Source organism: Dermacentor silvarum, chromosome 3 (genome assembly GCF_013339745.2).
Source record: "Dermacentor silvarum isolate Dsil-2018 chromosome 3, BIME_Dsil_1.4, whole genome shotgun sequence".
NCBI lineage: Eukaryota > Metazoa > Arthropoda > Arachnida > Ixodida > Ixodidae > Dermacentor > Dermacentor silvarum.
In genome coordinates this window covers 118,433,264-118,505,352 of record NC_051156.1, presented here as the reverse complement: position 1 = coordinate 118,505,352, position 72,089 = coordinate 118,433,264, and the positions used below count along the sequence as shown (strand labels likewise).

Sequence of the window (72,089 nt, the reverse complement as noted above, 5' to 3'; positions counted from 1 at the left end):
AATGTGACCCAAAGATTCTCCACGAAGTAATGTAACAGAGGATGGGAGCCAGTTGGAAACTAACATAGTAGTAGCACCCGATTCAACCGTAAGTACAGCAAACGGCAGTCGTAGGCCGCGACGGCGGAGAAGTACCTCCGATGGGGCAAACAGAACAGTTCCGTCAGGGGCGGCCGTACAGGACAGAGGCACAATGGTCGACGTTTCAGGGGCAATATCTGTGTCCGCAGCAACGACAAGTTTGTGAGCGTCGGGATGATTATCCACCGAAAGAGAGGTTTGCAATGGCGTAAGGGCCACTTCTGCACGGGAGCAGTCTATGACGGCGCGATGACGTGAAAGGAAGTCCCATCCGAGAATAACGTCGTGGGAGCATGACGGCAGCACGAAAAACTCGATGACATAAAGTTCACCTTGAATAGCGACACGTGCGGTGCAAACAGCTGAAGGCGCAATGCACTGTGAGCTGGCAGTGCGGAGCATTAGTCCCGAGAGCGACGTGGTCACTTTTCTGATCTTGCGGCATAGGTTTTCGCAGATAACCGAAACAGCGGCCCCCGTGTCAATAAGCGCTAATGCGGCGGTTCCTTCAACGTCGACGTCGATAATGTTTTGCGGCGAAATAGATGGAGGCCTTGGGCAGTTCGACGCGCATGCAGCTCTTGCCTCCGGAACTGCAGCGATCAGTTTCCCTCCTCCGTAGGAGGTCGGCGACGCATGGGTGATAGGGAGCGTCGTCGCGGAGATAGGGACCGGCGGTTAGCATAGGCTGGCTGATCGTCAGGGACGTACCTTGGTGGCGACCGGGCAGACGAAGGAACAGACCTGCCCATGACGTCAAATGGCGAAGGTGGACATCGGCGACAGTGGCGGGCGACGTGTCCAGCGACACCACAGGCGAAGCAGATGGGCCTATTGTCTGGCGTTCGCCACGCGTCGGGGCGGCGGAGGAACGGAGCCGACGGTCGCGCGAAGGCGAGCGGCGCAGCATTCGCGGGTCGTCGGCCAGGCATTGGTCGGCATCGCAGGTCGAGCATACGGCGCAGGATGTTGAGGGGGCCGAGCCGCGACGGAAGCGTAGGTAAGTGGCGCAGTGACGGGTGGTTGGTGAGTCACAGGCGGGAGGGCCTCAGCTACCTGGGTCCGAATGACGTGTTGAAGGTCCGGAGCCAAAGACTGTGAAGACTCGTGCGTGAGAGGCAGCAATGAAAGCTGACGCGCTACCTCTTCCCGGATAAAGTCCTTGATAGTAGAGAGCAGCGGCTGGTGATCGGCAGAGGGGGCAGCTAGCTGCAAGCTCGATAGTGTGTCTGGCGTCATGAGGGCTTGGCGGGCGATCGTGCGCTGCCTACGCAACTCGTCAAAGCTTTGACACAAGGAGACGAGTGCCGCGACCGTGGTGGGATTTCTCGCGAGCAGCATCTGAAAAGCGTCGTCCTCGATGCCCTTCAGTATGTGCTTGATTTTCTCGCCCTCTGTCATGGTAGGGTTGACACGGTTGCAGAGATTCAGCACATCCTCGATGTAGCCCGTGTAATTCTCCCCTGGATGTTGCGCACGTTCACGCAAGCGCTGCTCAGCGCGAAGCTTGCGGGCCGTAGGCCGACCAAAGACGTCCGAAATGGAAGTCTTAAAAACGGACCAAGTGGGTATGTCGGTCTCGTGGTTGCGATACCACAGTTGCGCGATGTCCGCGAGATAAAACATGACGTGACTCAACTTCGATGAATCGTCCCATTTGTTATTGGCGCTGACCCGCTCGTATGTCGACAACCAGTCTTCAACGTCGGAGTCACCGGAGCCGTTGAAGATGGGCGGATCCCGCTCACGGTACACGGCGCTGCAGGTGGCAGGCGCTGCCGAAGGGTCAGTCTGAGTCGAGGTGTCGTTGACCATCATGGGTGCAGGAACCGAAGGGAGCGTCCGGGAGCGGAGTTCCAGGTTGGTGCGGGGGACCCACGCAGCCTCCACCAAATGCAACGTGATTTATTCACGTGTAAACGTCAATGAATTCGATAAACGTCAGGCGAACGTCAAGAAGCGGCGAGGCGACCAGCAGTCAAAATCCGGGCAAGCGCAAGCTCGGGGCGCGTGGTTAGCACTAACACTGTGGCTTGCTTGCTGACTGCTTCGTCGTCGTCTTGTCTGTCTTCTTCATTACAATATATATATATATGAACTTGTAGGTTGACGACGTACATACGCAGAAGACGATACTTTATTATACTTTATTTCCTACGTACGGGCGCCGTCAACCTATAAGTTCCTGTGCAACTGCCGGATCCCGGCATAACCTCACTTTGTATATATATATATATATATATATATATATATATATATATATATATATATATATTGACAAGTGTACTTTTATATCGTACTCCAGTGACCGCTTTTCACCTGCTTACCAATGTTAGCCATGGTCGCTCAGCGCAAGACCCGTACACCTGCCTGATTTGGAACTTCCTCGTATGTTACTGTCGATTCTATCTGTTGTGTATGTTTCCGCTGAACCTTGTATAACCAGATGGCCCGCACGACCCGAATTGTGTAGTACTCTTTGGAAGGCACGCAGATACCAACGATTACGTTGGAACTTACGACGACTTATCTATAAAAGCCGGCGTGCTTGACCCGCAGTTCAGACTTGACACAATCGTCGACTGTGTTCGCCGCTATAGTTGGGCTTTGAATTTCATTTGCTTTTAGGACACGAGTTCGTCCAATAAAGAGCTAGTGTCGTCATTCATAGTTCTGCTACTGTGTCCTTGACCATCCCTACAACGGGAGATCTGGTGGAGGTGCAGGGTAGTCCGGTCATAGACGGTTCACCGCGGCACCTACAATCCAGCGAGAGCGACGCCGCAGCAGCAGCGATCTCCGTCCCTGCCCTGCGTTGCCCGTCGTCTCCTTCGGCCGCCTTGCCGTTGGCCACCGCCGGCGACAACTCTGACAAATAGGCCATTGGAGGCGATAGACAATCGCCACGCGACGTGGATGAGCCAGATAAAGCAACACCACCCACACGCGACATGACTCTTGCTGGTGTCTCGCATTCACCACCTCATCATGTCGTTCCACTTGTGCCAGCTTTAGAGCTCGCCAAGCAATATGACTCGGCTGCTGCTGCTCCGGCTGTCCCAGATTTTCGACAACCCGCACCGGTGCCACCATCGGGCCTCGTCTGACGACGCCTGCATGGCCGTATCGAGCACCACTCACGTCCAAGACCGTTGACCGTGGTAAGACCGAGACTCCGGCCGGCTCATACCGGACCCTCTTTTCGTGACACGGATGGTGTCGCGCACAGTGATCTGCAGCTTGCGACATTAACCGCGCGTCGGCCAAAACCAGACCAGCGCGTGACCAAGCTGAATCCACCAGAGCGCACGGATGTGTGCGGGTGTGACGCTTGAGTTTGCGGCTTGTCGTGTCCGCCGCTTGCCGCGCCCAGTCCCCGTTTGTTTCGAATGGCTTGCGTGAACTGCTGCATAGGCGTCTGCCTTAATTCACCTTCTCCGTGTCGGTGTGCTGTGTGCCGTTCGTCCGCAACGCCACTCGCAGCGCCGCCCACCGGAGAGGTTTGCTCGTTCCCTTCGTCTCCAACGGACTCACACTACCTGGAATGACCCCGGGCCTTATTGAAATTTCATTTCTCTCAGTTCCTTTATCACTGTTCCGTCTGGGCGGGGGGCCCTGTAGCGCCCACCGACGCCGCAACGTGGGGTGCATTGGTCGGCGCTGTCAGCCGGTGCCAAGGCACCGGCTGTCAAGGAAGAGAAAAATAAGGAGGCGCAGCGCTTTCTCGAGGCGCAAGTTCGGCACGCGCAGTGCCGTTCTGGAAGCTAGCCACAATGTTCGTCGCAGCCGCCGCTCGGCTCGCCGCCTTTGTCCATCTACCAAAGTAAAGGTAGGGACGACGGCAGGGCTTGTGGGCTGCCGTCACGTCCTCCTACAAACGCTTCTGGCCGCCAACTTTTTGCCACCTGACAACTCAAGGCAGCCAGCTTAGATGCAATTTACATCTACACTAACGCTACTCTCTCTCTTGACCACGCCTGTATGACCAGGGTCTGCACGCAGACCACCGCCTACACAGGGACCTATAGCAGCCACGTTCCATGCGGTACTCCAGTAGATGCTGTACTCCTTGCCATCTGGGGAGCGACTGTAATCCACCATACACCATAAACCGGTACGTGTCTTCAGTGACTCAGTACAGCCTACTCTAAAATACTTCGCCCAGCCTCGGAGGATGCCACAGCGCCTGCTATTGAGCGCTTACTTCATAGGCATCAGAAACTAAGCAGTCCGATAGAAATTATCTGGACGCAGGGGCATACGGGTCTCCCTGGGGGCACTATGGCGGCACACGCTGTTGGTGATTCTGCAGGTGTATCGACAAATTTTTCTCTGCCACCCCCCCCCCCCCACCCTCAAGGTGAGCTCCTAAGCCAAATGGCACCCTCGATAGCCGCCATGCACTACGTGCGTACGTGCCAGCGTACTTCAAGTAAACAACAGCTTCAGCAGGCTAACCCGCCTGTCCTCTTTTCGATCAAGTCTCCCCTTTCGCGTACTCAAGTGGTCTTCGTCAATAAGGTTTTCGCAAATTCAGCCTAGTCACCATACTATATTGGAAATAGCGACAACTGAGCTTTACGACAGTGACGTGGACGCATTGCGGGCAGCGACGCAGACCTTCATCATTTAATATGACAATGTTCTGTTCGATACAGGGATAATGGCCATACACCCTAGGATTTAGAATTCCTTAACTACCGTGAAGCGCTGCACACTGATCCTAATACACAGCCATTGGTTGCCAAATATGGTAGTCTGAGCGGCCTGATCAGGGTGGTTTAAGGGGACTGATAAACCACGTTTCTGGTCGCACACAGCCTCAGCACAAGTGACTATCACTCAAGCGACTAGAAAACCCAAGACATCGTGAAACCTTGCAATTGACTTCTTAGTCTGGCAACGCGCCGTCCCATTATCTAATAAATGACTTTCATTCAATCGTTTAGAGAAGTATAAATGCAAAGGTTTCATGTATCGTCGCCAGTAGTCCTGCAAAACTACAGTTACAATGAGTAACAGTAAAATTGGCTAACTTGGAACGTGGTTTTTCCTTTCTGATTATGTAGTCACCAACGCAGCCGACAGAAGTGGGAATGACAGATATTCCATGGATACAACAGAATGTCCTCGCGCTCTCGTCAAAATACCCGGAAATGGCACTGCGCAAAAAAAGACAGCAAGAGCGGCTGCTCGCAGTCTGCAGGCATTTGCAGCCGTTCGTACGTTCTACGCATTCAGTGTTCAAGGTCGGTGAATACATCTGTTCCCATCGCAAAAGGCAAGGACATACGCGAGGTCTATATTGTGACTGACATAAAACAAACATGAAAAATCTGTTTTTACCCGGGACCTATGTGAACCTATTAGCAATTTCGAAAGCGTCATTGCTTAAATAGCGGCGACATGAAAACCTTGATAAAGCAAACATCCTCGTTACACAACATCGTGACTGCCTTGTAACATCCATATAAAGAAAATTAATTCTCACCACGGAGAAGCGCGGCTGCTGAGTGGTCTGCCGCACCACGGCCGTGCCTGCATTCCATCCTGAAGGCCACTGCAAACCTCACCCCCCCCCCCCCCCATACAAATACTAGGTTTACGTACGCCCTTGTAGGGTCAGCGTGGAGCAGTCACAGCGCTCAGTCTAGACTTACAGCACCATGTCGCGACACGCTTCTACGCTCGTCCCTGCTGCTCCAGTGGTTCTCATTTTCCTCCTGAATCTGTCTCCGCTTTCCGCACTTCTGCGGCCTGATGGAAGGGATTTGGGAGGGAAGTTGGGGAACCTTTTAGGGGATCGCAATGCGCACGTGGTGTGCAATATATGAGCGCAGCTTTCGCGTTAGCCTTGACCATTGTGACGTAGGTCACACATTGCCAGACCCTACGACCACGGTGGCATCGTGAGAAGCGAGTGACACCGACACCGAGTGCTGAGTTTGGTCGGTTCAATTGGCTTTCATATTGCTCCCTTGTTCGGCCTTCTTTTTCTGTATTGCCATGATGTCATGATGCGCACCATGATGCGTACCTCATCAGGCAGGTCAAGACTCTAACCCTCCCCAATGATGCCATCCAACCGCATTGACCAGCATTGCGGCCACCCATCCTGCCAGGTATGTGGAGCCCTCCACACATACTGGATTTGTCCCCGAGCACGCTCATCGCCGTTCTACCCCATCTCCCACAACGCTATTTGGGAAAGTTGGACCAAGCCCCACAGACAACTTCTGGCCTAGCCTATTTTCTCATATTATCCATATTCAAGGGTTCACACCACGCCCCTTCACGATCACTGGTTGTACTTAGAATGGCGATGCGGCGAATATCGCCAAGAATAAATGTTCTCTTCTTCATCTGAACTACGCACGGTGCTTGAACGTAGTGCCGGCGCTGTTGATTTTTGTGGAATAAGGCACCTGGATCCTCCAAAGATTGCAACAACTGTCTGCAGATCCTCATGCAATTTTCTAAAAAGGAAAATAATTATTTGCGTGACTGCTACGAACCAGTAACTCAGCAGCTCCGCGCGACGTCCGTGCAGTCTACCAGTGGGCCCTGACCGAAACGAGGGGTCGCGATAGTTATCTTCCTATCTCGTAGCTCGGCCCCGAGATAAAAGCCGTTCGCTACTTTTACAAGATCCAGGAGTTCTCATGCGGATGAGGCGTTGGCGTGGCACCCGACTGAGTGCAAATGTTAATGTCACGGGTGTGCCATGGTGTGCACGGGCATGTGCCGTGCAGCGTGTGCATCGACGCTTCTGGCAATTCGTGTTGTGACTGGTTTTCATTGGCTTCTGTGAAGCAAACCAAACCCCTGAAATGCTCACTCTCCACGCCATCTTCGCGAACGGCGAGGTTAGCCGGATTTTCAGGCAGTGTTCGTGTGTTATGTACACTTGCCTTAGTAGCACTCTGTCTTGAGCCAGGTGGTCGATACGTAGGTACGTTTGGGTACCTTGAGGCGGGTAGCGGATGCGAAGAGGTGTCCGGGAACAGATGTGCAGCCTGGTCCACTGTCCGCACAATCGGACCTGTAGATGGTGGAGGAGGAGCTCTCAATTCCCCCGAATATGCTAGGACGGGGACCTCAGGTCTTGGTGGTGGGAGTGGTCGCTCCGTCTGTCTGAGTTCACTCCGGAATGTTCGCAAGTGCTGTCATAGGTGGTTGGGGTCCCACTGGTGCCACTGCTTGGAGTTGCCGCAGTTAATCACGCACAACGCTTCGTACGAAGTCTGCGAGGGCCTGCTTCTCGTGTCGGACCCAAGGAAGCATGCAGTAGCCATGATGTTGTGGCATTCGTACTGTGATGACCACTGTTGAAGAGTACGCTCCATCGTGGTTGCATCACTCACATACTCGGACACGCTTGTTGGTGGATTGCGCACGAGTCCGGCGAAAAGCTGTTCCTCGACTCCACACATTAAATGTCACACCTTATTTTCTTCGGACATTGCAGAGTCTGAGCGTCTGAAAGAAAAAAAAAACAACGAAGCACGTCCTGACAAACGACGAGACTCTCTCGTTAAGCCGCTCGTTCCTAGAAGAGATGGCTTGTTCAGGTCTCTCCTTTCTTTCGGCGTTGTGGTAAGCATCGCGGAGCTGTCTGTTAGACTCTTGCCATGTCGCAAAGGAACCGTCATGGTTCTCGTACCGCGTCTTCGCAGAGTCTTCAAAGCGAAGTAAGCTCTCCGCAGCTTGCGAACATCCTCCCACTCGTTCATGCTGGCAACCCGATCGAAGGGGTCCAGGTAGTCTTCAGCATCCTCAAAAGTGTCTCCGTGGAATGGGCTGGGTGTCTGTGGCACATAAAAAACATGCGGGAGAGAAGACTGGGCGTCGTCGGTTTGGCTCGCCTGGTTTGTATTCGTATCGTTATTTCCAGTCTCGATGACAAGGGACCGAATTCGGGTGGTAGTCCTTGCAGGCGGTGGCTGCTTCTTGCTGTGGGAGCTGTGGGTGTCTGTAAGGTGCTAGGAGATACAGTGGAAACTTGGGAGCGAAGTTGCAGTTACCCAATATCTCCACCAGTAAAGTCGTGGACGAAGCAACAGAGACAGCCAGGATTCCACGTCTTTAGCGGAACCAGACCAAGGAAAAACGTTCTCTTCTTCTTCCAACCCCTAAGCGTGTGCGTGCCATAGCGGATGGCTGATATGTGACGGTATGTACCAATATGTCACAAACGTGCACAAAATAAAAGCGCGCGCGGGCCAAAGGACGGAAAGAAACAGGCATCCGATGAAAGGAGAAACCCTAATAAGCCTGTTCAGAAGTGTTGTCTTAGTAACCAACTGGGCCACCATGCTAGCAATTGCGGGTAAATTTTACGCGCCCCAATGATGTCAAATGTTTTAAATGTAGGCGAACAGGTCAAAATGCCAATACATGTGGTAATGGAGGGAAAGAAGCTCCCCAGGCATCATGTGTACATGCCCCGTCAACACACCAAGAAGACATAAACGTCAGCTTGGTAGAACTCCGAAACGGAAAAAGAATTCCGGTCGTTAATGCTGTGATGATACAACGCCCAGAATTTCCCGTTAAACGAATGCCTGTACTTGCCGGAAAAATGGTAAGAACACAAATCACGGTGTTACGAGATACCGGCAGCAGCGCAGAGATCGTGTGAAGGGACTTAGTCAACGACGATGAGCTCACTGGTGAAACCAGTTTAGTTTACCGGGTGGATGGTACGGCTAAGAAGCTTCCTGAAGCCAAGATTGAGGTCGAGACCCCCTATTACAGCGGGAGTGCCAATGCTCTTTGCCTTAACAGCCCACTGTATGACCTAATCATAGGAAACATCGAGTAAGTTCGAGCCCCAGACGATCCGAAATGTTTGGAGGAAGAGCCGAAGGTGGAAGCATCGGCGATCTAAGAAGCTCGCGGTAGATCATCAACAGCTGACAATAACACAGCTTCAGCTGTCCCCCGAGCTCAAGCAAGGCTCAGGCAAGGCCTTTCGAGCGCCTTTCCACGCCCGATCCCGAGAAAAACCCGACCGGGACTCATGACTACGTCAAAGAACAAAAAAAAACAAAAAAAAAACCAGACGAGTCCTTAAATATACGTTGCTCGCAAGTCGCAAAAAAAAAAGAAAAGGAAATTTTACCCTAGTCGAATTTAAGTGTGTTGATGATTATGTGTAGTGCAAAGTGTTTTGACGAGGGAACCGAGTGTTTATTCATGAAGACTTCGCGTGCTACCCCGACATTACAGCCAAAGTGGTAGCGGTGGCCGACTGGAGGGGCGAAGCACTATTATCAGCCACAATACGCACTGACAACTGCATGGAAGCGGAAGAATGTGCCATAGCCCTCGCCATCAGCGCTCAACCCCCAGATAAGATCATATATATTTTTACAGATTCCCAGCAAGCATGTCGAAACTACGCACAAGGACGGATTCCACCGATCGCTCATAAAATTTTACACAAGAAGCAAAATGTTCCACTAGTTCACCAAGTCTGGACACCTGGGCATGCGTCTCTCACTGGCAATGAGCGCGTTCATGCGACAGCCCGAGGCCTAACCCTCCAGGCACCGGTGGAAGACCAGTCCAACCCAAACAAGGTGGAAACGATACCGCTTACATACACGCATATACTACAGCACCACAGACTATCCCGTAGAACATTCCCTCCACCACACGTGAAGCTAAACTGTGCAGATGCAGCCGCTTGGTGCCAGCTCCAAACTAATACGTTCCCCAGCCTTGCTCCCCGCCACACTTTTTACCCTAGCCAGTACCCCGACAAATGTCCTTTCTGTGGTGGTCACCCAAACCTCTACCATTCTACGTGGGAATGCTCCGAACCACCCGGCTTACCTAGAATACTCAACCCCTCCCCATCCCAGTGGGAAGCCGCTCTTTCCAGCACAGCCTTCGACGACCAGCGATACCTGATCGACGGGGACAGCCGGAGAGCAGCAGCAAATGGGGCCCTGGACTGAGCGCTCCACCCCTGGGACTTCTGTACAAAACATCAAATAAAAATTTTTACTTACTACTACTACTACTACTACTACTACTACTACTACTACTACTACTACTACTACTACTACTAATTCATGCATCCTGAACAGAGTGTTTGTTTGTGCTATGTAAACTACCCTGCCGAAGTTTTGTATACTTTTGCATGCTCTCTTTTATATTTCTGCCTTGTTACGCGAGTGACATGTTATTGTGTAGTACAAGTGTACTCGTGTGGCTTGTGTTGGCAGCCGATGTATCACGGGTTAAGTGACGTGTGAGTTGTGGTGGACTGATTTATGGACCTACGGACTCGTGCGTAGTGTACTTTGGTGTGCGCTACTTTCGTGTCTTCTTGGTATATTATTGAATAATATCCTTAAAGTAGGGGGCAGTGTCACAAAAGTGCGCTAAATCAGAGCGCGCGCCACGTGTCACGCAAGCCAGCGAAAGAGCACGTCGGCCCTGTGGCAGCTTCGGCAGAGGGAGAGAGCGCATACGCAACAGACAGCCGACTCGATCAACGGAGTCTAGAGGATTCGACAAGATACGCGAAGGTTAAGAGGAGAGAGGGAGGGCGGGCGCCGATACACCCTCTCAGACCCAGACTCACGGCGAGACGAGAGAGAGAGAGATTAGTGCGACAGTCCCAGTGTGCGCCAACGGATGAGTCACCAACCTTCTGGAATAGTTTTCGGAGCCGTGGTCAAAACCGCGAGAAATATCTAGAAGATCCCCAGCCTCTGATCATGCTATGTGAGCACGACTCAGTCAGAAAATTCGAGAAACGCCGGCGAAGGGATAATAACGCCGCGCAGGGTCTGCGGAAGAAGGGGTTCCCCGGCAAGCTAGTCGTCGGCAGGCTAGTCGTCGACCTAGCGTCTGCATTTCCGAAAGAAGTTCGTTCTTCGACATTTGCCTTGAGCTACACCGAGACCGTGCGGCTCAAGACCAGCACGGGTGAATAGGACTGGGCGCTTTGTCTTCTTTTTCATTCTGTATTGCCCGAATTAATGACAAGCACTCTTAGTGCTTGTCGCTAATTCTTTTCTAGAGTTTTGTTGAGACCCATCTGAATTGCACTTTGATGTGTCTTGCCGAAATGTGTATGTGTGTATGTATGCCTTATTTGAAAAATATATTTTGCTGTGTTTTGACAACTCTGGGCTCTGACTCGGTCTTTGGCCACAACCGGCGTTCGCTGGCACAGCATAAGGCCTCATAAGGTCCGAGCTTTTGTGGGGTTATTTCCGGAAGCTGATAAGTCGGCTTTCGAATTGGGCCCAGCATTGGTGCCTTATTCACGGGGTGTGTGACAATATACTTCAGGTGTTAGGTTGTTTTAAATCATTTGATGCGAACGAAAAAGCCGCACTTGATTCTAGCATACACCATAGCTGACTACCTCAGAGCACTCATTCGACATCTCTGTCGCGTCCTCGCATTAATTTTTTTTAACACTTGCCAACGTATATCCAGTCAAACATGAAGCCGAGAGTTGCTTGCCGCTGGAAGGCTTGGTTCTAAAGGGTTCGCGTTTTAATATGAAGCATTGTACAGAAACGGAGTGGTAAATTCCACGTTGCACTGAGAATGCACACACGCCCGTATAATTTTTCGGTTTCCCCTTATGTGTGAATATATATATATATATATAAATGTTGGCATAAGCCCGCACCTCCAATAGATGTAACGGGCATGAAATAACGGTCCGTTATTTGAATAAATCTAACGGGTACAAAATAATTAAATAGTGGTTGCTCAACCGTGGGTTGCTTTTGGGTTGCTCAAATAGTGATCAACCCAAAAGTACTTTAAAGGAATGAGCCAAATAAAAAATAATTTGGGGGCTAAACCTGTAAGGTGCCGCAGGATTATACAAGTAGATGTTCATGTTATAGGTGATGTAAGTAAAAATCAGGATGAGGCACATGGTGTCAAGCTCCTTGGGTATTATAAATTAAATAGCTATGGCAGTGATCCGCAGTTGTCGTTCTGCTGCTTAATTATTGCATGGTGTAAGAGCGGGTGGGAAGCTCCAAAAAGAGGCATTTTGCAGTTCTGCAGGTCTGCGCCCTTCATTCTCCGTGCAAGTGCTACTTCAAGACCGTCGCCATCACTCGTCGGCCCGCAAAGCTGTGAAGGCCCTCTTGTCATTCTTGAGGGCGACTGGCCTATGTGAACACCTTTGACTTGCTCATGCCTTCCGCGTGCGCGCGCGAGCTCACCGTGTCCTCTCCCCGCCCTCCTCCCTCTATCTTTTCCTTCACTATTTCCCGTTCCCCGAGTAAGTTAGCCAACCAGACGCAGTTCTGGTTAACATCCCTGCCTCCTCTTTTTCTCTCCTCCTCCTCCATTCTCCTCGGCCTGTTTGCCAGGAGGTAGGCAGGGTAGGAGTGGTGTGTGCAGGTGTCTTTCTGGAGAATGCACTGCTTAAGAGGCTGATGCATTGTGGTGGGCTGAAGAATGCATTATGAAAAAGGCCGGTGAACGCAGAAAAACCACCGGCAAGAGCAGCGAGAAAAGAAAGATAGACGGTAGGAAAGGGAAAGGAGCACCATGTGGATATAGCATGCAGTCACAGTCATCTAACGCGGGGGGGGGGGGGGTGAGGGGTGCACCGCAGTTGGCTTTAACAGTGTAGATGGCAGGAATCAAAGATGCAAAAGTAAAGTGAAGCGGTGAAAAGACAGTGGGGCGAGAGGAGTTAGGGAGCGCCCGGGAAAAAAGATACATGGGACGGAGGGAGAGAGAGAAAAAAAAAGTCTTTATTGAAGAGTCCCTGCTGGATTCGAAAGGGGAACAAAGAGAGACTGGGAGTCTATAGTCCCCGTAGAGCTGCCCTTCCGTCAAACGCAGGCCAGGCCTTGAACTGTAGCGGCGTCATCCGGCAGTCGGACAGCCCAGAGCTGGTCTTCTGGGCATTCGCAGGAGAGGTAGATACGGAAAGAATGATGTAATGCACCAGTTGCAAGAGCAGGGCTCGCAATTTTCCCGTAGTTAGAATAGTGGTGTAGGTCTCGGGCAAGATGGACTCGACATTCGTGGCGGCGCGCATCGAAAGACGATTCGCACGGCGCGCTGGCACGATGTTAGATAAGGCATTTCATCTTCCCATGTCACGCCGCACGAGAACAGGTTTGAGGGACGACGATTAAAACGATGCAAGTAATATGGTAAGTGTGCGTGCGCCGTGAAGAGGTGCCCTAGAAGTGGGTGAGGAGGAAACCAACTGGGGATTTCGTGAACGCTCCTTACCCAATTGTATAGGCTGGTGTCTTTGCCCTGTCGTTGCCAATAAGAGTGCCACACGTTTGGCGAGGTTTTTAAGAAACGCATGCGGATCGACTTCCCCGAGACAAGGCACTCGCGAATCATGCCGGTGGTAGCAGCGGACGAGGTAGCCGTCTCTGCAATCTCGTTTGCAACTACTCCCCGATGACCCTTGAGGGCTTGGGAGAAGAGCGCTTTCTTAATGTGCCAGGCGTGCGCGTCCGTAACCGGAAGGTGTGAAAGCGCGGTCAGCATCGAAAAGCAATCAGTATATATGTATGCACAAGCCTTGTCGCACAGGGTCTCTACATACGCGAGTGCCTCGGTGAAGGCGACGACTTCAGCATTATACGCGCTGGTCGCAGTGAACACCCGAAATTTTCGAATAGTGGTCGGGTGTCCGATCTGGTCGAATACGACAAAAGCCGTTCGACAAACGCTTGAAAGCGCCGTTAGTGTACAGATGGTACACAGGAGCGCAAGATATCTGGCCGGCCTGCGGAGGGGTCAGTCGCTCGAACTGAAATCATCATTTTTCGCGAAGATGGTCGAACCAATTGAAAGGGCGTTCAATCGCGCTCGGGTGGAACGTGTCCTGGCAGCAATGCGTCCCCTCGTGAAGCGTGAACAGTGACAACTCCGCTGCCAATCTGTCCAGCTCCACAGTGAGCGGTGGACTGCTGGCCAGAAAGTGCAACACCGAGGTTCTGGTGGTGTGGTAGGCGCCTGTCAATGAAACGAGGAGAGAGCATTGCAGAGATAACACGCGGATGGTAAGGAGCGTCGTGGGGAATGAAGGTCACCATACCGGGGATGCGTATGTAATCGCAGGCAGCAGAGCTTGTCTGTATAAGCGGCGTAGAATGACGGGATGCAACGTGTAGTGCAAGAGAATGAAATTGAGCAATCGTGTAACCTATACCTCCACTTTAGCCTTCATGTAATCAACACGGGCATGAATATTCAGTCGGTCATCAAATACAGAGTAAATTAATTGGATCTGCATGTTTTAGGAAGGCGCCATCCAATCTAATGGACGGTAGTTGTTGAGATGTGCCAATGTGCCTATTGTTGAAGAAGACGGAAAATGCTTTTTGGTAACAAATTTGGACCTTGTTTTGGCGGTCCCAATTGCAAACCAAGGCGAGGACAGAGTCTGAAAGAGCCTACAGTAGCAAACGCTATGAGCCTGAAAGTAAGGCGAGAGTGTCGTCCGCATAAGCCTGAATGTGAACGCCCACTAGAAGGTTAAGATCTGGCAGGGAATCTATTTCTAAATTCTACAGCAGAGGGCTCAGTGGCGAGTCCTGCGGACTGCCTATGGGTGAGCGAGCCGACATGTCCCCCGCGTTCACGCGAAACACAATCCTTCGGCCCGTTAAGGATGACTTTAGTAGATGATAAAGGTTCGTCGGGGCTCCAGTGTTTGCGGAGAAAGAAAAGGAATGCGTCGCGCCACACATTGTCGAATGCACCGGCGAAATCCAACGAGACCAAGACTCCTGGTGTTTTCTCAGCCTTGGGCGCTTACAGCCGCTGCTTTAGGGCGTACAGGGCCCAATGGGCAGTCCGTGCATGCGTAAATTCGAATTGCTCGTCGTGTAGGAAATCACGACATTAAAAAATTAAAGAGCCGGGAATTTAGTAACCGCTCTAACACCTTACCGAATAGAGAATTAATTACGATTAGTCGATAAGCGGAAGGTATGTTATGAGGACGGCCGGGCTTTGGAATGAAAATGATTCGACCCACCTTCCAAAGAGAGTGAAAGTAGCCTAATCTGAGAGATGCGTTAAATATGACAAGAAAACGTTGTGTGTGCAAAATGAAGCAAATTTCGCACGAACATGGCGGTTAGCCCGTCAAGACATGGCGCCGGGCGCGGGTTTTCGAGATCCAATGCGTGTTCGACCTCCGCTACCGTGAATAGGTGGCCGTCAGGTATCTAAGGGTAGGGTCATCCAGTCACTTCTCGGATGCGACGGTGGAAGTCGTTGTTCGCTGTGGGGTTCTCCACAGCGACGTGTTTGCCCAATAACAGCGCGGCCGAGTCCGAAATGGAGGCGGTGGAGGTGCCATCCGGCGCCTCAAGCGGTGGTAGATGTTCTCGCTAGCGGAAGCTTTTCCAAGACATATTGGAAAGGTTGACCAAATATATTTTTTGCTGTAAGATTGCGGCATAGAGCCCTATGAGATGCGGCCTTCGCCTTACGGATGTTACGCTTGTAAACAGCGAAAGCGTCGGCATACTACCTTCGAAAAAGCGCGCACAAATCCGGATCACTTGCACGCAGGTGTCGCCTGCTCATCGCGCGCACCCTCTGGTGCTCCTCGTTCAACTGAGGGCTTCACCACGTCTTCGCCCCAGGGCTGTGAGACTTCGACCAGGACTGTGCGTCCACTGCGGCCGCTATATGAAAAGGACGGAACGGTCTCATCGCGTTAAGCAGGAATTTCATGACCAGAAAGAAGGTATCGAATGCCCATGACAGAACCGACATAATCTGTCGGAAGTTGCGAAATTCAAGTCAACGTTTTTCACATTTTGTGACAATGTACACGCTACACCTATTATTTGCGCCTTGAAAACGTTGTTTTGGTATTATATCTGTGGTAAAAGATGTGGCTGAAATATGACGGTCTAACATAACCGACCCCGATTACCGTTGCCAATAGACTCAGAAGTTCCCGCTTGCTCTGGAAGGGCCAAGCAAGGTAGCTAAAGTGCAAATAAAACATGACATATGTCTGGGGAAGCAACAGAAACTGTAACGGTTGAAGACTCAATAATAAAAGGTTGCTTCTCACGACGTGAAAACCATTTTGCCGACGATGGCATCATGCTACAGTCTTCTGTCCTGCACCTTTAATGTCCCTGATGCTGCAAGTAAACTCAATTTCTTATATGGCTGGGGCAAAATTTATTAAGAGTGAACACCTGTTGGACTCTTCTTCTGGCAGAAATCGTACGTAGCGAAGAAAACAGCGGTGACCAAGTTGATGATTCCCAGCACCTGGTAGTAGCTGTCGTACGATCCGGTTGCATCCCGAAATTTTCCTGCATGCATAGTAATAACATTAAATGAATGAATGAAGGAATTGTGTTACTGCGGAATGTCTAGCGCATAGCCTAATTATCGAAGGAAAGGCAAGTTATGAAACGCACAGAGCATTGAGAAAATGGCGTCCCTCATTTGCATTTGACGTCGTTTTGCAACAGAGTAGAAAAGTCTGAAAGGAAAACTGAATGTGCTTCGTGGAGGTGGTTCGTTTTGTCGTTGAATTATTTGTTTTTTCTCGCTTAGTTGGAGAACACGCTGCACTTCCGCGATATGCCAAATGGTGAGTGCTCTAACAGTAGTTAAAGCAACCGTCATCCCTCGGATAGCTTTCTTCATAGAGTGACTTTCTTGAGAATATTGGAAATATTGCAACTTCAGCCTTAGATTATTCCAGAATATTTCATTTAAAATTATTATATACACGTGACACTATGAAGTGAGGAAATAGGAAAACACGGGCACGCGTACGTACAATGATGACCATTCAGCGTCGGCGCGCTGCAATTGGTGGGCAATGGTGGGCGGGACAAGGCCTTTAGTATGATTTGTATATAAGAGCTCAGGCAATAAAATGAAGCGTTTGAAGAAGCCATTCAAATCTACAAATTAAGCGCCAGCATAGCGTAGACATCAGATTGCTGTACATTCAGAGGTTTGTTTGAAGACGCGTTATATTTTTTGACGGATATTTCGCTCTGAACTACTCGTCTTCAGCCGAAAAGCAATGAGAATTGCTTGTCAGGGTTAGGTGCCCTAGGAGGTAGGGGGGCTGGACGCTGATGCTGGAGAGAAGATTATCTGCCATTTCCGTAACTGGAGGTCTCGGAGAACGTCGGCACGTGTTGTTTAATTAATTATTGTTTATGAAATAAAGCATTCGCTTCCATCTTTTACTAATTAAAGGACAGTAAACTTTACTCCACTGCCATGAATGAATAAAGCTACGCAAGCTTTATTTTGCGCCCTTAGACAGTGATCCAGATGATGATACCCAAATTACACTGCTCTCCGGTTTTGACCTCCATTGATATTTCTATTTAGATGACCTGAACTTCGGACCTAAGATAAGTCCTCCGAATGATTGATAGTTAGGTATATAATTCTCATGTCAAGCTCCTAACATAATATTTCACGGCAGTGGGCTAGATATGTAGCGCCTGTAATAAATACGCCGCATGTGCGTAGCACAATGGAAGCTCCGGCACTAGTTTTTTGGCAGGAATTCAATATATGCTTCCGGCACGCATCCATATACTGAACGCTGCAGTCTTTCAGGAAAACGTGTGTGGAAAACTGAACTCTGCCGAAGCAGACCGTGCGTGCATTATGTAATAAAGTTAACTTGCTATAGGGGTAAGGTAGAAAGAGAGAAAATATAAATCTGGTGATGTCATATTATGCCCTGCTCTCTTCCGCTTGCGGAAATGTCCACTTCGTGCCTGTTTCTTCCCAATCACGTTCTCGCATTATGTTATGACTACCGCTCACACTACACTTTCCACAGATGTTTTTACTAGCGTAACGAGGCACCAATCCCCAAAGCATATCTCGGAACAACGATCTGAACTGTCCGCCCGGCGTCGAAGGCGAGCTGCGGCTTGTGTTGCAGCGGTGTTCTGAGTTCCATGTTCCCTGGTGGCAGCGGTGCGCGTAGCTGTACGATTCGCTTCTTCAGCAGCGGTTCGTACCTTGCGAGGCGGCACCATAACGGGTACCGAAGGGTAAACACATATATGCAGACTACGTGGCGCACATGTCACATCCGTTGACCCATGGCACGGTACGTTTCTGTTGTTAATAATGATGGTTTATTGCCATCCCCTTCAACACGGAGTGGTGACAAATAGTCACCTATATAATCGTTCGACGATTATATGGTAATGTTTTCATCGTCTTCATAATTTTTAGTTCTTCCGCATATTCGACTACACTGAGCTTCAATTATGCCATGAAAGGGCAGTGTTAGCTTGCATATTGCCCCTGCTTTTTTTAATTACGGTGTATATTTCATACACCCTACCAACTTCCCGAGCTGTGAAAATGACCTGGAAGTATTCGGCGTGCTCAGCGACGACCATCGCGGAGAAAATTTCGCTACGCGTGCGGCAAAAGTTAGCTGGCCAAATCTGGTCTCGTTATCTTCAAGGGCGCCCCAGACCATAAGAAATAAGGTCATATATAACCTGCATGAATCCGTAGATAGTCTACACCGCAGGAAAATTTCAGCTTTCCAGCACGTACAGTGCACGGGCTATAGTGCGGAAAATACGGTACACCGAATTCAATTTGATAATGAATGATTCTAGTAGAAGGAGTTGGTCCAAATTTGATTGCGTCCGAATATAAAATGTAATCAACAGCACTTAAGAAACGGTTCAAACAGTTAACAGATAGTGTGAATGAGTCTGCTCTAACTCCCGTTATTAGCGGCACAGTATGCTCCCTTCGCACAAGAACTCTTTCGCAAAAAATAACCAGGATTTACTAAGCTCAGAGCCTTTAAAAAAACACCTGTATAGTCTAGAAGCAGACTCTATATCTGCCTAAACATTAAAATTTTATTACACGAACCCAGTTGAACAGTTATACTTTTCCCCAATAAGACCAATAAAATAAATAAATAAAATCCCGAGATTTACGATGGTCTGAGTACATTTTTGGCGTGAATATGTAGCAATCAGACGTTATCGAAATTTTTAGGTATTAAAGAGCTTAGCTTTTAATTGTGCATTAACTAATCGCAAATGTGGTTTTATGCCGCTAGGAAAACATATCGTTCAGTCATTTTAGGCATTTCCCACCCCGATTTTAACAAAGAGAGCACACGACACTTAAAAAACTCATTGGCCCTTCCACTCCGTGAAGATGGATGATAAGCGAAGCTTGTCGCTTTGTATACCTTTGCTATCACCTTTGCTATTGTAGACCTTTGCTATCAACTTAATATTTACTGGAATGTCTCCTTGTTCTTCATTCTGCCTTAGAATATCTTCATTCATGCATACTTGCGTCGCTGTGCGTCTGAGCGGATGACAATGATGAGGGAAAAGTTATTGTCGAACCAGCAACGCTTGCTTTCGATGTCTCGAGTTTGCTCGGCGGCGTGGTTAGCAGCATTCGCCCGCCGTTGCCGTTTGCGATTCTTCAAAATTAAATTGCTTCAAAATTAAATCTTTCCTTCACGTAAGACAATGAATGGCTCATACCCGCATAAGCAATGGCTCATGCCCCCATAAACGCAGCCTCCCCATTACGACCACAGAAGAGAAGTGAAATTGCACGCTGGAATGGTGAGTGGCAACGGAGCCAGTTGTGCAAGAAGACGACGACGACGAACGCGGTAGCAATGGTACGAGTGCGTTCGCGCGATTGTGCCAAGGGACACCGACGTGCCAGCTGTGGCAGAACACGACGACGCTCGAGCCATTGCTGCTGATGATAGCTTTTTGCGTACACGCACGCCACCGGAATCTGTACCTTATAAAAATCTTCGCTTGAAAAATGAAATATTATGTACTCCCTTACACACATCCACATTTAGCGCAAGGCTCGTGCACAGGGGGCACTCGGTACAATAAAACTAATCTGTTTATTGTGAACACGGCAGCTGGAGTGATAGGTTCCTGCTCCACCTTCATAATCATGAAATAATTGAAGCATATATTGCGTCTACAAACCAAACAAGCACATAATAAAGGCACGCAAAAAGTTCATTGTGTAATTACCTATGATTACTGGACTGACCAACGACACCGGCACCATGACCACGCCGATGATACCACTGGAGGCCGCAGTCCTCTCCACACCAAGGTATTCAGCGAGAAGCACGAATCGGATGCACAAGATGTATCCTTGCGCCATTCCCGCCAGGGTTGCTAACGCTACCGCCGGCGCAATATAAGTCACTTGTGGCATTGCCATCATGCAGACGCCGAATACTACAAAGCTAAACGCGTACAGAGGTCGGCGGGTTGAAGGCAAACAGTCCGCTAGCAGTGGAACCCCGATTCGGCCCACAAGTTGGCCTATTGAAGAGAACGTCACCAAATTTGTCGCGCTGTCAAGCTCGATGCCTTTGTCCATCCCGTAATCGACGATTGTCGTCAGGAACTCGACGCCACTGTAGTCTCCAACAAGGATGGCTCCAAGAAGGACGTAAAATGAAGGCATGCTGAAGAGGGCCAGGACTTGCTTCAAGGTACTGCTTTCGGGCTGTGTCGCTTTCTCTGTTTGGTCGGAGCACCGTCGTTTTTCTGAACTTCCATAAGAAAATCAATACCAAGTCAAATTCAGCTTTGATTCAACCGCAGGCATGATGGAAAGTAACGCTATAGGGCAGTTGCAAAGTAACAGATATAGAAATTCGCTATTCTTTCCCATGCGTACGGCACAGCAGTGATAAAACCATGCTTCGACGAGTCACTTCATTATCATTACATGGGCCAGCAAGAAATGATTTCTGGTTAATCTCAACAAAGCAACTGCAATAAGCATTTCCCTGCATAGCTTACTGAGGTTACCCCATGCAGAGTTTACGACTTTCTATGTCCACTATAGGCCCCTGAATATCCTACAACGCACCAAGCTGTAAAAATAGGGTTGCAGTACCTTTTGGGAAATGCGTTGCCATCGCCTGTAGCTCCATAACTCCGCTCCTTGAAAAGTGCATCTTCAACAATTCCAGGGCTGTTTCGTTTGCCACCAAGTCTGAATGGGGAAGGGTTCCTGGCCAACACAACAATCACGAATGAGTTCATGAGAATTGCCCCGTACAACAAGAGTGCTCCTTCCAGGTAATAAACTTCCACCAGCCCGGTGAGTACGAACTGGCTGACTACAGCTGACAAACCAAATGCGATGAAAATGAAGGATGTGGCGATGGCACGGTACTTGTTGAAATGCAGCAGTGTGTATATGGTGGACGATGTGAGGAAGATTCCATGTCCCAAGCCTGCGTGGTACAAGAGCGCATTTTATTCATAACTCTTGGTTTGTTCAGGCCAGAAATTTTCCCTTTTGCGCAATATCTTTGGCACTAACTATCGATGCTTAACATACCCACATGTATCAAGGAACCAATAAGAAATGAAATAATACTTGCCACCCACTCTTAAAACCTACTTACAGTTAAGCATGATTTTTCCAGCTTGGTGAATAAATATTATAACTTATCAGAGGTAAATAATATAATGTAATATTCAAACAGATACCAATACTGATGAAGTATTTTAGGGCAATTATTATTTGATTAAATAAATATCGACGAGGTAGGTCACACATCTTTATTGCTCGACTGTACTAAGCGCATGCTGGCTGCTTTAGATATCCAGGCTTATTATTTAACACGTCATCAACTAATATACCAATATCTAGGCAAAATGTACTGAAACCCATCAGACGGCGCAGTCTATTTAATTTACCTATGCACAACAGATTTATGCCTCCGCTGTGTCTTTTCGTAGCTGGATTGACTATCAATTCAAATTTGCATCTCTATCCAAGAAAAAATTCTGCAGACCCCATATCAAGATAACTGTCTGCGGTAACGCGCTTGGCTTTAAAGCAATACAGCGACAAAACGTGTTGCCACCACCGAACCGCTTTATGCCTGAGTCCTGCACTGCAGTAAGACTCCTTCGGTTTCCATAAAAACACTCTGCGCCACCTAGCGGCAAGGCCTCGAACCCTGCACGTGGCCTCCGAAATGCATGGCGCGCAGGTGCATGCGCTGAGAAACGCAACGTGCGGCAGCCAGGCTGCTCTCGCGCGTATCATTGTGCACCCGCTGTCCCATCTATGGCGCTGCAAAGAAGTCTCTGCCTGTGCTCCGAGACGAGATGTGTAGCACGACGGTGCGTGCCCAACGCTGAGAATTGTTCTCTCTCTCTCTCTAACTGCGAACGCAGTGGCACATACACAATGACCCAATTTGATGAAACGTTCACCGAAGAGCGGCACATACATAGGACAGTCAATGCGCGGCTCGCAAAAGCCTTGACCCGGAAGACTTTCATCGAAAAACGGCGCACAGAGCCACTGCAATTGAGACTTGGCTCTTAAAGTATCCGGTTATAGTCCAAGAGGAGCCCGTGTGAAGTGAGTTCGATTCTTATCAGTATGGGATGAATTTCAAAGGTATTTTAATGGTACATTCGGCCGGTTGAAATGCAGTCAGGTTCATCACCCGCTTCACTGCTGCACGCTGCGTAGCTTACCTACTTGTTGCTTTGGTGCCTTACCTCTCACCTCAATCGCTGCTTCTGAGATCAGCCTAGTTACGGTTTCATTGCTTGTTCACTTGCTTGATTGCTTGCCTTCGAGAGTTGCTCACACCCACTATGGGGGATATGCCAAGAATCGGGTGATTTAATAAAACGGAATTATCGGAGTCTAAAAAGGATCCCTTTTGAAAAATATTGAATGGCTAAAGGAATGAAGTCACTCATTAACTCTATGTTTTCTTCATCTTTCTGTTCTAAAGCTGCATATTTGTTTCCAAGCACAGCCTGAATTGGTCTGCTTTTAGCCTTGCTGCGTCTAGGTTGGCCTGTTTCTTGACTAATTTTACACTTTCTCTCTTCACATTGAGAAAAAGCCTAGACCTTACTAACGTATGGTTACTGCACTTTACCCTACCTAACACTCCTACATCCTGCAGTATGCTGGGTTCAGCAGAGAGTATGAAATCTATTTCATTTCTTGTTTTTCATTAGGGCTTTTCCAGCTACTTCCTGTTGCTACGCCTTCAAAAGAAGGTATTCATTATTGGGAGTTAATTAATTACCGTGAATACTACCAATATCTCTCCTCTAGTGTTCCTAGAATCGATGCCGTTAGTGATGCTTAATCACCAGCCTGCTTTTTCCCCACATTTGCGTTGAAGTCGCCCGTGACTACAATATACTTAGATGCACCTTTCTCATCGCTAATTCCACATCTTCATAAAACTGTTCTAATACTTCATCCTCGTGACTGGAGGAAGGGGCGTAGGCTTGTACTACCTTTACTGTATACCTCCTATTCAGCTTTATTATGACGACTTTCTCTGTCGGCGCCGCCGTAAAATCTGGGCTCCGTGCGCATCCCATTCCGTTGAGCATCGGAGAAATTTCAATGATCTGTTTCCTCAATATAGTGCGGCACACTCCCAGTGGCAGTTACCTCGTTACCGAAGTTGTCCGCAATGTGGGTCGGTGTGGAAATACGCGCACTTATCGGAACGCAGAATCATCGGGATAAGAAGGAGCCATCAGCGACCATCGGGTTGGCATTGCGTCGATGCAAGAGATTGTCCCGGACGGTGAAAAGGGCAGGTTGGCGACACAGGCAGCGGGAGATCGGAGATGCCGGCGAGGCGGAAAGGAAGTCCAAAAGAGAGGCAACCCAGAGATCCCTGCGTTGTTCTGACATGAAGGTATCGATATCGACCGACGAGACCACCTCAAAGATAGAGAGGGAGCACCTCAAATGTGTAGAGGGAGGCAGTGTTGGCTGGCAGCGGAGAGCGTGACAGAGCGTCTGCGTCAGCGTGCTTAGGGCCGGAGCGGCAAAATAGGCCTATGTCATAGTCTTGAAGGCCAGGAGCCCAGCGGGCACAGCGTCCAGACAAATTCTTTAGGGAGGATAACCAACAGATGGCGTGATGGTCAGTAACTACGTTGTAAGGACGGCCGTATACGGAAGGACGAAACTTTCCGACTGCCCGAACGACGGCGAGGCATTATTTTAACACGAACGTGTTTCATCCCGGGTTTCATGACTGATTTCCGGCAATTGATGTAACGGATGTGATAGTCGCCATCTAGGAGCGGTGAAGGAATGGACTGCATTGTGACACTAACGAGTTCCGACAGGGAGCGCTTCGGTAGTCACAGCACGGCGGAGGGTCCAACGCGGTGTAGCCATAGAATAAACAACCAAGTATAGCCTCGTCCATAGTTTCATACAATAATTATACAACAAATATTCATACAATAAAAACATTACTAATATTTTCCGACGGCAGGATTCGAACACAGCAAATCTGGAAGAGAAGCCCGATGTTGAAACCATTAAACCACGGACGAACGGCTCGACACGGGACATGAAACACCCTTACGAATTTATCATGGGCAAGTCAGTGCATTGAGACGCTTGGCGCTTTTCGATTTGGCCACCTCGCAAGCTGAACCGTTGTAATTAGTAGCGATTGTGCGTGTGTTCAGCGTCTTCTGCACTTCGAAACGTATACATTGCTCGGAAATTAACGACAATGAAACCATATGAAGCGCAATAAACAAAATCACAAGAACGTTTAAATCCACAAGAACGAAGCTCAGACAAATCCATGTACTTCCGATCATTCCCATGGTGGCTGAACGAATGTAACGCCAGAGTATGTGGCCCCGTGTACGCAGTTACCGCACATGGTTTGGCCATATAGGTGTTCCGTGGTTTGGCTTTCGCGTCGGATTAGCCTATGGCGCCTCGTCGCCAACGGATTGCGGCTTCAACGTGCATCAGAAGTGCATCGCCTACGGCTTCGCTTGCGATGGCACCACCTATGACAACTGCTGTGCTAAGCGCCGCAGAAAGGCAACGACGTCGCCGGGCGAATCTCGCTTTGCTCCGCCGAGAGACACTCCACCATGAAGCAAATGCCTTAGAGCGTTCGCGGCGCACGGTGCGCGCTCTGCCACTCGCATTCCTGCCACTGAGCACGTCGCAGCTCGACTGGCAGCCCTAGCCATTGCGGAGCCGGTTCATAATGCTCGCACCTTCGCCGAAGCCACTCGCCAGCAGGACGGCGCTCGCCAACAGGTCGCCGCGCGCTAAGCAAATCTGCAACATAGTCGCCGCGGTCCACAAATCGTGCGCCTTTCGCTGAATCGGACCGTGAGTTCATGAAGCACACATGCAACAGCCTCTGTGAAGACACGTTTCACCTTCGAGGGATAAAAAAAGGCACCAACCATAGTTTGTTTCGGTAGCACCGTAGTTGCGCTCCTGTTTGGACCGTGCGCGACTGGGGTAAGCAACGACGTGCTTACAGTAGCCACGATTGCACTGGGCAAGGATTCCAGCGGTATTGCCAGCGGCAATACCGCTGGAATTGGTATGTCCTTCAGTGGGATCGGGGTGTCGAAGTCCAGGCGGAGACGCCAGGAAACGGCTTAAGGCCAAGAACGTGGTGTCGCGTGCAGGAGACTATAAGGGTAGTAGTTGGCGCCACTAAGAGTTGTGTCAGGGGGTGATACAATCGGGGCAAAATTGCGAACAATGCGTCTGGAGTAAGGACAAAGGCCGACGCAGGCGCGAAGTTCTTTGAGCGTCATAGGTTTCGGGAACTCTGCCATAGCGCGATGTTTTGATGGGTCGGGAAAGATTACGTCTTGGGATACGACATGACCTAGCATCATAAGCTTGCGCTCGGCGAAGTGGTACTTTTTCAGGTTCTGTTGCAGGCCTGCGTTGGTCGAAAAGGTCACTATTTGCCTAAAGCGGAGAAAATACGTGTTCAAATCCGGTATAATAAAACGATGTCCTCCAGGTAGCATAGACACGTGCTTCATTTTAGGCGGCTCAAGATATTATCTATCATTCTTTCAAATGTCGCAGGGGCATCGCATAGACCAAAGGGTATCATGCTAAATTCGTAAAACCGCCCGCCACTCCCGCTTTCATGACGCGGAAAAGCATTGAATTACTCTTGTCGACAGACCCACTCATTTCGCCATATTATATGGTTGCCTGACACTGGTTTATGCCGTCGTCATCATTTGGGAATCGTCATCTCATTGTCGTCGTGCCAACGTCGTCACACCACTTTTGTCGTTCCACCGACGTTATTCCTTCTTCGTCATTACATATTCTTCACTACATTGGCGTCATACAGTGAGTATACAGTTTGTCATACAGTCACTACATTGGCGTCATACATTGGCGTCAAGCGAGTCATAGTGAAGTGCGAATATACGGATTACATTGCATATTGGCGAAACAATGGATGTTTCAATATGACCAGTACAGATGATGAATAAACGTCACACCAGAAATGAGTTGTATCGCTACATTGCTCGAATTCCAGCCACATTACCATCGACATTCCTCGCGAGATGAGTTCTATCGTAAATTTTTCAATTCCCATATCTTTACGAAATCAAAATTTCATTGCAATTTTTTTCTGGCCCCTAACAAAAATATATTTTCCGTTGCGATGTGCAGCATTCATCATGGCCAGGAATGCAGTAGCGCGGCCAGTCGTCCTACCGTAGCGCACAATTCTTCATCCTCGGAGACGCAGTAAGTGGGTTAAAAATTTTACTTGTTGTTTTCACGAAAATTTTAGTGTTGTATTGATTATCATAAATGCTCTTTCTCAAGAATACAACAATGATGCCGTGAATTTCGTAAGAATGCATATCTTTATTCTTCTGGGGGATAAATGAGCATGACTAGAGGTGGACAGCATCATTAAAGGAAGTGAGTCGTATGAACCGGGAATCATTATGAGAAAGTAGTAAATGGGAGGTCTTACCGTGAATAATCCCTAATGTTATTGTCATCCAGAAAATGTTGGGAGCAAACGCCGACAAGGTAAACGCCGCAGATGTGAGAATCGTGCTAAGCAACACGATGTAGAAGGTCTTGATGCGTCGTTGAAGGGCATAGACGACCAATCCTAAGAATAGAAAGGCCTTATTGGTTATCTATAATCAGTACACTAAGGCTACGCTTATCAATTTTGAAGTCCTCTGCACTGGCAAATATATTGTCACGATTCGTTGAAGAAACATGCTAATACGCGCAGGTGTGTAAGATCACTAGAGAAATGCAGCGCTTGTAGCAGTATTCATGTGTATATTAAGAAATACATAATAAAAAGAGATCTGGTAATAGATGATCCATTGAGTCGGCACAAAGTACATATTCGGACAAAAGTACCCAACCTTTTTTTAACATTGAAGGGCACACAATTTTAACGCGTTTATTCGTTTCCCAGCTTCCGGGCTTCCGCAACTGATGATAATGACCTGCAAAGTGTTTATACTTCAGTAGCAAGGACTCATTGCGCATGTGGGGCCAGATCATTAGCACTGTAGCATTGCATGTTGTTTCAATATAATACGCTGGCCATGTACTTCCGAAAATGTAGTTGCTATAACCATGCCGAGGGAGTGAAATTTTTTGTCACCAGTTTTCTTCGTTTATGGTTAATCAGCTACAAACACTGTACAGAATGCAGCAATGTGGCGCAGTACGCTTTTGAGCCATCCAGTGGAGATTCCTAGGTCGAGACAGTTTCCTCCACAGCACGCGGTGCTGTTATCATCGGCCTTCAGGTCGTCGTCGCAAGCTGGCGTAGCGTCTTTAGCTTGCTTTCCTTAGTTGAGCTAATTACCTTCATCTACGAGAACAAGATAAAAATTTGCCCGTGGTGACGCTTGACACACTCGGTGAAGCCGCAACCTGTGATAAAGCAAGCTTGACTTGGGCATTCTCTTGTGCGCGCTCCCCATTGGACATAGGCAAGCTTCCACTCCCTCTTGTCTCGGTCATTGTTTGCACCCGCAGCCGCACCCCGAGATGATACGGACAACACGGTTCAGCAACGAGGGGGAAACGGCCATTGCCCTGGCAAGTCCACAAACGGTCCACGAAGCTGCCGCCGTTATACGCGAGATCCAATTTAACTGGCCCCGTCATCCGCGTTATTGAGGCCGTCATGGCGCCACTGTCAGCCAGAACCACTTCAAACACTGATACGATGCACTGCCCGTAAATACATTTTGCCCCTTTTGCATCTGTTTAATTGAGGGCCTCTAAGAGTGGCTCATACCCCCTATGGGGCTTTGGCCAAGCATCGGATGAGTTAAGAAAATAATTAACCGAGTCTAAAAAAATACACTATAGAGAAAGGCTGCTTCACAATGACCGCTTTTCCTCATCGTCTCTTGATTACTGCAGTGAAAGCCACCTCGTCCATTAGTGGTCCTACCAGCGGTCCAACAAAAGAGTGGAGTGGTGTCCTCCGTGCAGAGACAAGAGCCGCTGTTCGAAGTGAGAGGTAACGAGACGCGAAAATTGTGCACAGTCATCTAAAATTTTGCAATCAATGTGAAGCTAAACCTTCCCGAGGCGTTCAATGAAACGATATAAATTTGCCCGCTTCATTTCTGCTTTTTTTTTTGGCCATAAACGAAAGTGGCGCGTACGCTTGATGTTCTCGCGCACCAATACTGCGCAATGTGACAACTTTGATTTCTCCATATATGTTTCTCCCTTTATAGTTACTCATTTTAAACGTACCGCCAACTTCTTGGACGATCCCCCGTTGTCGCTATGTGCCAGAGTATGAAAATTATAGTCATTATCAACATGCCACGACCAACTGAAAGAGCCAGTTGGCGTTGGCACTATGGAAGTAAAAATGCGAATGCGGCTGTAAAAATGCGAATGTCACGACCTGGTGGACCGAAAATTCAGATCATTAATTAAGGATAAGGGCCATGGTATATTTAAGCAGTGTGCGAGATGCCTCTTTCCCCATGCACGAAAATGTTTTCTTTATAAAATCACACGGCAGTGTTACCTGCTAAAGCCTGGCTACATCATAATTGCATTTTTGTATCGTCTATAAACTGCCGTTTTACCGTCATACCCGAAACAATAGAGCATTGTTTTATCAGTGTTAGAGATGAAATATTCTTTGGGAACGCGCTTCAAATGACTGCGACGAAAGAGTTTGAGTGGAATCCGTATGACGTTCGGTATTTGATTGCGCCTGATAACGATTGCGCCCTTTGATAGGTTTTCACTAATGGACTACGCAGTTTATTATTGCGATAGCAATTATATGGACACTTGACCGGATTTCTGCCGTCGTCGTCGCCGTCGCCGTGAGGTTCCGTACAGATAAAATCTTCGCCGCGCACCGTATGCCCAAGCGGAAGCGTGCGGGGACGCGCGCTATCACGGAGAGCGAACGCACTCAACCTCCCGCGCGCAAGCAAGGAAGCGGGAAGCCAGCGCCGGAGGAAGCGGGGGGGGGGGCACTTCTAGTCTGCCAACAACCGCGCTCGTCGCTCGCCCGCACAGTCTCTTATCTCCACACGGCTCTGACCTTTGTATGCGCTGTGCATTCGCCGCTCAGTTTCCGTTGAAGCAATAGACCCCATGTAAATACCTTCGCCCGCTGCGGCGTATGCGCTTGCTGCCAGCGTTTTGACAGTCGTTGTCTGCAGTCATTCAGTGTGATCTATTCATGTTTGTTTGCGCGCTCACACCACGCTTGTTCATTCAGTTAGTATTAAAGACAAGAATGATGGAAAGCAATTATGAGCCTTTTGTTTCTTCGTTACGGTAATTTAGTAGATCGACTGTTCACGTAGATGACATCTATGACCAAAAAAGAATTTCAACTGAACTGGTACTCTCAATTAATTAGGTATGTGTCGTTGCCTACCTTTTAGGTGCTACCATGATCGTACTTTATTATTGACTAGTAGTCCCACAAATTCTGTTTTTTTTTTATAAGGCGAAAGCCTTAACGGCCTCATCACACGATGGCCTTGAAACCGCGGCGTGCGGTGCAGAAAGTCGTGTGAGCTCGCCTCGCTCAGAGACGCGCTTGTGCCACTGCTCGCGCGTTCGTCCTCTTCTTCCACAGCTGGCTCCGACGCCGCTCATCATGCCAAAAAGGCAAAGTAAATTGAGATGGAGTTAATCAGGCACACGAAGCCACGACCTTCGGTGAGAGTCGAACCAACTGCCTTTGGTATTAAGGCGAATGAACAGTTAATTATTACAGATTTAATTAAGGCATTGAAACACAAGACCTCTGGTGGGAGCCGGACCCGGGAGCCTTGGGGTTAATTAGGCTTAAGTTAATTAAGGCACAGTTAATTAAGGTAGCATCAATAACGGCACTCGAACCCACGACCTTTGGTGCGAGATAACAAGTGACAAAAAGCGACAACGCATTTGAATGAGAATGTCAAGTAATTAAATGAATGTTTGGCATTCTCTTTGGCATATGCTAAAGTGACTGTAAATTTTTATTTCTTATGAGACATTTGGGGCCTTTTGGTTCTGTAGCTTCTATGCAATGCTAACTCGCCTCAATAAATACCATGTATGAAAGAGAGAAAAACATTGCGGCCTACTTTTTAGAGCACAGGGCTGCTGTACTGGGGCGCCGGGGTTACTGTTTTATGAGTGACGAGAAGTCATTTGTGAGCGTCCGACCTGCGACCGGCAAACTTAGCGGTCGACCCAGCCAAGATGTCGTCAGTGTAGACTAGGAAAATTCGCCTTAATAAGGCACGCGGTTTGTCCGTTTCTTCTCGACTGCCGATGCTAGCCTGTCATCAGGTGGAATCGTTGATACAAGGAAGCAGTGAAAGCCAATTGCAGGGCAAGAAACCCTTCTAGCACCAGCAAGCTCATTTACCAACGCGAAACCAAAGCAAAATGGCTCGAACGAGGGACAAAAGGCTGACACCGTAAATGTATATCGTAGGTCACCAGCCCCGTGCTCTACATAAGCGTGTTTGGGGCCGTACATAAGGCGCCTAGCAAGAATGTAACTTACTGCTTCGAGTAAGATCTCGTTACAATAAAATAAAGCTCTTTCCCTATACGGGTAATGTCTCCAAACTCACACAGGATTGGCTTAAACCGCGACTGACCTGTACGCCCTAGTCGGACTGAACCTAGCTGAGATTTAACCGGACCGAAGTAGGCCTTAGGTCAAGATTTTCAGCGAGTACGCTATTGTACGAGTCTGAGTATATTTGATCCCATAATTTTGCAAGCCCGTCTAAGTTACATGTGCAATTCAGATTTCTGCAGTGAGTCTTATATTACTGACTCGCATTGAGCCTGCGCTCACGAATCCCGAATATTGAATTGGCGGGTCTGTGAATCTTAGTTTACCCGAGTGATATTCCATATTTGTTGCGCTAATAAAAAGCGACAACAAAAGCTGAAAAGAAAGTGAGAGCTGTGTGTTTCTGTTTCATGTGTGCTTTCGTTTTTTCAGCGTCATAATGACGAGTCAAGCCAGCTAGTCCAGCTCTGTGACCTAAAAAGGTGCCGAGTGAGCAGTTCCTGAGTCTTGAAGTCTGAATAATCTTGCCCGAGTCTTGTTTTTGCCGGTTGAAGCATAACTTAGACCGGCGGGGTCTAATTTTGATCAGTACAAGTCGTCCAGGTATCACCTAATCTTGGTGTGTCTAAGTTCAAGTGAGTGAATAGAGTTTCCCAAATAATGGTGAGTCCGTGAGGCTTGATCACGAAGCCGAACATGAATTATTTCAGTGATTGGAGGTTCTGCCAAACTAGGTTGTCAATTTAAAAAGTGTGGTACATCTCTATCGAGACTATGCTGTAGACAGTGACAGTGATCTCAGACAGTAAGAACGACTCATGAATTAATGTAACAAAGCGGCGATCACACTGTAAGAGGATGCAACAACTTTAGCACAGCTGCATAAGTACCTGAAAGCTGGCTTAGCATAGTGGCGATGCTTTTTGGCCATGAAGCCGTCTCCCTCGTTATACCAAACTTTTCCACGAAAAATACGAGGAGGACCCCGAACCATGTCCAGGGCATGCATATCAGGAATGCAGATGCAGCCATTGCAACCGGCACCATCCAGCAACGATCCATGGCTGTTTTTCGACACCCTGGACCTGAACGATGTCGTGGTAGAAGCGGCGGGTGAAACGTCTCACGTCAGATTTTCACGGGAACAGCAGAACATGGAACTGCAAAATAATTTATTTACTATGTTAGTGTCTGGTATAGTAACTTAAGCATTTATCAAGCTTCTACAGCCTCGAATACTAAAAAAAAGTCGCAGTTTCGTCCGAAACATGAAGCGTCGATTGCAATAGCCAATTAGTGCACATTTAGCTATAGGAAGTAAGGATAGTAGTTTTATCGGCCGTATAAACTTGTAAACGTATGATTATGCTTACAAGTTCCATCCTCAATACAGGCTAATGATTATGAAACTTGCAAACACATACATACTAGCTAAATTGACAAGCATGGTGTCACGCGTGCCCCATGAAACATGAACGCATTGCATTCGATGGCAGCGAAAACTCGCTGTCAAAACGCTGTGTTGAGTAAAGGCGGCAGCAGCAGCGACCGAATTGACCTTCGTCCCGCCGCTAGCATCAGCGCCGAACTAAGCCGCGAAAACACAGCTCAGGGAGGAAGGTCTCTGCCTCGGCCGCAGATGGCTTTCAGGATACAGCCGCTTGGGCGGCAGTGCGCAGCGTAATACGTGGCCTCCGCTCTCCCTCCCCTAACCCCGGAGGCTTCCTTCCTGGCGAGCGCGCACGGTCGCTCCCAGGCAGCGAGTAAAACGAACTCAGCACCCGCCTATTCATACCCTCCCTCCGTAACCTTGCACGCGACTTGGAGACGGGGCACTTCCGTCCCGCTTCGTTCGCTTGCGTGCAGGAGACTGAGCCGCGATTGCCTGCTAACCCGCGCGCACGCTTTCACTCGCTCATACAGCATACGCCGCGCGACGACAATCACCCGTGGACTTCATACGGAACCTCACGGCGATGGCAGTAATGCGTCTGAAGTGTCAATTTTATTGCTATCGCCATAAAAAAAGCACAGCGCACTGCAGCTATTTCTTCGGATCTGACCTCATTTACTGCGACAGCAGCATTCTCCTGCAGTGAAGACGAGTATTACTGCATATTACTGCATATTTAACAATTAATTGTGTTCGCCCATTACGCTGAACTGGAAGAGACCCCTGTGGTTAGAACGGTTCTTTAAGGTGGAGGGATGGGTTGTGCAGAAAATAAATATTCAAAGCAACAATAAAAAGCTATAAAATGTATCATTACCTTTGAACGGTAATTATATTGTGATAATCCAGAATGGGGCGTGTTATATAGATAAGTTCTGACTTTTCATTTTTTGTGATGTGCGCAACCTTCATTCTGTATGACAATGTATTGAAGGTTGCGAAAATCCAACTACGTAGATGGACAGACTTCAGAATTGTGGGATCCCCTTTGTCTAAGCTGGTTATATTTACTGAGGTAAAACACAAATTTAGAAGTACACTTCTTTACAATTGCTTGACCAAATTCTCATGCTACTCTTTTTTTTCGGCAGTTGAATATTTTAGCATTTAAACATAGTTTATTTGGATAATCTTCCTACTACTACTACTTGATTATTTTGGTTTGGCTTTGGTGAAAGTCCCATTTATTTGTTTGCGTTGTGCAGTAGGACAACCTCGAAGCACCTACATGATTTGACGTGACTGCAGCGTGGTACCTAATATGGCTAACAAATTTCAAGTCTTCTTACACCATTTTTTGCATTCAGTTTTTGTGTAAGTCAATATTTACGCAGCAGGGGAGGATGCAGCTGTTGTCTTAAAAGCTTCATGCTTTTAAGGCACGATGACTTGTTTTGATTCTTCCACCTGGAACTTTCGAATAGGCTCCGAAGCGGAGCTTCTGCAACTGATGTCACGAACAAAATGGCGCATTGTCACCTACAAGATTTGAGCAATTTAATTTTTTCTTTAAATTTGTAGTACCTACTATAAGCACTTGGAGTCTATGAGCAATGGGACTTATTGTGTAAACCACGTGCTGTCGTCGCTCTGTCGTCGTGGTTGCGATTGACGTTGTCAGTGCTTCCGACGTTGTTTTCAACTAAGCAGCTTATTCTCGACACATTATTTATCGTGGGTATCAGCCATGTTTGAGGCTTAACATGATCGCTGTCATGTAGGCATCTTTGTTCCGCTGAATGGTGGTTATATGAACATGACATTGCAGAATCGCTCGCCAACATACATTCATCTTGTTATGACCACTTTTTACGTGATGCACATAACGTAATCTACATCCACTGCAGTATTGCTCGTTATGACCACCGAAATACATGCCCATATGCCACTGCTCCCAGAGTCTGTATGTGACTCAGAAATCTTGCCCGAATTGCTTAGCACCCGTTGTTGGGCGATATCTGTGCGCTTAGCGCGCTCGTCTCACAAATGCATATTACATTGCTGGCATGGTTTCGAATCCAAGTCGAGCCAGTTGTAGTGTCGTTTTATTTTGTTGGCCACGCTGTGGATATGAAGATGCTGGGGATGATGAGGTTGCCTAACGACGAAAAAATATTCATTGTTTGTCATCCATGCCGACAGCAGTCGTAGTTAGCGTGACAGAATTGACAGAGGAACAGGGCAAACCAAATTTCGAGCTCACAGCATTCTTGCAGTAAAAAATTGACATCCTGTTTGGAACGACGTTTTCTGCTGAATGAGTTTAGCGCCTAGCATTGATACCAGCGGCGCGCTAAAACTGGTTCGTGCGAAAGCTGCCATCACCGATCACGCGGTGAGAAGGTGGTGGGTGAACAAGGAGGTGCCGCGACACTCCTTTGTCTGATAAACGTTCTTCGTTTAGTACCGCTGACTTATTATAAATATCGGGCAACAGTAGAATATATCTGATCATGACATATTTATTTCGTGTCAGTAAAACTTTCACCCTCCTAGCACCCCCTGTTTTCGTTATAAGGCGTCGCCCGACATATTTTTGCATTAATAATGAGATTTTCGCACCCCTGTTATCTAGAAAGCCTAGAATAAAATTATCAAGGTATCATTCTCAGAAGAAATAAAAGATTCACATTCATCTTTAATTTATAAAGGTGACCTTGCTCGCGATCCTTTGGAGTTCATTCGAAAAAAAATTACACTCAACAAGATGCGCGAGGCTAAACATTCATATCTTTCATCTAGACCAAAAATAATGGGCAAATATTGGCGCTTTTACATTTCCTATTAAGACAAATTGTAATTAGAGGCTTACACTGCCGGCTTCTAAACATTACTGTTGGACGAAAAATGGAAGAGCTTAGATTGTCGAGTGATTGTAGTACCTGTAAAATCCGCATGCCATGCGAGTGTAGCTGTGGTGAATACAAACTACGGCTGCAAGCCGGTGCAGATGTCTCCGTAGCGCTGATTCTTGCCGAGATCGAAGCATGTAAGGAGAGACTACTAAACTCAGAGGTAAAATCCACTTTCTCAGGAACGCTTACTGTAAGTGCGCACGTGAAACTTTACAAGGTAAAGATGTCAACGTAGCAAACGACTCCACCGTTTTATTTTGCCATATCAGTTAAATTATCACAACTGAGTTAGTTGTACTTGTTCGTCACTGCGTCTTTTCCGTTACGCCGTCCCAGACGGCGGCCTTAGTCATTATAGTGACGTCAGACCATGTCCTCACCTTACGCTTACGTACGCGATAGAGCAGAGGAAAAAAAAAGCTTTTCCTTACACGAACAGCCCATGACTCAGCAAAGATCAATGAGCACGACTCAGCGAATTCACGCAATTACGGCAGACAAAGCAGCGCGAGTGGGCACACCTCTGTGTGAATTTAAACAATAAATGTATACATTATATGTGCGTGCATATGCAGTTCGCTAAAGGGCATATCAAAGGCACTGAGACAGGCCAACCGAAGAGCGTATTAGCGGTTATATACGAACGTCGATAGAATGCACGAGGGGTGGCCAAAAAAGCGCTCGCACGTCTGAATCTTCGCCACTGCCCCCACTAGGATAACCAAACTCGTGAGGGTTAGGGCCACAACGCATCACAGTATAATATGAGAGGCACCTTGGCTTATCGGAGCCACTTCGCAATATTTTACTGCAGTAGCAGCCGTGGGCTCACTTTCATCGTTGTTTCGATGTCCGCCGGCGTTTGTTGCAGGAATGGCAAAGTTCTTTGCGAGTTTTATGAATAGAACCCATAAAAAGCTTCGAGAAAATACGTGTGAGGGCTGAGCCGTTAATGCCAGCGGTCTAACTCAGTGTGAATGGTATCTAATCATTGTTAAAAAGTATTGATGAAAGCAAGGTCCCTGGTCCAGACAATATTTCTCCCCGCATATTGAAATACTGCCCCTGGCCAATCGCATTCGACCTTTATCTACTATATACCAAATCTCTTTCTACTGGAGTGTTGCCCCATGACTGGAAAATGGTCCATGTAGTTCCCGTTCCTAAGGGTGGTTAAAAAATACGACGTAAACAATTATAGGCAGATTTCTTTACCATCCATCTACTGTAAAATATTAGAGCATATTTTATACAAACATATAACATAGACTGTTAACATAAGACGTTAACTCATAATCAATATGGTTTTCACGTGGGACGGTCCTGCACAACACAATTGATCGAGTTCTACCATGACATAGTATCTGAGGTGGATGATAACGGGCAAATAGACTGCGCTCTTTTTAGATTTTAGAAAGACGTTCGACAGTGTTTGCCACCCATTCCTGCTTCATAGGGCAAATTTTGATCAGAAAGTGCTCAATTAGATGGCCAATTACTTGTCGAAGCGTGAACATTGTGTTGCACTGAACCGTACTACTTCCCCTTGGGTCGAGGTCACATCGGGTGTTCCTCAGGGGTCCATTTTAGGGCTGCTATTATCTTTAGTTTATATTAACGACATTCCGGCCGGGATATCTTCATGTTTTCGTTTGTTTGCCGACGACTGTGTCGTGTACAGAAGAATAACAAATGAACAGGATTCTATTGATTTGCAGACTGACCTTACTAAAATTGTCTCATGATGTGAGAAGTGGAAAACGTAAGTAAAGGCAAAAAAAAGTTTGTTGATGTGTACTTCACGAAAATCAAGAAAAAAATAGAAACCTATTTTTTTAGTATTGATGCTATCAACCAGTATGTATAAATATTTCGGTGTAACGTTTTAGAGTGATTGTTCCTGGAATGCGCATGTGAATAATGTCGTTGCAAAAGCTTTCAGAGCGCAAAGTTTATTCAACTGAAATCTGAAAGTCTCACTCTCAACCCTAAAAAACACTGCTTATATTTCATTTGTTCGTCGAACCTTGGAGTATGCGTGTTGTGTTTAGGACTCTCACCAGGAAATTACAGACCAAATCGAGAGAATATAGAATAGAGCGGCAAGGCTCGTTATGGGATGGTACAAGCGAGGGGAGAGCTGCACTGAAATAAAAGGCGAAGCTAGAATGGGAAGCGCTCTCCTCTCGCCGAAGAAAACAGCATTTGAAGTTGTTATTCCAAATATAGAATAACGAAACTGCAATTAACAGAGACACTTACCATAAACTACCCCACTATATATCTAAAGGAACCGATCATGACCTTAAAATTGGGGAACCGGAATAGCACGAATAGCATGATAATTCCTTTTCTGCTCGAATTATCTGTAACAAAGTGGAATCGATTTTCTTGTGACCAAGTGCGATGTATTAATGAAGATATGTTTTTTTCCAAGGTGTAACCCCTCTGCTTACAGGCCTTTGGACAAAGGAAAGCGTGCAAAGCAAAGGAAAGTGTGCGAACAATAACAACTAGAATGCAGTGAACCACCGCCAAATTATGCGTTATTCCTTGTAAAATGCAGTGATTATTATTATTATTATTATTATTATTATTATTATTATTATTATTATTATTATTATTATTATTATTATTATTATTTGATATGTAAACATATACATAGGAAAGAGAAAGCGAGGAGCAAGGCTGGCAACTGCCATCAGAAGGGGCACAACACCTGCCTGCTCTTCAGAAAGGAGGGGACAAACATAGAAATGAACGATACGAAGGAAGGGATGAAACGGATAACGGAGAAGAGAGAAAGGAGGCAAGGCTGTATTCTTGCACCAACCCGTGGGTGAACCGGCGTTGCCTGAACACAGTACATCATAACTACAGCCGCACGACGTAATTTGCTTTCACACCGAACGCAGCCCGCTGAATAAGCAAGGGATGACAAATGTTGCGAGATATAACAGGAACAATCACGCGGAGCACCGACATAGACGCCCTCAATGCTGACTTAGTACCTGTGGCTTTGCCCTGCTAACCAAGAGGCCGCGGGATCATATTCCAAGCGCAGTGGCCGCGTTTCGAATGAGGCGATATGCCAAATGACCTGTGTTCCGTGCATTCGGCGCGCGTTGAAGAACCACAGGGTGTCGAAACTAAAACACGGAGTCCCCAACTACGGCGTGCCTCTTAATCTGATCGTGGTGTTGGCATGTGTGACCCAAGAACTTAATGAATTTACTTTACATATCTTGTCATTGATGACGCAGCCCTTGAGCACAACTTGATTACAGCGAATAGTCGTCCCTGCGCCGGATAAGTGGTGTTTCAGCGAATACATTGTTTAAACCTCTGAAATATGGAGAAGTTCTATTTCTTGCTATACAGTGTTCACGCCGGTCGACATCAGTAATTGTGCCGTTATCAGGAACAAAATTCTTATTTAAAAGATTTGCTATAACTTCCACGTTGTAATTGATGAATTATGGCTGCTCAATCATTTACTAATACCGCCTTAGTTGGGATCCCACGACTCCCGCAAGTTCTGCGATGTTTGTCACCACTATGTGCCACAATGTGTTTAACGGAGTTGCATGCGGTAGTGCGCCAGGACAGTTAACTGTAGATAAATTATTATGCAAGACACCAATAGACACTGACGTTGGTTTGCGCTGTTGCAGTCTCGGCAGTCACATCTGGGTCGCCAGCTGTGGTGCGCAAGAACGACATTGCGGATGAGAAGAGCAGTAACGGACAAAGGCTGCCGTTGGTAAGCTAGTGACCGCTTCAAGCATTCCTTAACCTCCGTTGGTGGCCATACGGCTACCGCTACTATCCAATCTGTTCCACCTCTGAGCCCTGACCAGCTCCAATTCAGTGTGTTAGACACGCACCTTGAAGTAATTAATTTAATAAATGGCTGGTTACATCCCCGCAAATAACGATTTATTCAGTGAATACTGCAGAAGTTGTGACGTTTTCTTTCGGTGCACTTCACTCGTTTTACGAGACTTGTGCAGTGTTAACCTGCGCCATGCAGTTACATCCGTTTATTAATGCTGTCTTTCCGTTATAAGTCTAATGCAACCCTCCCCCCCCCCCCCAAAAAAAAAAAAAATTAAGAGGGCCGACTTTGCTATGCAGTCCAAAGAACGCGAGTGCTGTGCTGAAACATGCGCGTGGCCACCACAACAGTCGTAACAACAGTTGTAAAGCCGGTGCGATGATAGCTTCAATTCTTGAATCCAGGCGTCACGAAGAAAGAAGCAATGTGGGGATGTGTCTTTAACAGCAGCCGTACTACCAATCCAAACTTTACAATTGAGGCAGCATGATGGAGATTGTACGTTTATACCACGCAGTCATCGGTGCATTTCTCAAGGACTACACTGAAAGTCCATGCTAACATATGATGCCTACAGAGCTCACTTGCGATGCCGTAGTTTCATTAATGGCAGAGTAATGGGTGTCGTAACAAAGAACACTATTCCATTCTGAACATTCTCATTTGCCGCCAGGAGCCCTTCGTGATTGGTGAAAACTTTTTCGGGCCGATGAAGCCACCTGAATGGTCTGTCACGCGTATCAGGGAACCAAAAAATCTTCCCATGTCAAAATTAGGTCTTCGCAATAATAAGCCTTCACTGGAACTTCTGAACGTGTGCGAACACGTGTATGCAGACAAACACTTCCACGATGTATGGGGGGAACTACAGAAATGTCGGCCATATATGACGATTTAGTGAACATACCGAGAAAGATGTATAATATCAACGTAGTACAAGTTGTATGTGAAGGCCGAAAATGTATTAAAGTGGTCTAAATTCACCAATCAGTTAAGCAATGAGGTCCGCAATGTAGTCCTTGTGCTGTACTAAGATTAGTGAATGCAGGGGCCATGCACGCGATATGTGAATGTCACACTATCCGTTTGCCACAAACCATTTCAATTTTGCTGCCGTTCTGTGTTTTAGTCGCACTGCAAAAATGCGATTGCATCATTCTAAACAAAGCAACTCGTCGCAGCGAGACGTGAATGCCGCACTTTAGCAGTTTTGTTGCGATGCTTTGGTGATTTTGCATACTTTGCGATACCATAAAACATGAATTGGCGTGAAGAATAGGTAGCAGTAGAAATATATATATATATATATATATATATATATATATATAGCACTAATATCATATGGCGGGGTACACTTGATCAAAGGCTTATAATTGTGTGAGTGTCAAAAAATGTGGCACTGGCTCAATATCTGTTATTAATTAACGACAGTGGAGGCGATATATTCGGATGGAACTAGCTGAGATCACCAGCAGCGAAGAATCGCGGTGCAAACTTCAATGTATATGACTGTTGCTTAATTGATCCGCAGCCAGTCTTAACTTTGCCCGGGGAGCACTTTTGTTATGTTGCCTAAACTTTCTAAATTATTACTTGGGTTCTGCAGTCCCCAAACCACAATATGATTATAAGGCACGTAGCAACCGGAATAATTTTGACCCGCATGGGTTTTTAACCGGCACCGAGTGCACGATTCACGGGGGTTGTTCCTTTTGGCCTGCATCGAAATACGGCTGGTGCGACCAGGATTTGATTGCGCGCCTTCGGGTTTAGCAGCGCAGTGACAAAGCCGCTATGCCACGACGGCAGGTGTGAGGTCGTTCTGACATCACTGCGAAAAAAAAAATTACTTTGCCTCTCGATCGAAATGTGTCACTCTAGTAGTTCGATTCTGTAGCACAATAAAGCGAAAATAGTCACGTGTGCAGTGGCAGTCGCTAGCCGTCAGGGCGTCATAACACAGCGTTGATGTCGGCTATTACTACATATACCTTTTTTAGTGCCACATTGTGGGCTTACCGCAAGGTAGCAGCCACTGTTTTCCTAACCCATTAAGGACCAACAAAAATCTACCCGTTACATTTTGCAGATTTATTGTGTGAGTTGATATTTTCACACTGTAAATACATTGTGACAGTTTCATGAGTGCCGCCTTATTCTTTGAAATGCTACGATAGTGTACTTTATAAAGCACGCAAGCCTTTATGGGAGCAATACCTGATGTAGATTACCAAATGGTAAATGCTATATTTTGGAGCTTCAAAAAATAAAAAGGCTTGCAGCGGCAAAGAGTAAAAAAAAACTTTGCGTAAGCCTCATAAGCTTCTGGTAGCAAAAGAAATATTGTTTGCTGGGAGGTGTTTTTACTATTCAAATGTGTAGCCTAATTTCGCGGGGAAGGACATTGGTGTTGCTTTCAGAGGCGCGCGCGATGAAAATATATTATTGATGCAGATCTACGCGTGATATTTTACGATGAAGGCAGGTTTTCAAGCACTAAAGCATTCAGTCCCCATTTGGTTGAGTGGTAGTTGAAACATTCAAAGACTGGTGGCATCTCCTCCAATAACAGTCGGTTCTTGCATTTCGGTCCTGATATATGATTTGGTCGGCAACTATTTCGTTAGAATTTTCGAACCTTTCAAGAGATGGGATCTACGTCTCGTTCCTCAATGCGGGCTGCTCTACTTTCAATTGCATAACTCATCTCAATTGGCAGACTAATATAGATATATCTATATGTTGTTTTCTGTTTCCTCCCACATATTTTCCAATTTATAACTAAATCCTGCATAAATTATCTGCCGCTTTAAATAATGTTCATATGATATCCAAATGGCTTTTTATTCATCTAAATTTAACGCAACACGGCTCGCTATTTTATTGACTGTGAAGATGAGAGCGTCGTCATCTTTCTCGGCAGCAAAAAAGGAACTAGGAGGAATTATAGCAATCTTGATGTAATCCCTAATATATTTTTTACCTGCGATGGTCTCTGAAGTGTTTCTAGTCAGCAAAATGTATTAAAAACATAGTCAGCAAAAAATAATGGTAAAAAAGCCATCGTGTGGGCTTCGAGAACAAGCACACCTCTCTATAATACACGTAGGCACAGTGTACTTTACAAAATACACCTACATTCATTTTCTTGCGACGCTATAAATATGTAATGTACGTGTAACGTCATGCATTCATCGTTTACATCATTCTTTTCTAAAACTTCCACACAAGCCTCAGGTTCGTGAAGCATATGATATCCTTTCTAAAGTATAAAGAAGGTGCATGTACGGCAGCACCGGCTATGTTCAGCACTTCTACGACTTTGGCGATGATTAAATCAAATACATCCGGCAGCTGAGAAAAATCTACAACGAGGTCGTCTTGGCAGGATTCTTCTTAGCAAAATGCCTTACTAAGGAACAGAGCATATTGTTTCTTAAATTATTCACAAATAAAAATGCTAGTGTACTTTTAAAAGTACGGTGGTCCCTAATGGGTTAAATGAAACACTTCATATTTTGACCCATAAAATATTGGGAACTTGGTCGCATCACTTTCGTGCACGTAACCATGCCAAGGCAGCTTTCTCTTTAAATGCTGTTCTTACTTTTTACTTGGTGCAAAATGACAGGGTGTGAAGTAACCTGGTGATCATGCTAACCATGCAAACAGGCACATTCGCTACTAATTACAACAGTTCAGCTTGGCGAGGTGGCCAAATCGAAAAGCACCAAGCGTCTGAATGCACTGGCTTTCCCGTGATAAATTCATAAGGGTGGTTTATGTCGCGTGTCGAGCCGTTCGTTCGTTGTTTAATGGTTTCAACATCGGGCTTCTCTTCCAGATTTCTGGTGTTCGAATCCTGCCGTCGGACAATATTAATAATGTTGCTAAAGAATATAGTCTTTCTTGGGCTACCTAAACACGACAGACTTTGTCTGCCTGTCACTTATTTAAACCGCCCGGCCAAATCTGATTCAACCGCGCGGCCAAAACCAACCAACCAAGCTACTAGCACTGTTGGCATGGGGTCATACACGTCAACAATATGGATCGCAAAGAACCCTCCGCCTATTTGCAGCAAAATATATGCACATAACCGTGACCCGCAACGTTCACCTATTTAATATACACATTGAAGTGGTTTTCCCTTTAGTAAATGAAAAATGAACGCGCTAGAAATGGTGTCGAAGAGACGCTACGCGTTAAAAACAAGCCTACGGAAGCCGCTGTTCTGCAGCCGGCTTTAATTTATTGCGGTGCGCTTCAAGCCAGCTACAGAGCCGCGGCTTCGGTCGGTTTGTTTTTAACGCGTAGCGTCTCTTAGACACAATTTCTAAAGGCTGTTTCACTTGCTGGGACTGGAGCGACGAAAATCGGCGCAGTCGCACGCGTCGCAATGCGATTTTTAGAGGGCACATTTCACGTGATTGCGATTTCAACAATGCAGCTGGTGCGACGCCCAGGGTTGCTTGCGGCCACGTTTTGTGGCATACCTGGCTTAATTTATCAAATGCAATGAAAAAAAAAGCCGGTAGATCCCATGCCCTGTGGGAATCGATGTTATGTGAAGCAATGTGCCGGCAGCCTACCAAGTTAACCAATAGTTACCAAGTTACTTACATAGCACCAAGACGTAGGCGGCTGTTTCATGACCTACATGACACGCATGTCATGACATTTATGTCATAAGTGCTCAGGAGTCCCTTTAGCTATGCCTATGAGACATTAAGGCGAAAGCCTTAGTCATGCTCATGACAATGACTTCGACCATCAACCTTTAGCCTTTTCCTGCACTTAGTACCACATCCGAAGACATTCCATCAGTTTTTGAGTGTTGATATTTTTCGCTGAGTCATTGTCATTTTGGCTGAGTTATGCTCATGACTATAACTTCTACCATCATCCTTTAGTGTTTCCTTCACCTCCCGGTACGTCCGATTTACATTGAAGGAATCGTCCCGAAGAGTTTTTCGCTTAAGATCGTCTGGTGCGGCCATCAACGTGACGCCATAGGAGCGCCATTCGTGGCCAAACAGCTGGTGGAGCGGGAAGATGAAAGAAATACTGAACGTCCGGTTTTGTCTGTCTGAACATGCGCATCCGCGAGGTTGCTGCGCTGCACGACCACAGTCTTTTCATTACAGTTATGGCCAAATTGAAATTCTCAACGCTGCGTCGCCTATTACAATTTGTCTCATCGATAAACCGACTGGTTTTATGTAACTGGGTACAGAAAAACGTAGTTAGTTTAACTTAGCATTGCCTAGTAAAAAACGGTTATCGATCAATTATGAAACAACCAAATTATGTAATTAATTTGTAACGATCATAAAAGGAGGAAGACGGACTTCGTGAACGAGAAGAAGAACAGGGCAGTGAAGAGGACGAAGTATAATTTTCTATGACTACGGCAGAATAAACGGAACATTTAGCTACCTACTGCCGCCCGATTCTTTACCTATCCCCCAAAGTGGGTGCGAGCCATGATAAAGGATTATCATCATCATCATCATCATCATCATCAAAGAGGACATTACATTTTGGCGCAGTCGCACACTTTGTGGTTGTTGTTCACGATCACCCGACGCAAAGACGGTCATCTACTCGCCAAGACATACCAGGAAGACGGAGACGTTGCCATCCACCTTCCAGAACAGGTCAGCACACCGGACTTCTTGACGTTCTTAGCTCACAAGGCTAACATCACCCTTGAAGAAATGGGCTCCAAGGGTTCAGTCAGAGTTGAGATCCAGGCGACCGAGTTTGAACAGTGGGTCCCCAGATCAAGTAGCTACGACGCAGTGGCAAGCAAGGAGCAAGGAGTTAGCTTAGTTGTGCAACACCTTTTGCGTATGCAGGAGCAGCAAACGCAACAAAGTGAACAGCTGTTGAAGGTTTTAACGTCAGCGTGCAACTCCCCAAGGCATGCCACGCGAGCAGTGGTTGTTCCTGAATTTTTTGACGATACGCAATCGAGACCCTCGATCTGGCTTCAGTTTTTTGAATATGCATGGTCGCAGAATAAGTGGAATGATGTCTGCGATCGCATCAACAATACGCGTCATTTCTCACTGGAAACACTAGGAAGGGGTTCGATTTAAGGGTACCAAATCATGTATCGGAGCCATGGGTCGAGTGGAAAAACTGTTTCGTTCGTGCATTTGACCAGAATTCTGTTGAATGTTGGGTCAAGGCTATTTTTTTCGAGCATCGAGAAGGAACAGCTATCTGCTCCTACTTTGAAAAACGACGACTCTTGCAACTTGCCGATCCGAACCTATCTGAATCATCTGTAGTCGCGCTAATAATTCATGGGATGACGAAGATGTCTCAGCGCGAAGTTTTTCCTAGACCACACGCGGCACTAGAGCAACTGTTGCATTCCCTGAAGAATATTTGCAGCAATGTGTTCACCCTACCACCTGACAAGTAACACCAATCGCCAATCCTCCGCTACAAGCATAACGTGTGACCCGAGGTGCTCTTACTGCAACGGTTCTTGTGGCCACACCCCAGTACAAGAATCAGCCTTGAATGATAATCACGAGCAAAGCAACACGGAAAATCCGGGCGCTCTATTCTACCCGGCAGCACCGAAAGAAATAGTTCATTTGGAAAAGCCAGCCGAAGGTTTGATTTATGCCCGAATGACCGTCACCGGAAGGCCAACTGCAGTCTTAGTTGACACCGGGGCGTCGGTCAGTATTGTCAGCGCCCAACTGATTTCTCCGGAAAAGACATTCATAGGCAAGGCTGTTAGCGTGCGCAGCTATGATGGCAGTTCTCGAATACTTCATAGATGGGCTAGGGTAAGCGTTGGATATCAAGGCACGAAGATGGATGTCGAGGCACTCATTGTACAGGAAGCCACACACTGTTTTCTCTTGGCTCATCCTGAGATGAAGAGGATGAAAATAAATATATCGTGGCGCGACGATGTAGAAGTGGAGCCCTCGGTTGAAACAAGACATACCGCTGATGGAGTTGGTAGCTGCAAGCGAAGAGGTGCCGAACAAGTATCCAGAAATAATATGCTTTGGACGGTATCCACCAGTGGCAAAGGTCCCCATGGTGCCTTTCAAACTTAGTGACACTACTGTTGCCCAGAAGAAACCATACGGCGTGTCCTACGAACAAAACAAATGGCTGAAGCATGAATTGCATGGTTTGCTCGACGCTGGGATTATTCCGCCTTCTACATCTTCGTTTGCGTCGCCTATTACTATAGTGCCCAAAGACGACGGGACATTTAGAATGTCTACTGACTACAGGCTCGTGAACCGTTGCACGGATTTATTTCCTTATTCAATGCCAAGATTCGATGACATAATCGACAGAACAGGAGGCTCTTCCTGGTTTTCCCGCATCGATCTTTGCAAGGAATACTGGCAGTTCCACTCCAGGAAGAGTTCAAGCCCTTCACAGCTTTTGTCACTCCTTTCAATGTCTTTACCATTCGGGTGGAAGAATTCCGGAGCATGGTTCCAAAGAATGATGAACGACGTGCTTCATGATTTCACAGGTAACTTCTGCAACGTCTAAGTAGATGACATCATTGTTTGCTCGAAAACACAAGGAGAACACTGCTCTCACTTGTCCAAGGTGTTAAATGCACTATGTGAAGCTGGACTGAAGATCAACATGAAGAAAAGCGAATTCATCAAGAATTCTGTGGTTTTCTTAGGGAGATTCTTCGTTGACATACAAAGAGCACAAAAGAAGAATCTGTCAAGCCCATATCTCAGCAGACCAAACCATATGATGTAAACTTGCTCCGCGTGTTCTTGGGCCTGGCAGGACATTTCAGAGCATTTATCATAGACTACGCTTTAAAGACGAAGTCCCTTACATTGCTAACGTAAAAGGATGCTCCATTTGTGCGGACGTAGGAGTGCGAGAAAACATATAAGGAACTCGTCAGAATAATATCATCTGACCCAGTGCTCACTATTCCAGATTTCACAAAGCCGTTAGAACTAAACACTGACGCATCACATTACGGGACAGGCACGGTACTATACCAAAGGGACGAGAACGAGACCGCCAAAAGACGACCTAAAGGCATTGGGTACTACTCGTACACATTCAATGCAGAGACAAACTACCCGACTACTAAAAAAGAAGCCCTAGCTGTAGTCCTGGCACTTAGGTACTTCAAAACGTACCTTGAAGGAAGACACTTCCAATTATTCACGAACGATCAAGCCTTGACCTATTTACTAAGCCTTTCAGAACCGAAAGGAAGACTCGCCAGGTGCTCAGCGAAATACAGCAATGCGCGTTCGACGTTGCTCACAGGTAAGGGGAGAAGCGGCCTGACACCGACGCAATGTCAAGGCTACTGATAACTCCGAATGCCGAGAGGTATGTGAACCAACTTTTTGGGGATGGCACGGCAGATATGGCTATCAAGAATGGTAAACTGCTCATTCCTAACACGAGCGTCGCAATAATCTTGCAGCTTTACCACGACTCCCCAGATTCTGGTGGCCACGACGGTTTCTGGAGGACATACTGGTAAACATCAACAAAGATTCTTCTGGCGCACAATGAAGCAGGATATATCCGAATATATCAGAACTTGTCACCAATGCCAAATCAGCTATGCAAAATTCAAACCTCGCAGGAGCGCAATGATCCTAACAAGGTATTCAAGCAAGCATTTTGAAGCTGTGCACCCTGAGCTCAAGAAAAAAGGGGAGGGAGTGAGACCTACACAAGCATTTCTTTTGACCATCGACGAATGCACGAGAATGGTGGCATGTAGGGCGGGAAAAGAAGATGCCAACAGCGTCATATCGCTACTCAGTCGTGAAAGTTCAAAAATATCAAATTGATTGTGACTGACGATGGTCCTGCTTTCAGAAGCGAGCGTTTGAAACAATGGACTGAACAACGATATATAGAACTTTGCTTTGCTTGGTACAACTTTGAACTTTGCTTGCTGCACCATATCATCCTGAACCCAACGGGTTGACCGAGAGAGCGATAAGAGATATATAGATGTTTATCACACTGTATCCAAAATGTCAAGGTGGTTGGAAGTGTGCTCTTGAAGCGGCTGTTAATCACCATAACAACTCTCATGCAACCGCTTCGGGATGCAGTTCATATTTTGCTTACCATGGGAAATCGAAGTGGTTTCCGGCTGATCACCTCCTTTGTCTTGCAAACGTGCTAAACCTCCAAGAACACAAGAAATCAGTAGAAGAGAACGAGAAATTTAAGGTCGCCATGAAGCGTAACAACGACCGTGCTCACTCCACAAAGGTACCTGACAACAAAGTAGGAGATTTTATCCTGGTTCGAAAGGTTTGAAAGGCTCAAAAGCTACTTTCACGGTTCCTTATATTGTGCTGAAGAGCCAGCCAACAAGGAGTCTTGAAAACAGTTTGGTACAGTGGAGCACAAAACACGACTGAGAACGCATCAATTGACAACGTGGTGCCTTATCAACTCAGGAGGCTTGACGCTCAAGGGGGGGGGGGGGGGGGGGGGGGCTGTGTAAGGATCAGAAAAGGAGGAAGACAGACTTCGTGAACGAGAAGAAAGAACAGGGCAGAGAAGAGGACGAAGTATAATTCTCTATGACTATGGCAGAAGAAATGACACATTTCATAATTATCAACAATTATTTATTTTTAATTCCTAACCTACAAGTCTGCTCTTGTGTATATGTGGATTCGGCGTCTACAATGACACATGACAACTGCGGTCCATCGTGGATACGGCTACAATGCATGTTATCTTTGAAATTTGCCAGAACTGCATGTGAAGTGCCTGGGCAATTTTGGATTTTTGTCATTAGGGCACACTGTACATAACCAATAAGATTCGTTAGACGTACGTCGGATAAACTTACTCTAGGTGTACAGCATACATTAAGAAATAGAAGCCGTACACGTGCACCTATAATTTTCTGAATATCGTAGGAATAATCGATACTGTGAAAGATCGATATTATATGCAAATACTCATCATCATCAGCAGCATATATTATGTCCACTGCAGGACGAAGGCCTCTCCCTGTGATCGGCAATTACCCCTGTCTTGCGCTAGCTGATTCCTACTTGCGCCTGCAAATTTCCCAACTTCATCACCCCACCTAGTTTTCCGCCGTCCTTGATTGCGCTTCTCTTCTCTTGGTATCCATTCTGTAACTCTAACGGTCCACCAGTAATCCATCCTACGCATTACATGGCCGCATTACATTTCAATCATGATGTAAAAAAAACAAGACTACTGTTGGAGCAAGTCACCTGCTAATTATATATCTAGCCGAACGGGGATGTGGAACGTAGAAGCAACCAGGATATTCATAATAATTATACAAAACTGTTAATTGGTAATTAAGCGTTTGGGCCACCTGCATGCTCGATGATTAGGAATTTGTTACTGGACGGTTGACGTCGGGTTCAGAACGTGCCAAACATCTCTTCTCGCGCCGAATTGCAGCAGCGAGTCAAAGAAATGACTGCAGTCTTTGTTTCTTCTGGAACTAGATTTGAATGCAAAGCTTGAGACTTGTTACAGAGAGTGCTAACGTGTGGGGTCTATCCGTATATTGTAATCGCGAAGCGGTCAGAGGTTGTAACTCAACTTCTCTATCTTCGGCAAGACGAAGAAAGAAAAGCGTACCTTTGCTATGTTGAGCGACGAGCTTCAGGGAAAGAAACTGGAATGCTCCGTTGTATTGTGGGGACATCACATGGAGTTTACTCATCGCTACGCCATTTTACCTAAGATATCCTTGTCGCAGACAATGCTATTGTTGCTTTCAGGGGACCGATAAGGTATTCTGTGCTATCACCGAAAGAGGTGCACATGCAGCGACAAGCCGTTATTTTTCAACAACAAAATGTGTAGTTATCTTCAAGCTTGTGAGGGCGCGCTGCCAATTTTAAGCAAGATAGTCGGTGTCACGGTTATCGGTGCATGAGACATGAATCAGGACAAAATCACGCAAAACACATTTATGATGTACCACGGCGATAAGTTCACGTCAAATCTATACACAAACGCAAGAATCGTTACACTGAGTTCGGTATCTTCTTCTTGAAACATCCTAATAAGTCACGTGCAATGTGGCGCTTACATGTCTGCTTCGATGTGCTTCTTGCGCATGGCCCGGTGGAATGCTGGCTTCTCTGATGAGAGTTGTTTCCATAGAATCGGCCTGGCTTGTCCAGCGATGTCATCGGCGAGGGCGAGGCTATCCCCGTAGCATAGGACTGGGCCGTTGTCCTTGGACCAAGCCTTTGCTGGCGACCACGGTGCACAGCCGCTGGGCGTGGAGGATCAAGCCGGACTGGTGCAGGGCCACTGGTGTCCTCCTCCTACTCAACTCTTCGAGCTCAACGCCATTGGTTCACCGCCTTGTTGTTGTTGTTCATGATGATGATGATGATGATGATGATGATCCTTTATCATGGCTCGCACCCACTGAGGGGGATAGGCCAAGAATCGGGCGGCAGTAGGTAGCTAAAAAAATTCTTTTTGGAAATGAGAAACGCAAAGTAAAAGAAGGCAAAAGCAAAAACAATGAAAATTTGGTATAACTAGAACAGTGTGCCAACAAGCTGTCAGACTAACTGAAGGGTGAAAAATGAGGTTACTATCAAGGTCAGAGAAAATACAATGTTACTGCCAAATTTGGAGAAACAAATTTTTGTGAAGTGCATACTGATCTGATAGGTAGAATAAAGTTACAATAATTAACAGGTTAACGTTCTTGTTTCAGTTAAAAATTCAAACACTACGCAACAAACGTCTCTGTGACAATAGCCGAGGATGGAGGCACCAAGTGATAATAATACTGGTGTATTTAATCTTAATCTAATTTAGCAGAGTGGAGCTTCGAGTAATATCTTTCTCTGGTTTAAATAACGTCGTCATGATAAAAAGTAGTGGTCTATTGCTTAAATTTCCTTACAATTTTGGCACAGAGGGGACATCGTCAAACCAGCTTAATGTAAATAGAAATTCAATTCCGGGATGCGACATCGTAATTTGGAGAATGTAACTTCTAACTGCCGAGAAGGACACCATTGATTATTCCAGCCAAAATCGAGATGCTGAAAGTCTGTAGATGGGATGAGCGATAGTTTGCTTAAGTCATTTCGTAGGCAAACGTTCTGAATCTCGAAGCTGTGATGTAAGCTGTATCTGGTAAAATATGAAGCACAGGTCCATTTAAAGATGTTGTGGCTAATAAATCTGCCATTTCGTTTATGTATAAACCGCAGTGTCCAGGAACCTAGAGCAAATTAATTTTTTGTAACGTTGTAGGGACTAAATTTTTAAACACATTTAAGGTAGTTGTTGTCTTCGCCCAGTCTCCTAGCGGGCTTCTTCCTTCTATTCTTCTAGCGGTGTTCTCTCATTTCCCACCTCACTCCTTCCAGCTAATGATGATGATGATGATGATGATGATGATGATGATGTCCTCAGCACATGGCTCCTACCCACTTCGGGGGATTGTCCAGGAATTGGGCACCTGAACTTTTAGATATGCATTCTGAAACTACAGTTAATGTGCAATTTAGTAATCAGATCAGATAGATTAATTTTCCTAAACTGCATAATTTATAATAATAATAATGCCATGCATTAAAACTGAAATAGCTCTCAGAGAATTGTAAAAGTAGGGATTTAAAATTTGATTCGCTTTGTTGACTGAATCATTTTATTTATTAATCATTTTATTATTATACATTAATACAGTTACAAAGTAATAGTAATACAGAAGGAGGTCCCAAAGTAAAAACTGTAGAGCATACGATTAGCAACTAAGGTAAAATAGCGGGTAAATACAAATAAATATAACCAAAGTAAATGAATAAAAAATATCACATCACCTAAGGCTTGCGATTATGGAAAAATGCAAATAAACAAAATAGAAGTAATTAATCAATCATCCGGTAGTTGAAGATTACACAGAAAAGAGCAACAATTCTACTTTGAAATACATATGTAATTTAAAACATAGGAATAATTGAATAGGAATATAATGATTACATAACATCAACCGTGCGCAATTCAACACAGCAACAAACTTAATTTATATACAGCCAATTGCCAATAATATTCCAGTATATACAGCCAATTACCAGATACAGGAACACAAACCGAGAAAAAGAATAAAAAGTTGATAAACGATAATGTATGCGCATATATGCACATATATATATATATATATATATATATATATATATACATACTCACACACATACACATATATGTATTAGTTAACGTATGTTGTTAGTTAAAACTGTTTTAGAAGCCGACGGAAACAGTGTAGCGAACGGCTTGATTTAATATTTGGCGGCAAAGAATTCCAAAACGAAATTGCAGAAAAGAAGGCTGTCATTTTACCGTAGTTAGTGTTTACTTTTGGAAGCAAGAGGTTATTATTTTCAGTAAACCGCGTGTTATTTGTATTGTAAAGTAGCGTTGGGGGAAGTAGCTCAGTAGGAATGTCACAGTTTCTACTTCTAAACAATAAAAGACCTAGCTTGAGTTGAAATGTGCAGGTTAATGGTAGAATTTCAAGAGTGCGAAAAATGGGTGGCGCTGATGCGGTGAATGAACTATGGGCAATTATTCGGACTGCCCGGTTCTGAAGGTGATTGAGGGATGTCAGGTGTGTGGGGTATGTGTTGCCCCATGATGAAATACAGTAAATAAGGTGACTGTTAATAAAAGCATAGTAAAGCGATTTTAGAATATGTTGCTGAAAAAAAAATGTCGTGTTCGAATGAGCACGCGGATGCCAAAACCAATCTTCTTAATAAGAGAATTAATGTGAATGTTGTATTTAAGTTGAGAGTCTAATGTAACACCTAGAAAAGTAATACAATTAGAGGGAGGAATGACGCAGTTGTCGATGTATAGTTCAGGGGTTATTGTAACCGTTTTTTGGGACGAATGAAATAATATGATTTTTGTTTTAACAGGGTTTACATTTAGCAAGTTATCCTTACACCAAGAAACACGATTCGTGACATCGGCGTTTAACTTTCTTAGTAGACTGTTAATGTCTTTATCACTAATGAATATGGTTGTATCATCAGCATAGAGGATGCAGTCAGAAGAATTAAGTGATGATGGTAAGTCATTGATGTAGATAAGGAATAATACAGGACGCAGAATTGATCCTTGTGGAACGCCCTGGTTAGTTGTTATTGGAGATGATAAAACACTTCCGTAACTAACAACCTGGGTTCTGTAAGTAAGGTAGCTTTTCAAAAGGGCTAAAGCAGGCCCACAAATCACGAGGGATTCAAGTGTGGCATAGAAAATGGGATGGTTAATAGTGTCGAAAGCTTTAGTTAAATCAACAAATACCGCCCCTGCCCATAGCCCATTATCGATAAACTGCTTTATGCTGTCAATTAGTTTTATCAACGCTAATTCGGTTGAGAAGTTAGCACGAAAACCAAACTGCTTAGGTGTCAAAAGGCTAAGTTTTGTTAGGTAGTTTGTTAGGCGATTAGCAATGAGCTTCTCAATTACTTTGCTGAAAAATGGGAGGATGGTAATAGGGCGATAATTAGAAAAAACATGTCGATCTCCCTTTTTAAATACAGGTGTTACTTTTCCTTGTTTGAGACTCGTTGGAAAAACGCCGGTACGAAATGCAGTGTTAATAATATCAGAAAGAACAAAAGATAACTCGCGAGCAACAAGTTTGATTTTAGACGGATAAATCGAATCTAGGCCACAGCCTGTGGTCTTCAGACTTATTATAGTGCGAAGAACTTCATCTGGTGAAGTGGGTTTTAGGAAAAAAGAGTGAGGCGAGCGAGACAACCTGGGCAAGTTAGTGACAACAGATGCAGGGCTCTTGAAAAATGATTCATTAAACGAATTGGCGACAGCTATAGGATTAGTTATAGTGCTCGTGCCGTCCGTAAATTCTGTTACAAGCGCCTCCTGTAGATTTAGATTTAAAAATTCTTTTATTACGTTCCAATTCTTTCTGCAGTCATTCCCATTTTCGAGCACTTTATTTTGGTAGTAGGTTCTTTTAGCCTGTTTCTGTAAGTCGGTGAGAGTTTGTCAATACAATTTAAAACGGGCCCTGAGGGCGAGGTTGAATGGCTGGAGTTTTACTTTTTTGTAAAGATTATCTTTTTTATTTATACTGCGCAGTAGGCCTCTAGTGATCCACGGGTTTCTGGGGGTAGAATACCAACGAGATATGGAGGATACAGACGTACATGAGTTTATGATATATGTTAGTTTCTCAGTGTTTCTCTTTATAATGAAATCATAAACGGCATCAAATACGTCCCTGTGGCTAAATCCAAATACCGAGGCACCGAAAGTGAGTACTTTTTCTGATGTTAAATTTACCGTACAAGCGGTGTTTCAAGAAGTCTTTTTCTTTGTAATTTCTACCGACGACATATTAAAAATAGTGTTCTAAGGTTTATATTTCTAGGCAGAATTGACACAGCGGCGATATCGCCAGACCTGCCCTGTGTAAATATAGGTTTAAAGGAGTACTGACACAAAAATTTGAAATCGAGATAACTCGTGAGATCAGTTTAGGCGGACACACACACATCGTCTACAAAATATCATCCGCGAATATAGCTTAGAAAATATTTAAAATCAATTTTAAAAGTACGTGCGCGCAGCCACCCGCAAAGTGCAGCACCTCGCGACATTGACATCAAGGAAGGATTGTAAATAACCAAGAAAACGCTACGTCACGAGTTTGCGCTGCCGTCGGGGCGGGGCTGGCGAGCAAGTTCCTCGCCGCTCCGATCGTCCCGGTGCTTTTTTTTTTCTCCCTGGTCTAGACGCTGGCCTCATTCGCCGCTGACGGCGGCACAAAAATCGGCTCAATTGTTTCTGACAAGAGATAACTCTTAGAGTATAGTGACGTCGAAAGTGTGCATGTTATGAAACGTCGTGCGATATAGTTAATCGTTGGCGTGATTTTGGCTCGCAAGCGGTCAACGCAGCCGCCGCAGTAATCGTCTCTACGAAGCGGCTCGCCTTGCTAACGTGTTTTCTCATCGCCACCAACGCCGTCGGCAAAACTGATTGTACTGTCAGATATGAGCGTCCTAAATGTGCAGACGTTGATTGTGTTGACGAATATAGGTGCTTTGTTACGAGCTGCGGACGGATCGCAAGGGCCGTCGGCCCCGGATCAGACGCCCAGAGAGCTAGGCCTATACCGCTTCCCAGCGATCGCCAGCTCGCCTGTGGTGGATCGAATCAAAAGTGGTTGGCCAGTCTAATACGGTGGCGACTCCCGCCTGGAGGAAATAGTCGCCGCTGGATGACGAAAACGAGGACGGCGACCACACGTTGGACGGCGACGACATCGCAGAGCTCGTGCAGGCGTAGCAGACGAACTAGCAACACGAAGCTCGCTCGCCTGCGAGCGCGCTGGCTTGAATACGTCAGTTTTGTGCGATCACGTGCTCACTGTGTTTACAATCCCTCTTCGCTCATCTCGTAGCTCTCTGAAACCGAAACTTGGACTGGTCGCTGCAAAGAAGACTCCAAATAATTACCTCTAGCGTTCTGAAGCAAATGAGGTTTCGCACCGTGATTACTGGGTCATTAGCTACTTATTACAGCAGAAAAAACAAGCTCGAAAATTTTTGTGTCAGTACTCCTTTAATGGTGGGACACGGCAGCGTAATTTTGTAATTATTACTTCCGGTTGTCTTGATGGACACCAATGAATTTTCCACGGAAATTTTAGGTGCTGAAATTCGGTACATGATGCTATAGTTTCCACGATATTTCTACGAATTGTAAAACTCCGATATCTGATTGCGGTTATTTGTGCCACCACTGGAAGGACCGACATTATTGGTCTATTCAGGGATGCTCACGCTAATGAATCGGCCATTTCATTTAAATGTAATACGCAGTGTCCTGGTACCCATAATAATTTTACAAGATTCAGCTGGGGGGGAACTAATGTTAGAAACGTCTTTAGAGCTGGTGAATTTGTTGAAGCTGTAAGCGCAGTACAGACAGTAAGGGAATCTGTTATAATAACCGCGCTGGATTCATTTAAATGGTGTTTCCGCAAAGCTAGAATCATTGCTAAGAGCTCAGCTTCAAATACGGGAGTAAAATCTGGCAGTCTCAAAGAGAATGACCAGCCAAGCGAAAGCGAGAAAATGCCTACGCCCACCTTTTCGTCGTTCACGGAAGCGTCAGTGGCTATTATGTTAATTGTGTGTACGTGTGCAAGGTAATCTTGCAACATATTATTCAATAACCTGACGGAATCAAACTTAGGTTTCTGTGGGCACATTTCACCGAATTCAATCTTTAAATTCTGATTTGAGTCATATGATAGAATAACGTCTCGAATTTTTACATTTAAACTGTCTAATTGCTTTTGTACAAAAATAATCTGTGGGGTGTGAAAACGTGGCCAATGAGCAAGAAAGAAGGAGTTTGGATCGTTTATAAATACATATTCAGATCGTCTAACTGGAGAACTGTAAAATTTTAGAAATGTTTGTATCGTTAAGATGCGGAATCTGCAGGGCAATGTTGGAAGGCGCGCTTCCAGATAAAGAACACTGTTTGCTACAAACCTAGGGAGTCCCAGGCAGAGGCACAGGGCTTCAAGCTACAAAAGAACCAGAGGCTTAGTTTTATAAGCAGGGCTTCCCGAGAACAATACACAGCCGAATTCCAACATTTGTCGCATGTACATTTTGTATATCATTATGAGGGCTTCGCTACGTAGCTCATATTTTCAGTTGCTCAGTCTGCGTAGTAAACCTAAAGCACGCTGAGCCTTAGGTGTCACATTTTGTATATGTGGGTTCCAGTTGACTTTTCCGTCATAAATGATACCTAAATATTTAGGAGACTCAACCTCGGGAATTGGTTCTTGATTGTAAAATATAGAGATTTAAACCGGATCCATAAGTGGGAACCCTAATGTTGCGCTTTTACTTACATTTATTGGCATGCAAATTGATGGAAGCCATACCTCAAGCATACACAAGTATATCTGCAATTTTTGGTATAAAGAATATATGCCGTTGTCGGCCGCGAAGAATGCAATATCGTCTGCATAAACGTAAGCTTTCACGTCCTGACTGGTTTGAATAGAGCTCATTAATATGTTAAATAATATTGGAGATAGGACTGCTCCTTGAGGGACACCGCGTGTCCGTTTGAATTTAGACGAAGAGCAGCCATCCTTAAAGCAATAAAATTCTCTTGATCTCAAAAATTCTGCCAACCACGCAATAATATAATTTGGAACATTATGATTCCGAAGTACATTGAGTAAAACTGTATGTTCCAAGGAGTCATATGCTTTAGCTATGTCTAATGTCACTAAAGCGGCATATTGTCTTCTTTTTCTAGCAAGTTGTATGCGGCTCTCTAAATCAGCATGGGCACACCATAAAGAGCAGTCAGCTCTGAAGCCTATTTGATTTGGATATAATAATAAATTATCCGACATCCAGACAGTAATTCTTTAATGTAGAAGCCTCTCTATGAATTTGACAATATTAGAAGTAAGAGAGATAGGTCTGATATTTTCTATTGTGTAACCTAATCCTCGTTTTTTAGATATCGGGATTACTTTAGCTAGTTTCCAATCGTATGGTATCCAGGCATTGTTTAGAGAATAGTTTATAATGCTTAGGAGGTCACAAGGATACAGTTCAAATAAATGTTTCATCATATGCACCCGCCAGAGCCGGAGACTTCGTGTCCGGCAGGATTACGAACAAGTCCCTCAAATGGTTCCCCGCGCACGTCGGGGAGCTTGGTACTAAAGAAGACAACAGCCGCAACAACAACAATACTAACGGCCGAAAACACACCGGCATCCCGCCCAACCACAACAAGCGTGCCCATCTCGTCGCGAGGCAACTTACCCGCCGTGACGCGATCACCCAGAGGGCGGCCGCCGTTGTTATGCGGGACCCCAGGGGAGGAATTACCAACACAACCCAAATCGCGGCGGACGGAGCTGGGGGCCACAGGGACGCCGACTGTGATATCGAGGAGTTTCCGGCCTCGTACCGAGAGGTTCTTGCACACTACAGGAAAGGACAAGGACGTCTGACATATCCACAATCCCGCGGGCGGCTGGACAGGTCCCAGGCAGTCGGCCTGAGGCGGTTGCAGACGGGCACTTTCACCAACCCCTATCACCTGCACCGCCTGTGGCCCGCGCTGCACCCGTCGCCCGGCTGCCCGTGGTGCGAGCACGAACGAGCTGATATGGCCCATATACTTTGGGAATGTCAACGCCCTGAAGAAGAAGAAGGACCAAGAGGAAGGGGTAAGATAACAGCAGGACCCTCTGAAGCGGGGCGCCTCGCTGAGAGATGGCAAGCCGCCCTCCTCAGCGAGGCACCCGAGGACCAGGAGTGGGCCGTCCAGCGGGCCAGGGCCATTGCCGAGGATCTCGAAAAATTTTTCTCCGGCGATGGACCCCTTGCAGCCTAGCCCCGGGCACCAACAGCCTTAACCGCTGGACAAATAAAGTTTATTCCTATCCTATCCATATGCCCTAATTACATCAGGACCTGGAGCTGACAGGTTGCATCCTTGCAGGCCACGTCAGCCTTCCTCCTCTTCCTTCTGCTCTCTCTTCTTTTTCTTCTTCTACTTCCTCTCTTGGCAGTCGGTTCTAATATCGCTACTTGTACCGCTCTGTTTAAATGTTATTATACAATGCTCATCGGAGTTATTTGTTTATTACAAATGCGAGGAAAAAAGCTGTACACGTACACTACGGCAAGTAAGAATCGCTTCCCTAAACAATTGTTTCTGAACAGTTGCATGCGTTCTAGACTTGTAATTAAACGAAAATGGTCGCACTAATGTCCTCCCTGCCCCTATAACCTGCTCACACTTTTTGTTGCAGCCACCAGATAACGTGTACCAGCAGACATGGTAATCGATGCGCGAAACCCTTTCTAACTTGTCTGTCACAGCCTTTAATAATCTACAATGGCGGAATACCCGGTCGTGTGGCTCTTGCGGCCACTTAACTTAAATGAAGCGAGCTTTACAGAAGTCATAACATGATGCTTAGTAGCGCAAAAACTCCTTATAAAAGATAACAATGAGAGACGATAGGAAAGGAAAGACGAGAAACACTCTCGCCTCTCACTGTCATCTTTTATTTCGAGTTTTTGCGCTACTAAGTATCATGTTAAGCAAACACGAACTCGGCCCAAGAAGAAGTCATTCTGAAGTGCAATTCGTATAGAAAGCACTTCTTGCAGGTTTTCTGTCACCTGTAGTATAAAAGAAATATTAACTTCTAACAGTTTCAGCGTTATACGGACATCGCCTTTGCTGCATTGAACAATGTAGCTTAAAAACTCCTGGCAGTGACGGACAGTTAAGTCCAAGGGTGTCAAACATAACTATTGGGTGTGAAAATGAAACAAAACTACACGCTCTGCTTCAGTGTTAGTGGCACTGTGTAAGTGCTTTATAAGGTTCGCGCAGCTTATAAGACGAGGGAGGATGGATACTGATGAGGAGTCACGCAGGCCGCATCGTGCCAGCTGGTCGTGTTTTTGGGGTACTATGTTCTAAATCTTGGTACCTAAGGCCTCTACGCAAATACGCAGCAGAACACTGTGCCGCCGTAGTGTATCGCAAAGAATCTCTAAAGCATCGCAACTAGCCCTATAGCCGCAGTATTAATCCCGACAGTGGATACCAGAAACGCGATGGCGGAGGAGTTTGCGGATGTCTAACACTAATTGTATCAAACAAGGTAGTTGTTTGGGTGAGTTTTTATTTTGTTTTGAATGTGTCTCCCACCTTTCCCTTTCACGCTGGCGTGCAAATTCTTATTGTGTCAGTTATGAATTTTCTTGCAGTACGGGTTTTCCTTTTGATTCTTTCTACATTCGTAATTTTATGTTGCCAACCTTAGTGTAATTGACCTACATGTAGGATTTTTTGTCCAGACATGCATTTATCGTAGACCTCGAAAATAAGCAAAGGGAGAACTCAGGAGAGCACGGTAGATTGTCAGAGCGCGCGGTAGGTTTCAGTTCTCCCGGTTGATTTCTTTTTTTCAATACCCATTCGAAACAGTTTGAAACTCTTGAAATAAACAAAAACAAAACAAGAAAAACAAGAAAAAATCTTTTTTCCTTCCTGCATGTGAGCAGCTGCCGGCAGAGCGCGCACCGAATAAAAACTACCTGCAACCAAACGTCTCGACAATTCACTATTCTCCGTGATCTCGACGCAAGAGGTCACGTGTTGGGCCACCACTGCTGGCTACACGAAGCGTTCGCTTGCCAAGGCTGGCTGCGTGACGTAATGCTCCCTCCTATATTTTTCCTTCCCCCATGGTCCCCACCTCACCTAGTCACGCTTCAATCGTGCAACTGCTATCTCTGGCGATAGTTTTTGGCACGCTTTTCGTTCCAAGCTTCGCAACCTATTTAGATGGGCCTTGGTTTATATCTACAAGGATACGCGTCAGCGCACTCATATTTGGCTCACTGATAGACGTATTGACAGACATCGCCTCGTACTTTAGTACTGACAGTGCTTGAAAATGGTCAGAATGTTGATAAACCAATTCTTTTTACATTTTTGGAGCTGTTGGATCGCTGCAAGAAGTAAAAGAAAAACACATTCTCGCATGACATAAATCTGCCTCACTGAGTGTTGATTGCACCACGCAGTAACTACGTAGCCAGGCATGTGTAAACAATAGGCAGCCAGAGCAAGGTCCATCTAAATAGGTCACGAAGCTTGGAACGAAAAGCGTGCCACAACCTATCACCAGAAATATCAGTTAGTGCTTCGCGATTAAAGCGCGACTAGGTGACGGGGGATAAACACTGAAACTAGGAAACCTGTGTGAAAAAGAATGTTCGCAGATTTTTAATCAGAATACTGTCATACGAGTAAATACTCCGTTTCACATATTTTCGCTGTACTAAAACAACACATGTTCATTTTTTTCATATTTCACACTTCATTAGTTTGTTCTTGGTGACCCCCACCAACCACTGATTGTGGCGCAAGACTTGGCAAGACTGTGGAAACCAGCTATTATGTCGTGCGGAATGACGTTGCTCACTAGAACGTGGCGGTTTCATCCGAGTTTTATTTCTATTTCCTTGCGTGTTTGTTCAAAGTGTTGCGAGCGCTTCACTTCAAATTTTACGTGGCCTAGCACTCGGCCGTCATTGGCGAAAGGTGTCAGTGCAGGTTTTTTGTTATTGTGCAAGTTCACGTTGCGGCTTCCGACGCGCTGTGTCTCGTCGTGACTAAAAATGCGTCATGGCGATAGCTGTTTTCTAAATGATAATGTGGGATAATGTTGTCTGATAACTTTGGATATGAATACATGGTGAAGTGAAGGTTATTTTTCTTTTCAGGAAAAAGAAGGGACCGGGACAAAAGGCGGTAAGGCCTGACGAGGCCCCGGTACCCATAGAGTTGGCAGTAATAAAAAAAATGTACATAGAAGGTGCCACAAATATGTCAAAAACAAAGCTACAACGCTCCAGTGAAACTTAATTAGGGAAAAAGAAAAACATGTGCAATGTAATACTCAAGCATACAGAGTCACACACCTACAAATGCAATGCATACATGACTGGTGAATTAAGACACGAAAGATGCAATTACAGTACTTGTCCGCAAAGAAGATACAGAAAAACATACATATGTATGAACAACCGGTGGAGAAACTTATTTTTACATTTGATTTTCGCCTTCAATCAAACGTCGTTTCGTGTTTTCCTTGAACACATTATCAGATAAAAATATCATCAGTAAAGGGAAATTTGTTGACAGCTTTGGGTACTTGAAAATTTAGCTTTTGTCTACCATACTTTGTGCGCGTTCGCAGAACTCGTACTTTTATCTCACGAAGGTTGTAATTTATAGTCCTGTCAGTAACAGAGTACAAACGGTTTCCATGAATGTATTGCAACAGCCGTAGATAATACACTTGGTCTGCTTGTAGTATGCGATGTTGAACAAACAAGGGCTGTGTACGTAAATTTTGTGGTGCACCGTAATAGCCCTCAGTAGCACGCAAGGCTCTTTTTTGTAGCAGTAGTTATTTATGGTAGTATGAAGACGTAGTCGTACCCCATGCAAGAATACAATGTCACAGTTTTGAAAAAAACAGTGCGTTATACATTGACACCTTTAACCAAACAGGCAAGAGTTTAGAAACCCTAAAAAAGCAGACCAACAATTTTGCGCAATTCGGAAGCAAGTTTTGAGATATGTACAGACCAAGAAAGATTTTCATTAAACCACACGCCGAGAAATTTTTTAGAAGAAACCCGACTGATTTTTGTATTATCTTAATAAATATGTATAAAATAACGTTCCACGGTGTTGATCGGCTTGAAGAGAACATATTTTGCTTTATTTATATATAAAGTAAGCTTATTTACGTGTAACCAATCACGAAGCTTCAGTAAATAAGTGTTAACCATACTTTGAATGGCGGGTAATGAGCGGGAAAAAAGGAAAATATTTGTGTCGTCAGCGTACATTACCAGATCTGGAGAATTATTTATATCGGCTAGGTCATTGATATATGTAATGAATAATAAAGTCCCTAGTATTGATCCCTGCGGGACACCATGCATAATTGTTTGTGTATCGGAGGAGATGTTATTTGTTAGTAGGTATTAGGACCTATTACTCAGATAACTTCTCAACAGGTTCAACGCAATACCGTGAACCCCATATTCACAAAGCTTCTTAAGGAGAGTATCATGATGCACGCAATCAAAGGCCTTGCGGAAATCTAAAAATAGACCAAGCGTATATTTTTTCCATTCAATATTATCTATTGTTTTATCTTTAACAACTGACAGCGCGTGTTCCGTGAACCTATTTTTTATGAACACATACTGTGAATCAGCAACGACATTGTATTTATGCAGAATATTAGCAATCCTAGATCTAGTAACGCTTTCAAAAATTTTTGGTAGAACAAGTAATAGCGAAATAGGTCGGTAATTAGACAGTTTATTTATGTCACCACCTTTGGAACCACTCTAGCCAGTTTTAATTTGTTCGGAAAGACGCCTGGTGACAACATAAGGTTTATAATGTATGACAACACATCGCATACAACGGCGCATACATACATTAGGGGAATTACTTTTATATCGTCATATACAGCGGATACATCCTTCTTTACAAAGAAGATTAATGTAGTCACTTCTTGAGGGGTTGTTGGTGCGAGTGCTATAGAATTCACTAATGAAGTGATCAGGCCCATAAAGCTATCAACCACAGTTTGCGTAACAAGGTTTGGTGAACCGACATTAATGAAGTAGTCATTCAGAGCGTTTGATAGCTCACGGCCAGTTAATTTACCATTAGCCGTGGTTATGTCACTTAGTTTTGTGCATTTAGTTTTTTTTTTTTTCAAGTTATTAACCTCTCGCCAATCAGTACGACTATCATTTTGAATTCGAGAATAATGGCTGATGTAATAATTAAGTTTAGCATTTCTTAAATCTTTCATCAGTTTATTTCTGCGATAAAGCGACCAGGCAGCATTCCAACAAGCAAAGCATGGCCGTTTATTTAACAGCGCACTTATATAGACAAGGCATCACGTGATCCGTAACAAAATGAATGCGCGCACTGGCTGCGCACAGATATGCGACGTCACGCTATAACACTTCTTCCCCCTTAGTTTAATTTCGAAAGTCACTGGGTTGGTTCGGGGGATGTCGCACACGTGCACTACGACGAAGAATTGGCAGCTCGGCTGTAGATGCAGGGTCCCGCTGGTTCTAAGAGCCGGGGGCACCTGTTCCGGGCGTGGGCGATTCAGATACCGGAAGCTGCTGATTTGCGGACTCTGCCACCACGAAGAGGTGGCACGGCGATTGGCCCACTAGACATCAGGGCAGACGGATGAGCTGTCTTCCGAGGCTGTAGGAGCAGTTTGTACTGGCGGAAAGCTTGAGGAACCCGAGCTTGCGTAGCGGGCTCTGATGTGGTCTGCATGCGTAAATCGCACTGCCTGCGACATTTTCACCAGGTAGGTAACGGGACTAACAACCTGCGTCACGACACCATCGTCCCACGAGACGCTTTCACCTCGCACAGTTTTCACCCACACAGCGTCCCCCACAGAAAAACATCGAGGAACCCCACGCGACACATCATGGGTTTCTTTTATGCGCTGTTGCTGCTCCCGCGTGGAGCGCATAAAATCAGGTTTTAGCAAAGAGAGCTTCACCCGTGGCTGTCTCTTCAAAAACAATTCTGCCGGGCTCTGGCCAGTGGTACTGTGTGGAGTATTCCGATAACTCATAAGATAACTGTCCAAACACTCCAGGAAGGAATGCTCCTTGTAGCTAAGTTCATGTAAGACCTGCTTCAACAGGGCTTGTTTGGTTGTCTGCACTAAACGCTCGGCCGCTCCGTTAGAAGCCGCATGATACGGCGGCGTCTTAACAGGCCTTACACCATTCACACTCATGAAGGTTGATATCTCTTCCGAAATAAATTGCGATCCATTATCACTCACCAGTACCTCTGGTAGACCGTAAGCGGCAAACGCGCAACGTAACTTTTCAATGGTTTTTTTAGCAGTAGTGGATGACACAGGCCAGACCTCGATCCATTTCGAGAACACGTCCACGAGGACTAACGCCTGGCAGCCCTTTACAGCACAGTCGACGTGCACGCGTTGCCAGGGTTTTGTGGGATAATTCCATGGCTGCAAGGGAACCGGTGAAGCCGCGTTCTGAACGGCCTGACACACCCGACACTGTCGAACGTAGCTCTCAATCGAAAGGTCGAGACCCGGCCACCACACAAAGCTTCTTGCGAGCGCTTTCATGCGGCTAGCTCCCGGGTGGTCTTCATGCAATTGATGCAAGACTATTAGCCGAAGCTTATCAGGTATGGTTACCCTTGATCCCCAAGTTATGCATTCTTGCTCTACTGATAGCTCATCGCGACGTGAATAAAATGGTCTCAGGTCTTCGGAGCACTGCGAAGGCCAGCCATTTAGAACGAAGTGTGTCACGCGAGATAAGGTGGGATCACGTCTGGTAGCTTTAGCCACGTCATCAGATCTTAGTGGCGTGCTGTCAAAAAGCAAAAGACACTCCGGAGGCTCGTAGGTCGCTACAATAGGCGGTGGTAGCCTGGACAGAGCAACAGCCACTTCAACGTTTCTTCCTTTCCGATATTTTAGTTTATACCTGTATGCTGCCCACGTAATTGGCCATCTTTGCATTTGAGCTGCCGCAAGTGTAGGAACAGGCTTGTCTTGGCCTAATATTCCGAGCAGTGGCTGATGGTCTGTGTAAAGAGTTAGCTCTCTTCCATACAAGTAGCGATGAATATTTTTTAACCCAAACATCAGTGCTAATGTATTCCACTCACCCTGAGCATAGTTCTCTGCTGATGTGTTTCTAGACGCTAACGCCACTGGCCTCTCTTGTACCTCTGCAGTCTCATGAAAAAGAACAGCACCCAATCCATAGGATGAAGCATCACATGACAGAGCAATTGGTTTCGCTACGTCGTAAAAGGTGAGCACAGTACTATTCATAAGAAACTGCTTCGTGGCAGCAAAAGCTTCGCTACACTCCCGTATCCACGACCACTTTTCGCCCTTGCGCAAAAGACGATACAAAGGTACTGCCACGCAGGCAATGTTGCTTAAAAACTGTGCGTAAAAGTTTAACATGCCTAGATAAACCTTTAGCTCCGTTTGGCAAGTGGGCTCTGGCGCTTCCGTGACCGCTTTTATCTTTTCTTCCGTGGGGTAGATACCGTCAGCGCACACAGTGTGACCTAGATAAGTCATGGTGTCCTGAAAAAAAAAACAACACTTTTCTTCTTTCAGAGTCACGTTGTAACCATTATAATTAAGCCGCCGCAGGACTAGTTCCAACGTCGTTTGGCAGTCGGTAAAGTTTTTTCCCCCGACACAATGACGTCATCTATGTAGCAACCCATGTGCGGTATGCCCTTGACCGCCTCATCCATGAATGACTGGAAAATGGCTGGCGCGCTGGCTACACCAAACGGTAAACGCCGGAACTGCGTTCCATGTGCGTACTAATATTTAGCAGTGGTCGGGACTCGGTAGTGAGCGGAATCTGCTGATACATGGCTGAAAGATCCAACACACAAAACACCTTGCCACCCCCTAATGCCGAGTACAAGTCTTCCGGACGAGGCAATGGGTAGTGGTTGGTCTTTAGCACGGGATTTATTGTTACTTTGTGGTCCCCGCACAATCTCAGCGAGCCATCTTTCTTCTGAATCACAACCACTGGCGTTGCCCAATCGCTTTGCATCACGCGGCGTATAACTCCGCTTTTTTGCAGCCTTTCCAGCTCCTTTTCTACGTTATCTCGTAGCGCATATGAAACGTTTCTTGCCTTGCCAAAGACTGGCGTACAGTTTTGATTAAGAACTATCCTTGCTTGGTAGTTCTTTACTACTCCGGGTTGCTTAGAAAACACCCCTGGGAACTTTTGTTTCACTGCTTACACTTTGCTAGCGTCGCTTACATTTACAGACGACACACTTTTCCAGTCAAGCCCTAGCCTCTCGAACCAAATTCGCCCCATCAGCAGTGGAAGCTGTTTGCAGTGATATTTGACAATGATAACTGGTAGTCGCAAAGACTGGCGCCCGGCCGTAACGATAACGTTGCATTGCCCCTTCACTGGAACGGGTTCCTCAGTGTAGGTGCTTAGGGTGACTCGCGATGGCTCGCACTTGACATGAGGAAATGCGTTCAGCCTAACACTCTCAGGAATTAGGGTTACAGCAGCTCCCGTGTCAATCTGGGTGCATATGTCTTTCCCTTCTACGTTTACTTGCACTTCGTATCGAGAACGGACTGTATTAATAACATGGTACACATCTAATTCGGAGTCACTATCAGTGCAGTCCACCACGTTCGCAGTCTTTAGTTCTAGGCACTTACTGGGACACATCTTCTGTAAATGGCCGATTTGTGAACAGCTGTGGCACTGGACATTCTTATACCAGCAAACACTAGCGGCATGCGCCTTGCCACATCTTTCGCAGACTCGCTTGACGTCCTTGAATTTCCGATGTTTCCATGTCTTTTCAGTTCCCGGTCCTCTTATCGTCATGGCATGCAGCGTCGCTTCCTTGCCTTCTACATGCAGTAACGCTATTTGTCGCGCAGCCTGCTCCCGGTCCAAGGCTATCTTGCACGCCTTTTCAAAGGTTAAACGTGTCTTCAGCACACAAGGCGAGTTGCGTTTTTTCGCGTCTTATGCCTGCCACTAATCTGTCTCGCAGTGCGCCTTGCAGGAACAGACCGAAATCGCACTTCCTTGTTAAATGATTTAAGGACACTATGAAGTCTTCGATGCTTTCTTGTTCCTCTTGTGCTCGCCTGTTATATTTGAAACGTTCGGCGAGGACCGAACAGCTTGGTCTATAGTGCTTCTTCAACAGCACTGTCACCTCTTCAAAGGATTTGTCCCCAGGAACGGCGGGTACTACCAAAATTTTGAGCACCTGGTACGTTCGTGGTCCTATCACGCTGAAGAATACTGCCAGCTTCTTTTCCTCTTTGATATCGTTTGCAGTGACGAAATACTCAAAGCGTTCTAAATAGGATTCAAAATTCTGCTCCTTCTCGTCGTACTCGTCTAGCTTCCCCAGTCGCGCCATTTCCAGTGAAGTGACTGTATACTTATCGGTTTGCTCACCCGATGACTGCGTTGACTCGTTGCTGGGGTACCGACGATTTCAACCGTTCAGGGCCATGGCTGCCGCCGCTTTCCTTTCCGTGGCTGTCGACAGCCGACTGTCTGGGATACTGCTTCCGTACTGAGCTAGTGGAAGCGGGGACAACCCATCCAAGGTCGATCCAAATTGTCGCGAAGCTTCGGGCGAAAAGCGGTTCAGAACGAATTGTCACTGACATCAGCAAGTGTGGTTATGGGATCTGCGATGGAAGCGCGACTATGTTTGGAGGGAACAAACATTTCGGAAAGAAAAAAAAGCGTTTTTTTAATTAAAGCGAGACTCAGTTAGATTCATTCAAGGTAAATAAAATTCCTAATAAATTTTATGTACGCATGGCGAAAAAAGAGCAACTCTATTTTACTTGATCATTATCAATGAATACCTTTTTTCAGCGCCCACCGTAAGAGCGCCCACCGATATTGCGGCGGGCGTTGACGCCGCTATCACTTGCAATGCGATGCAGCTCTTGAAGTGGACAGAAAGGCGCGCTCGTAAATTTCACGCCCCTCTCACATGTTGTGTTGCTTTGCTTGTCGACGTTTTTCTGAATTTGGTGACGCTGGTAGTTTCAATGTTTCTTAACCTGTTCAGTCAAAAGTAGCGAGTGGCAACCGCGAGATAGTTGTTTACTTATAGTTTTTTTCGTGGGACAGCGCTGGCCGACGGGCTTGGCGTCCGACGAATGGACGAGCACTCTACGCCCAAAGCGTTCGTCGGCTTCCAAACAAAGTATGTTCCGCGCAAGGGTGCGGTTTCGACACCCGTACGGCTGAACGTTTCCTGCATCGGTTTCCGCGCTCAAAGCTCGAAACACGCATCACGGCGAATGGCGGCGCATTTGAATATACAGCTCTAATGGAAGCCCTTCGAAAACAAATTTCGCGCCTTTGAGAACAAAGTGACGTCACTTCTGTTTTTAGCGGATATGACGTCCAATTAATTTTTGTTCCGCCGGAAGTGTTCATTCCTCACACAGATGGCGCTAAGCCCCATGAACCGCAAATTAACCGCCATGCTTAGAACGTATGGGCTTCTATGGAAGCTTCGCTACCAGGTATATTTACCTTGTCCCATCTTCGTCGCCAATGCGATAACGCTAACAGGCAGCATTCCAACAAGCAAATCATGACCGTTTATTTAACATCGCACTTATATAGACAAGGGATCACGTGATCCGTAACAAAAGGAATGCGCGCACTGGCTGCGCACAGATATGCGACGTCACGCTATAACAACTTCTAAATTGTTTAATTTGAGAAAGCAGAGCTGGATCCCTGCTATGGAGAAACTCATTATACATTTTTTTTCTTATCCTTGCATAAAGTGATGTGTTCATGCAAGGCTTCTTAAACTTCTTGACTATAATTTTTCTCTCTATTTGTGGGAAAGCTGCGTTATATTGGGTTAAGAAGATGTCAATAAATTCCGAATATGCTGTATTAACTTCAGATATCTCGTGTATAGATTCCCAATGAATACCTTGGATTAGTTTATGAAACTCGTTGAGAGCAACATCATTAAAATCTTTGGTCATATGCGTAACGGTATTTGTTACTCGGTTTAATCTGAGAGGTATAAAACAAAATATCGGCCAATGGTCACTAATTTCTAAGGATAATAGTCCGGATTCAGTGTGTGGAAGCTGAACATTTGAGATACAGATATCTAATAGAGTCGCCATGTTGCAAGTTATTCTAGTAGGCAAAGTAATATAATTTACACATGCGTAAGAAAAAATGAGGCTCTGAAATTCCCTTGAATGAGAATCATCTGAAAATAGGTCTATGTTTAAATCACCCATTAAAGTGAAAGGTAGTTAGTAGAGTCGAGGAAAGTGAAAAGGCTTTCCAAGACCTCAAAAAATTGTGATTTGTTACCCTGATGGGGTCTGTACATAGCTACAACAATTATATTCTGTAAGGATATAGCTAATCACTCAACTTTGGGACCTGTAACTGTAACATCGCTAACCACAGAGTGCGAATGACATTTTTTAACATACAGCAAGGCCACCACCTCTGCCATGGGGCCTTGATAAACCACTGTAAGTATAGTCATCGAAGCAACACTCGTCACCATCAGTGCCAAACCATATTTAAGAAAAAAGCATCACATCAAACTCCACCGACAGCGACCCTAGAAGTAAATCAAGATCGTCGCGCTTATTCTTCATGCTATGGATATTTAAATGAAAAGCCGAGAAATTTATTTTGCTTATCCATTTAAAGCTAGAATTAAAATTATCAGTTTTGTATCTAGTACAGGCAGGTGGAAAAAGCATCCTGATAAGTAGGGAATGATAAGCATACTGCAAAAATAATGGTTTTATTTAGTCATCTTTGTAAGATCAGCCAAGTCCTGAATCCTTAGAGCGCCCATGTGTTCATCTTTCCGCACGAAAACCTTGCCCCCGCTCGTCCAGACAAACTTCCGTGCCACTTCTTTCTTGCGGGCAATAGCCGCACCAAGCAGCTGTTTGTTAGTCTGCGTAAGATGCTCGTTCACATAAACGCCGTCGGTCCCAGATAAGCCGAGCTGGTCATTTGTTACCTTTTGCTTCCTGGCCTTAGCAATAAACGCACGACGATTATCTCTCCGAACAAAGCGAACCAAGATATTGGTCTCGCCTGGCTTGCACGTTGGTATCCGGTGACACGTGTCAATGTCATGGCTAGCAACTGGTTCTGTAAGAACGTCTCCGATTTTTTGGACAATGTCAACAGTATTCTCCTCTGACTTGAAGACTTTCCTTTCCAAGTTATTTAACCTGGTATACTGCTCCAGCTCTTCGAGTCTCCGCGTTAAGCGCTTGTTTTCGTTTTGCAGAATTTCATTATATCTTAATCAGCTCGCCAATTTCTTGTCGAAGTGCCTCCACCTGAGTGCCAATTGCCTTTGTTCGTCACACGTGTCACTACAAAATTTAACACTGTCCTTCACACAACGCAACTCTAATTTCATTTCCCGTTTGAAGTCTTCAAGAGCCGTCCTAAATTCCTTAGCCCCATTGCCAGCCATTCTTACCAATTACATGCACACATACAAAGTTGGGCAGCAGTGCGCAGCAATGGAACAAGTAACTATTTCAACAACGCGCAACTCTCACCTGCGTAAAACGGGTGGGTGAGTGAACTTGTAGACTGCTTGCGCACCGCTGCCAAACTGAGCTGCCGCTCGTGATGCCGTCCGATATAAAAGCAGCAGGTACGATCCTCCCACGCTGATTGGTGGGCTATGCGGCGATGCGTCAAGTAGCTGGGAAGCCGGGCCGTTGAATCAGCGATCTTGACACTGTGCCGAACTAGATAAAATCTCGGTCCATCTGCACATGAAGCTACGCTGTTGTTGTTGTTGTTGCCTCAAAACATGGCTCGCTGTTCCTTGACGTAGACGGTGCAGTCAGTCGTCCCTTCTTCTTCTTCGGGTTTTACTTGCCAAAATCAGTTCTGATTATGAGGCACGCCATAGTGGGGGGCTCCGGATTGATTTTGACCACCTGGGGTTCTTTAACGTGCACTACAACGCAAGCACACGGGCGTTCTTGCATTTCGCCTCCATCGAAATGCGGCCGCCGTGGCCAGGATTCGATCCCGCTACCGCGTGCTCAGCAGCACAACGCCTTACATAACTGAGCTACCCCGGCGGGTAGTCGTCCCTCGGCTCCTTGCTCCTTGGCGAAACGTGCAGCATCTGCGTAAAACGGGTGGGTGAGCGAACTTGTAGACTGCTTGCGCACCGCTGCCAAATTGAGACACTGATGTCACACATAACATGGTGTCGCACGGAATCGGGAATGATTCTGTGCATAGGTTTCGCATATGTTGCTATACGAGTGAATTAGGACTGTGTGCTGGCCATAGTACTTTTATTGCGATAGCAATTATATGGACACTTCAACCGGATTTCTGCCGTCGGCGTCGCCGTCGCGGTGAGGTTCCCTGTAGATAAAATCTTCGCCGCGCGCCGTATGCCCGAGCGGAAGCGTGCGGGGACGCGCGCTATCACGGAGAGCGAACGCACTCAATCTCCCAAGCGCAAGCAAGGAAGCGGGAAGTCAGCGCCGGAGGGAGCGGGGGGGGGGGGGGGGGGGCGCACTTCTACTCTGCCAACAACCGCGCTCGTTGCTCCGCCCGCACCGTCTCTTATCTCCCCACGGCTCTGACTTTTATGCGCCGTGCATTCGCCGCTCAGTTTCCG

The 72,089-nt window shown here is 46.1% G+C and overlaps 1 protein-coding gene and 1 pseudogene across 1 annotated transcript; both read right to left on the bottom strand.

The window, feature by feature from the left end:
* Positions 1 to 16,246: 16,246 nt before the first annotated feature.
* LOC119445744 (monocarboxylate transporter 5) lies at positions 16,247 to 49,854 on the bottom strand. The gene is made up of 6 exons (XM_037710030.2): positions 49,779 to 49,854; positions 31,882 to 32,151; positions 26,918 to 27,061; positions 21,010 to 21,352; positions 20,127 to 20,659; positions 16,247 to 16,397 (listed from the first exon to the last, which is right to left on the bottom strand). Exons 2-6 carry the CDS (start codon positions 32,051 to 32,053, stop codon positions 16,264 to 16,266), a joined length of 1,326 nt encoding a protein of 441 aa, XP_037565958.1. The 5' UTR covers positions 32,054 to 32,151; positions 49,779 to 49,854; the 3' UTR covers positions 16,247 to 16,263.
* Positions 49,855 to 63,922: 14,068 nt separating this feature from the next.
* Positions 63,923 to 67,854, bottom strand: LOC125944332 (uncharacterized; annotated as a pseudogene).
* Positions 67,855 to 72,089: the final 4,235 nt, after the last annotated feature.

Coding starts and splice junctions, on each gene's coding strand:
- LOC119445744 (XM_037710030.2), bottom strand. CDS start 32,053: ATGGATCGTTGCTGGATGGTGCCGGTTGCAATGGCTGCATCTGCATTC. Junction 27,062..31,881: donor TATGCTAAGCCAGCTTTCAG/GTACTTATGCAG, acceptor TTCTATTCTTAG/GATTGGTCGTCTATGCCCTT. Junction 16,398..20,126: donor GGTCAGTCCAGTAATCATAG/GTAATTACACAA, acceptor CTATGCATGCAG/GAAAATTTCGGGATGCAACC.